Raw genomic sequence first — 72,089 nt, 5'->3', positions numbered from 1 at the left:
TCGATGAAGAGTCTTCTCGCTGTCCAAGCTTTCGTCAAGATCTATGAATAATGCACGGAAGAGAAAAACGGCTCTAGGAGAAAGAAATATTTTTCTCATAATAACATTAAACTCAGCACCGCTTAAAATGTCATTTGATACGTTTGAAAACCCGTGAGTTACATTCAGAGATGTGAATATATTCGGCAATTGACATATCACAGTCTCGATAAGTAAAAAACAAAATTCCAGCATTCGCGCTTATGACGTTTCTCGCTATTAGGCAAGAACTGCAGCTAACCTCAATATTATTTCAATCACTTGCCGTTTCATGACATGCTTAATTTCTTTTGTTCTTAGTAGGGTCCAAGCTTAAAACCATTGCCTTCGTAGTATTTTATTATTTTTAAATTCGAAGCAAATGACAACCCCACCCCCTTCCCCTGTGATCTCACAGGAGGCAGAACAGTTACGTCTCGTGCTACGCAGCGTGGCGTAAACGTTGCAATCTTTACATTTTAGGACAGAATCGTGCAATGGTTGGCGGTGGCAGTGTCGATCTGAACCGCCCGCTCCCATTGCTCAATCCTCCACTTGCTTATGGGCAAGGTTGAGTGTCCAACATGCGTCTGGAAGTTTGTGTAGGCATGAACATGACTACAACAATATTTTTTCAGGTCATGAGGCTCCGGGGGCGTCAAGGAGGTAATCTCGTGATCCCAAGCAAAAGCGTGCCCCTCTCGAAGACCACTTAAGTAGCGCAAAGCAAGTACAGACATGCTGGTCAAGTTTTTAGGTGTTATCACATGTACACGGGTGTCCACTTCCAGTCTGAAGGGCGTTCCGCGATGCCAGTGCTTCGGGGAGTACATTTCTAAGGCGCCTGGGAAACTGTTACGCTGTCGCAGCCAACTTTACAGGTGGGCTCTGTCCTTCCTTTTCCTTGTTTCTTTCGCACAATCCTCGGAATCGCCTTTAGCTATGAAGAGTCAAACTTTTTTTTTTTTCATAAATTGCAGAACCAAAATGGTATATACACCTAAACCTAGATAACTGGCCGCACTTTTGATGAAATTGACAGCAAAAGGCTGATCTATGTGCTCAAGGAAAGCTAGAAAGCGAATTCTGCTTTCCCGGGCAAACTAAGCGGCGAAGCCGTCTGTTTCGGTTTGCGGTTCTAAAACTAATTTTCGTGGTGCGTTAAACGATAATTATATACTTCATATTGAGAGAGAGATAGGGAGAGTTCACAGCCCAGTGCAGTACTGAGTGCAACGAAAGGTGCCCTGTGATTGAGATTGTCAGCTGCACGTTCTCCACGAGCTTAGATAATTTTTTTCACCCTCTTATTGAAGTATCGCGGTCGCTATCATCTGACTTGAAAAACGGCCCACTCAAAACCTAGTCTTTCTTCGCTCCCTATTACACGATAAAAGCGGTTGAGAGGTGCCTAAGCACTGTTTACTTATCACCAAGGGGCCACCGTAGTTTTCATCACTTCTAAGCTGGGCGGGATAATTTATCTACGAGGAGCGATTAGGCAATTAACTCTTGCGTTGATCAACTTCTTAGGTAGAACAACAAAGCAGAACAACAAATTTGATGCAGAGTTTTAAGCCAGATGATTCCACTGCTCTCTCTAACATCTGCTGGTGGTATTAGCAACAACAGCGTTTTTGTTCCTTTGAAGGGCGAAACACTGGCGTAGCTTTCGACTACTCTGAATTCATTCCCTGTACAGTTCCTATCCCTCTAGCCCTAAAAATGCAGTGCACGTTGAACAACCACAAGCGCTCGTTAATCACTAACAACCAAACAACACGCAGCAATATATACTTTGGCCAGAACACTGCTGCTAGGTTCCGCATGTAGGTCTAGTAGCAGGCACTGCGCCCCCTATACGGAAGGTAATCTACCTAAATTATAATACAAGCACTTTCACCTTAGTTTAACTAAAACTGCGAGTCCTTCCTTCCGAGTTCGCGACTTCCAATAAAAGGCGTCATCTTTTCTTTGAAAACAACGTTCTTCTCATAGAGTACCGTAAGTAGTTACATTTGTTTACAGTGAATCAGTGCATCGCTTTTGTGAATAACCGCATCAACACACATCTGTACTTTGCTACGCAGCTCTAGCTTAAGGCGGAACGTTCAAATGTCCGTATCAATATTTGCTGCAGGTTTGTTTGGAGAATATTTTAATATCGAAAAGCTGTATGAAATTCTTGTCCTTGGTTCTGAAGCTATATTCGTCGTCTTTAATCTAAGGATCAGACGGGCGCGCTTCCGCAAAAAGACAACCAGCGTTGCGAGTAATCAGATACGTCAGTCGGGTGTTTTCAACGATATAACCATTAAGCACACAAGAACGAGGCAATTTATTTTCCATCGCTCAAGGAAACTGCAGTTCAATAAAATCATTAGCCACTGATACTTAGCGCACTATTACAGGATGATTAGTACTCTCAATGCTCTGAAGGCAGCACATTCATCCTTCATGATTCCTACTGGCATGCAAGACAATCTGCATTAATGGTAGGAGGGAGACAACCAAGCAGCAATTTTCCAAGTTTTTCGCCACTGGAATTTTACCTGGGTTGCTACTGTCATGTAATTAAATAGCGAATCTACACTGTAGTCATCAGAATTAGAACGAAAACAATCGTGTCGTGTCATCTTGCATCAGGTCCACTTTGCCGATACTATTGAATCGCAGCATAATTGTCTGCTGTCTCTTGATGTCTTACGCGAGGAGTGCAACCAACTAACAAAAAGATCGGTTCTTGTCACTTCGATGCAAAACAAATTTTTATTAGCATTAATACTTTAGTCAAGTAGCTGAGGAATGATCCTAATGATCCTTTCTATGAGAAAATATGTGAAAAAAGCCGACCACTCATAACTTCGAGGAAGCAGACCGGCTAGCGATTGACGAAAACGGTTTAACATCAAGGAAGCCTAAAATGGAGCAGCTTTATAAGTATGTAACTGCGGCTCTAGGCGCCTATCCTAGTGCGGCCTAAGCGTTAAGCCTGGCTGAAATGTAAGCGTTGGAATCACGTGATAGACACCGCAGGATGCTAGATCTAGAGATATCCTTCCTGCGCGCCGAGAGGAATTAAACAAGCATCGCTTGCTGCATATCAGTGGCATACAGAAGGCAGTAACAATAAAAGGCAATGGGAAAGCAGTGAACGCCGTCCAGTTGTTTCGAGTGCTACCAAGCCTAAGTTCTTAGATTTTTCTTAAAGAGAACTTCAGTATTTTTTGATTGCCACATCTTACGAAGTTACGATATCTACAGCATATTCCAGCTGAAACGAACCAAGAATATCGAAAAATTTTTCTTCCGAATTGAAATCGAATCAGTGTTGTTCGGATTTATATAAACTATCGTCTTGCAATTCTTGTCCCACCTGCTTGAATACTGTTCAATATAAGCTAAATGGCTTCTAAAATGCAACTCTGAACGCTGAGGTGTGAGCGGGAAGGTTTCGAAGCATCACGAATCTGGTCCGGCCCAGGTGCTTCGGACGAGGTATCCTTAGCCTAGTGCTTGTTATTCGGCGAAAAATGAAAGTCAATGCTTTTAAAACCCATGTGACACCACACTCTGTGGATCCGGATACGCGGCGATTATAGGGTTCTCCTCGGCGGTTTGGTAAAGCGCTGCAACATTCAGCCATTTTGTGCTGTTCACGGCAGTTTCGCTTTACTGCTGGCCTCGAAGTAACCGTGAAAGGCTGCTGAAGGACGCCTTACCGGCACGTGGGCTGAAGCCTCTGGTGTTTGTTAAAAAGTTGTGGACAAATCATACGGTGCTAAGCATGACTATATGTCCTCGAAGTAGCGTGCCTGACTATAAGGAGCAATTAATGTAGTATTTAGTACTCTTGAGAGCACTGATGGTAATACAGCTTGCTGCACAGAGCATGTGGAAAGAACTGTATTCCCAAGTTACCAAGAGCCCACACTGTGCTCTTCCACACATTTTGCATTTCATAGCGTTTAGCACTAATGAAAAAATAGAGCTCAATAATTTTCACTTCTCTAATGTTGCCGAGCTGTCACAAATGAGGTAAAACAATAATTCCCCTCCACTGACGGCACATGCATGCTACACCGTTGAGACTCGCAGTTATCAACCTAAACCGTGCGTTACTCTTTCAGTGGCACATAGCGTCAGCTTAGGTGCTTATGTCCTGATCCGCAAGAAAACAGGATGACTGGAAACAAGCTGCAGCACATCTCGAAGTGGCAAGCACTAGCATCACTCGACCTGTGGTATAAATATATGCCTTGCGAAAGCCTACAACCCTAACCCTACACGAGAGGACTGGGAGGCGGCCCTGCTTGGCTGCTCAGACCTTCAAGCCCAAACAACCTTGGTCCAGAGAGCCAGGACGGCGGCTTCGACCAATGGAGTCCCGGACTGGGGACATGACCTAGTATGTGACCCCCCCCCCCCCCCCCCCCCCTGGTGGGTTCGCACCTCTACTTCAAATAAAAGTTTTTATCACCACCACCACAGATATTTAAGTTAGAAGCACCGGCTGATGATTTGGGCTTTAGCGGTGCTATATTCAAATGCCTCAGTAATACTTCAGTAAATTCAACATGAAATAAAGTTACTCTAGCTAGAAACTATTTCCGCCAGTGTGGCAAGTTATATTACGAGAAATAAAGCATTGATTGCATATGCGTGATTTATCATGTAGGTTAAGTTAAGAAAATTGAATTATTTATCTTGTTATACAACAGTACTAAAATCAGCAAAGGATGGTGATTAGGAAGAGAATTCTTGATGTGAAAATTTTAAGTTTTATGGGCTATGGGCTCAATTAGCAGCTTCCACCATAGTGTGCATGAAGTCCCCGAAGTATTGAAATGTAGTTAAGGGGAGACATTCGTGGTACACTAAAATCTAACACCGATAAGTGAAGGACAATTAGCGCAGAGAACACCGTGGCTCCTAAGGATAAGCTATTTGCCAACGTTTTACTCAAACCGTATTTCATCGTGCCGAAAGCCGTAGTGCGAAGCTAAGTGTAGAAGCAGCATCTGCTTTTACATCGCAAGTGCAATGATATAAAAGCAATGCAGTGCGTGGCAGTTCGAGGCCGCAACACAGCCCCGTGTTGTCGCCTTAACTCGGTCCTCTCGTTTGTACGATTCTGCTCCTCGCGAAGTTCCATGATCTGGCCTACAACCACGCTCTATCGAGTTACGGCAATTTCGCGCCTTTCAGTTGCGCCGAAGAAAATAAACTTTGACGCAGGGACAGAGGCGGCCATGTGAATACCGCTGAACGACCTTGTACATCTGCTCCGATTTCTACTTCTTGGGTACCTGGTATTCGCAGTACTCGCGCCCCATGAATCCTGCTCAATTTGTGTTTGTTGTTTGAAACTCGCAGTAATAAATTCGTTTTTATAATTTGTACATGCGCTAGGTTCTAATGACAAGAAGCAAAAATAACAATAACATAATTTTAAAACAACATTTAAGTTTTATTGGCTATGGGCTTAATATTGTAGCCTTCACCACAATGGCCATGAATTTGGCCATGAAGACCATACACTGACCCGCCGCAACACGACTATAGGTTTTCGTTTAGGTTTTATAGCCCAGATTAAGTGACTTGGACGCGCCGCAACCTTCGATGTCGGAACCGCGTCCCACAGTGGTTGTAACTAAATCGGCCACTGTTGTCATAACAAAGCAAAGTAACTCGGGGTGTCTTCGTATGGGAGGCACATCATAAAAAGCAGCATTTGGAGTAAAACATTACAGTAGATATTTGGCGGTTCTAGAAGAAGCCACGCTCACCTTTCGGTCAGGTGACATCAGTGGCTTCACTTGGACGCCATATTAGGTTCCACAGGGCAACGCATTTGACATCGCTGTTACTCAAGGTATGCAGATGTCGCTCGTCAGGGCAGGTAGGCATATACTCGAGGCTTGACATCATACCTATCTCTACAATTGTTCATCCAGTCCTGACAATGACGCTAGCGCCACGACATCTCGAGTATTGGGCGGTTGTTGAACACTTTTTATATGCTCCATCTCACCTATAATTTCCTGTGCAGTGGAAACGAGCGTGAAGCAACCGCTTACACAAGTGCAATGTTTTCACGCGCTCGCCAGTCAGCATGAAAAATCTTATAATTTTCCCTTTTGCTCATAGCTTTCACATATCTGCTAACAACTTTTGAGATACGTGCAGAAATAATATCAGGCAATACAAGCCCTGAACTACTGATCCTCTGTGCTGCTCCATTGAGAACCCTATGCACAAAAACTTTCAATCCTGTGAATTTGCCATGCTTGGCTGGAGCCTTCCTTAGCACTTATTAAGACGTCCGCCTTCATTTCTTAGCACACAAGACTGTGGCCGAGAATTGCCGTACTAACACCTTGAATTCTTCAAGAAAATCTGTGCGGTATAAGCAAGTATCATGATCTTCCCTGTAATCTCCCTCAGACGATAATCAAGGAATGGTCAACTACGAACCAACCCCAAGCCTTAGTATTTTCATCTGTATTTTCATATTTTATTTTTCCTCGCAAGGAACCGTGTAAGATGATTAGAAGTACTGTTAATAATAAATAAGTAACATCTTCAAAGAAAATCTAAGCCGTGGAGCGATGTCCTACGTGTGATACTTGCATTCACAAAATACATTGATCTTTCTTAGTCGCATCGTACTAAATATAGCGTTGAAATTACCATGGGCCCAGCCTCCATGTTATGGGAATACACTGCTATTTTCAAAGGTCAGTACACAACGCCAGAGGTAGAATTTTTTTTTTTTGCTAAAAGACTGCCATATTGTCGTAGTTTCGCTGTTTACGGTATACGGTTCCTTGGTGTGTGTGCGTGGGGAGGGGGGAGGGGGGTGGGGGTACGTGCATTTTCTAAATCAGACAGCGAACTTACCCCCTCCTTCGGTTCCCCATGGAAACGGTGGTTGTTGTTCCTGCTGTTGTTGCTGGCCACCAGGCCAGTCAGGCTTAGTACTCCTTTTTGCAGTACATTCTGAAGAAGGCTCACGGGTGCTTGGTTCTTCACTTGACGGCTCCGAACTGCTTGGCTCTTCAGTCGGGCTCGCCGAACTGCTGGGTTCATTCGTTGGAGTGTCCGAACTGCTGGGTTCATTCGTTGGGGTGTCCGAACTGCTGGGTTCTTCAGTTGGGGTGTCCGAACTGCTGGGTTCTTCAGTTGGGGTGTCCGAACTGCTGGGATTTTCCGTTGGGGTGTCCGAACTGCTGGGTTGTTCAGTAGAGGCTATCGCGGGTTTGGTCGGCTCCGAATTAGTGCTCTCTGAGGTGCTGGGCTCTTCGGTGGGTGCCTCGGAGGTGGGGGGTGTCGGTGCGGGCGGCTTAGGTGGAGGCGGCTCAGGTGTGGGGTAACCTTTGACTCCTTTGACGCCTTTGACCCCTTTGACGCCTTTCACACCTATTTGTCCTTGGCCACTCCATCCGCCCATAACGTCATCGCCGTGCCTCACCTTCTTCTTACCCTTCGCTTCACCAGTAGGCAGCAGAACAACCAATGCCACAAACAGCAGTAAGCTGACAACCAACGACACCTCCATTACGTCCTGCGAAGAAACCACTTGATTTGATATGTCGTCGCGTTCTACTAGCAACAGCTGAGACAAAGAACACGGTGATCTGCTCGAAAATTCCCGCAGTTCTGTAAAAGAAGATAATTTCGGCGCCCTAAAGTTTCCGGCGGCATCATAAATGTACCCTTTCTTGATATTTTCACTTATCATATTCTATAAATAAAAGTGTCTGAATATAACAACACTGCTCCTGTGCAAGTGAATAATAAATGTCGATAACAACGTTTTTGTCCTAGCTTCAAAAAGTAAGCTTTTGAATTTTCAAATCTGGAACTGTTATCTTTCTTAGGTTTCCTTGAAAAAAATTCATTGGACAGGTACGTGCCTGTAACATGAATGCTTGAGCTTTAGCTTTGTGTTAAAAGAGCAAAGAAGAATGTTCCTTTTCAGAAACGCGGCATGGCACGATCAGATCGTAATCATTAAATATCATTTTGTCGAGTCCTCGCACTTACTATTCTTTTATCTGTGGCCGACTGGCATTTGGCGCTGCGGAAGGTTTCATAATCCCAGCCTTGTAACCCCTCCATTTGTCGGCCCTGGATCTCACCGCCCTGCTCGGGCGCTTTTCTTCGTCCGCCATTGAGACTCGAAGACAAGTAGCAAGACCCGTTTGACCAAACCATGATGCCCTCGCGACGAAACCACGAACTTCCCTCGCTTCTTGGAACATGCATGTGTTCTAGATTTTTGCTTTTTTCAACAATGAACGAGAAGCTCGAGAGTAAGCATTGCTTCGATAGTATCTACCATCGTCGTGGCAAGCATTTCGTCACCTCCTTTTCTTTTCTGGCCATCCCTGTTGTAACGTCGCTTCTCAAATTTTATACACTGTATCGAGATCGTAACTTAACGGCCCTGGGTAAGGCTTCGAACAAGACAGCGAGGAAGAGTCTAATGGCGCGGGGTGTAGCTCTCGTGCTAGGCTCGCAGCCACACGAGAGTTGTCTGATGTGGGAAAGGTGGTACTTAATGTTTCTTTTTTATGGTCGCTACACTTGAAGAGGGATAATTTGAGAGTCTAGGTCAAGAAATAATACTTTTTCCGGAGGCTAATCCAACGTGCGTTCCTGAATGATGTAGACACAGTCCACGACCTGTCAACTAAGTCCTTCTTTTGTATATGTCAATTAAATAAGTGCTACTTATTTAAAACCTTCATAAATCAAATGTTCGAATTCACTACATTTGCTCAGAACGACGACGCTTTTTCCCACCGTTTGCCATCGACAGCTCCCAAAGCGTTCTCAGAGAACGCTAGAAAGAGAGAATGTTAGCCCCTTAGGCAATTTTTCGGCCTTACATTTTGGATCACTACCATTATCACGACCTTCATATTTTGATCATCGTGTTTCGGACGTAAGATATAAATATCTTCAGTGCGAAAACATCTTCACTGCAGGTATTTATGTATTCATAAAATGGTATAAAGTGCCAATTTCTTAACACGTTACCTCATACGCAATCAGAGCAAAAGCCGTGAGTACCTGAAAACTATACACCCGCAATAGAAAACAGCAGGGCAGCAATCGTTGCCGCCACGCTTGTTCTAGGCTGTTTAAGTAATTGTCAATTCCACTGATCTCATTCGTAACAGCTGTCGCCATCATTGACTACCTGCAGTATACTGCATGAAAAAGGCCCTTCGCAATCACCCTGACAGGCTTAGCGGTAGTCACTCTGTGCCATGATATTTCATTATCTCACCTGTTAATATCTGCAGGTTCCGGGGCCGCTTCCCCTCCCTTGGTAAGCCTAAGCGCCGCCTGTCTCTCCCTACAACGCGCCCTGGCATGTCTACTTTTCTCCTTTCGATTTCACTTCGTACATAATTCAGCCGCCTTGCTTTTCTCGTCCAAGCTGCTGGCTCTGTTTGTCTGTTCTTTTGTCTGTAACTCACTCCTGATTACTTTCTTTTGATACTTCACCGCGCGGTACTTACCTAGCCATGCGCTCTTCCTCAGTCTCATAAACACTTACTGGCATGACAAGACGAATTAGCAACACTTATTTCAAGACAAGTTAATTCTCGCCCAATATACAAATAGTGACAATCTTTAAAGTACAAACCTAAATATTACGCCAGCTATAGTGAAAGAAGCTTATGAGGCGAATAAATCAAAGCAAATGGTTGTCTGAAGCGACGAGGCATGTTTGCGCCGTGTATATGTATGTTGCGCATTCACTGCGGTAATTAAGAAGCAGCTCGTCCAATAATTCGTGTGAATAAATGTCACTATCAACCGTGACGTGCAGAAACGAGCTTGGGTTATGAATCGCAACCGGCCTTGATGGGGTTAACTTTTTCGAAAAAAGCCCAAGCAGGTCACTAGCCTAGGAACTGCAAGCTGGGAAGCCTTACCGGAACTTACCGCCCGTCACTAACCCCCTGAAGAGCGTAAGCGCCTTGGATTCAATGGGTCGACGGCTGTAATGTGGATGAACCACTGGGCCGTCGTCCCCTGCTTCTATCTCGCGGAGCTAGTATGGCTCTTCCTAGCGATACACAAAGAGCACGAAAAAAGGCAGTCGTGTACATAAACAAGCGTTTGGAAAACACAAAATACGAGGAAACCAAAAAAGACCGTGTTGTCGACTCAGTATGCCACCCATATCTCGGCAGCCTATTGCCTTGCTGGCAGTGAATGATTTCAAAACGCGTTTATTGAAGCACCCCGAAGAGATACGCAGTTCTTAAAACTGAACCGCGCCGCAGGGAGTTGTAAACGTCGCGAACGCTCGCATATCTTTCTGAGAGACTACTGTTTTGTTTATTTTTCTTGCTCTCTTTGTTCGCTTTTCTTTCCGAATGCGTCCATGTGTGCCCTGCCTGCCGACGTATCTCACCAACGAAAAACGGTGCGCAAGAAATGAACCCTATGCAGACAAGAAGCCGACGTCCCATTCGTAGAAAATGTTTTAAGGCTGCTTGTTCGACTCGAGCTGATGCGACAGTTGTCAACCTGAGAGCACCCGCCAGTTTGAAAAGATTGCTTATTCTTTTTTCTCTGTGTGTGTGTGTGTGTGTGTGTGTGTGTGTGTGTGTGTGTGTGTGTGTGTGTGTGTGTGTGTGTGTGCGTGCGTGCGTGCGTGCGTGTGTGTGTGTGTGTGTGTGCGTGCGTGCGTGCGTGCGTGTGCGTGTGTGTGTGTGTGTGTGTGTGTGTGTGTGTGTGTGTGTGTGTGTGTGTGTGTGTGTGTGTGTGTGTGTGTGTGTGTGTGTGTGTGTGTGTGTGTGTGTGTGTGTGTGTGTGTGTGTGTGTGTGTGTGTGTGTGTGTGTGTGTGTGTGTGTGTGTGTGTGTGTGTGTGTGTGTGTGTGTGTGTGTGTGTGTGTGTGTGTGTGTGTGTGTGTGTGTGTGTGTGTGTGTGTGTGTGTGTGTGTGTGTGTGTGTGTGTGTGTGTGTGTGCGTGCGTGTGTGTGTGTGTGTGTGTTCTGCGCAGTACAATAAGCACGAAAACGAACTTTACTGACTGTTTTCATTCGCAAGTTTTTTAATCACCCTTCGCAGGGTGACAGGCACCCACCATAAGTAGCAATTACATCTAATGCAATTCTATACGCAAACAAAAAGGCCCTCTTTATAAGGCGAGGTGTTATGTGGGGTATGACATGATTTGGTGAGACTCATGAGCGTCAGACAGGAATATGGACCCTGCCATGACTATATCTTTTTCCAAATTTAACTGATTCACTAAGGCACAGCACAATGTTAATGGGCAGTAATAATGGCAGGGCAGAGTGAATATAAGGCATTCAATGACAAATCACTCAATCCAGCCGGGCCGCGGCTTCGTATAAAATAAATAATGAAATGCGAATGTTTTCCCTTCATTATCTACTTATTTGTGAAAATAAAAATTTTCTGTGAGGAAAGCGAAGCTCATATCGACTTGCAGTTTTTTTAGAAAAAAAATGCATAGAAAAGAGAACATGGGCAATGAAATGCAGGGACACTAAAGATACATGCCTGCCTACTGTATCCTGCATTAAAATATGAAGGGCTAATAGAACCATAACTACAGCGCGAACGACAGGACAGAGATGCAGGAGGGACACCACACAGCGCTGTGTGGTGTCCCTCCTTCATCTCTGTCCTGTCGTTTGCGCTGTAGTTATGGATCATCAAAAACACCAACTCGCCCAAAAAATGCTTTTGGGCTAATAGAAATTGAGCGATATTCACGGGAGCCAAACGCCTGTCAATCTAACTTGCCGATTTTATCTTGGCGTTTCCGCATCGTAGCATGAGCAGCTTATACACCATAAAACCAAATATGGCACCCCAACTATCTTGCCCCCAACTCCTGGTGAGAATGATAAAGATCAACTCATATCCCCTAAGAGCGTCAGATGCAAAACGATGTTCATCTTTTAACATGGTGCAATAAATGCCAAGTTCCTGAGATATTTTGAGATCGTTTTCGTGACCCGTAAGCCTGAGGCAACTTCACATCAAAGTTCAAATACATGAGCAAGGCAGAGGAAAGAGTACTGATCTAGTGCTAATTCAATTTTCATACCTCTAGGTATTGACGGTGGTTTGAAAACTTGCCAGTTAGAGCTAAAGTGACCAAGGTTGTGTCCGACAGCTGCCACATCCAGCGCGCCCTGAGTTGCTAGATAAAATGATTTTTTGCAATAAATGGCGTGTACAGAACCGAGGCACTACTCAAGTTAACTCTGTTGAGGCATGTCATCTCATGCCTATTAGGTCACGCAGAACACAATGTTCGCACGAGCGATTGACGCATACACAAAAGCAACTGGGCTGCAGTAGTTGCTTGCTAGGGAAAAACTGGAAAGAATAAGCGACAGAAATACTTGCAAACGCTTGCCAGAGCCTACTGCCAGATGCATTGTGCGAGTACGATTTTGCGTGTTCAATGCTGAAATGTGATGCAAAGAAATACACTGACCCAATCGTGGTTTTCTTAGGACGCCGTATTCTTTTGCCTATAGTAATGTCGATTCTTGCACGAGCGTTGATTCGTGACAAAAACGTTCTTGCAGCCAGCTTTCAGAGAGCGAGCACACAGTGAAAGCGCATGATAAAAAAATAACGATGTCATAGCTCCTAGTATTCGCAACACAGATGGCAAATTACAACTTGCGCTTTTATCCTCAGACATCACTTATATGTGCTTGCTACGTCCTTTAAAAGAGCACGTACAAGGCATGCCGCAGGAGGAAGGTTCTTCTATCCCAGTATCAAAGCGTCTGGGGGCTTCTCTTGACCATAAACGACCCGTAGCAGATATTGAGAAACTGTCATACATCAATACTTGTCTTGCTCATTTTCATATACGCGCACAATTCACGCCCCCAAACAGGCCCGTCAAAAGGAAATTTTGGCAGCACACTGCAAGAAAGCAAAACTGTGATATGTCAGTGGCTGTCTACCTAATCGAAAATTGAAAAAACTAGCCTTTCACTTTTGTTTCGCTAAAGTGACATTGCAGATTTCATCCATGCCATTACACAAATGTTTTGTAGCAAGTGGCTTTTACGGCATGTAAACATTGCTCATAATGTATTCACGAGAACAGTGGCGAGCAACATTGCGAACCGTGCTTTTTCATCCAGTCATTCAAGGCTGCTTTGAGAAGAGGTCTACCCATTATGTCGCCCTTTACTTTACCTTTCACAGTTTGAAGCAGGAAATAAGTGAGCATTGCCTGTGCGTAGCAGTTGCCAGTGTTTCTATCTTCATAGCTTGCGCGCCAAATGCGTAAAAGCACTTAACCCTAAGCAATAGGGCACAAATTAGAATATGGCTCAATAGCTGATTGTCCCGGACAAGGTATTTTACCCGCGAGTATCATATGTGTCACTAAAAAATCGGTGAATTTCTTTTTATTTCACTACAGCAGCAGTCCTCAATCTACTTTCCTGCTCGATGCCAGTCTGATCTTATTTTAGTTCGCGAACACACAGAGTACATTTCTTCAAACAATCAGTAGCCGTGCGGTTTACCAGGGTGAATTTATTGCGGCTCTTCTGTTTGGTTTGTTCAGAACTGACTGCACAACAAAGCAAGTTAAATGTTTTAGACGATGTCACTTGCCGTGCAAAAGAAGCCTTTATTGGCAGTTGTATCTGAGTTTATTTTATTTAATCGAAAGCCCCAGGAAGAAGTATTACATAAAGGCTGACAAGGAGTAGGATGTAATGGTCGCAAACGCATGCAAGATATTCCCACATTCAAATAATTTAGGTAACCAGGAGATGGCAGCAGTATTACTTAAAAATCAGTTTTGATCAGCGGCTGTAGGCCGAAAAAAATAAATTCGAGATCATTGTAGAGCCTGAGCGCTGACGGACAACTTCGTCCTAACGACTGATGCAGTGTGTCGTGAGTAAGAAGCAGTGGGAATGCACAGGGCTGCTAAAAATATTTTCATGAAATATAAGCGGGGAGAGCGACGGCTGAGCGATAAATGTTAAACTCGCCATGATATTGCTTAGGAAGCGACACTGATATAGAAGAATATGCACCTAGCGATGCACTTTATAACCGATCTTTATGTTTGAATATGTTTGATGCTAGAGCGGTTAATGGGCATGTTAGATCAAATCTTACTCATATCTTGTGGCTAATAACTTGTGGCTAATAGCAAGGATCATGCCCAGACATTTAGAACAAACTTTAGTAAAGTGTTTCTGATCTAAAGCGAAGTGTTCTTTCACGTGTGGTTTAGCTTCACTGCAACAAGCCAAACGCCCGCAGATACTCCCTCGGCAGGCTTCTAGCTTCTTGCCATTCATTTTCAGAAACGCGTCCCATTGGTCCTCCTTGGCAGTCCTTTTTATGAGCGCAGGATGAACTTCGGAAGCAGATTTCTTTTTCTTTTTTTTTTTTTTTGCATGTGAAGCCTAGACTATTTAAGTCACCAAATCATAAAATCATCTTATAATACGAAACATTTGCTTTGAATTTACTTACGAAAAGAACACCCTTTCTGTTTTGAATGGCAATATTGATTTACTTGTTGTGAGCGCAGGAAAACTCCAGAAGGAAAATTTTCCTGCGCATGTATTATTTCTATTTCGCATGTATGATTTCTATTAATATGTTCACAAGAATATATTTTAATATTCCAGTTGTTTCTTAAGTATATTCAAAAACGCGGTCCATTAGTTTTAGGTGACAGGTTTAACTACTCAGTGCGATTGCAAGAAAATTTATAAAACAGTTTTTTGCAACCCGTCGATAGCTCAGAGCATGCCCATGAACGTAGGCGTGGCAGTATAGTAGTGCTTTCATAGGTGCCTCGCAATTAAACGACGGCCCAGAAAGCTGAAGTTATGTCGTCGATGTTGTCGTATTTACTGACGATAGGGCGTTAGCTTTATGCAGGTTTCAAGATCGTTAGAAAAGGTTAAGCTTAACACTTAAATCAATAACCAGCCCCGCCAGGGTGGCGCAGTGGTTACGGCGCTCGACTACTGCGCCCACAGATGCGGGGTCGAATCCCGGCCTCGGCGGCCGCTTTTCTATGGAGGCGAAAAGCAAGGCCTCGTGTGCTGTACGATGCAGTGTACGTTAAAGAACCTCAGGTGGTCGAATTTTCCGGAGTCCTCCACTACGGCGTCAGTCATAGCCTGAGTCACTTAGAGACCTTAAACCCTTCAAACCAAACCCAACTTACATCAATAGATCTTATGCCTAAGTTCTTATATTACTCACCATGATGGGCAGTGCCTGAATACCTTCATGATTGAACAAGTTGCATGGGAACTCGAAGATTATCTAATAAAAGTTAAGAGGACATCGATGGCAGAAGGGCAAAATATTCACTTAAGTGGTTCAAGTTTTGTTAGCCCTCGTTACATTGATCACGGACGACATTAAGTTACCTTTGAGTCTCGATAACGTAAATTGGTTTGGTTTGGTTTTAGGTGTTTGAAGTACCAAAGCAACTCAGGCTATGAAAGAGGCCGTAGACCACCTGGAGTCCTATAACGTCTACTGACATCGTACAGCACATGGTCGCCTTGCCGTGCGCCTCCATCAAAAAGTGGCCGCCGCGGCCGGGATTCTATCCCGCATCTTTGGGAACAGACGTCGAGCGACCTAAACACTGCACCACCACTGTGTCAGTGATGGTAAGAACAACAGACAAATTGCACCGTCATGCAAACAGTAATATGTTAAAAGTTATACGTTCTGGGACATATTGGCGCGTGTTAGAGGTAGAAGAAGAGAGACCGCAATCGGAAGAAGTTGAGGTCGTTGAGGTATATATATATATTGTAATATCACTAATGTTGCAGAGATTCTTACCAATCGCAGGAGCGTTCCATATATGAAAGCAACTGCAGCGATTGCGGCCGATTGCTTACGCTTGTGAGACTAGGGTCTTCTGCTTTTTATTTTTTTTTTTTCAAATAAGTTCACAAAGACACTTTCAGTCACTCTTTTTTATATTTTATGCGCCCCACTCCAGTGGGGGATTAAAATAATTTTGCAGTATCCAATCACTTCGGTTTAGCAACTTTCAGTGTTCGCGAACCGCCCGCCAGCGACGCACTCGATGGGCCATCTCCTTTTCCGGCAAGATGCCTACCCGGCTACACAGGCGGCTGGATCTTAGGGAATTCCGGTCTCTCCCCAAGGTGGGATACCACGCGCCACGTACGCGGCTTAAAGTTCGGGGTCTGTAGTGGTAGTAATAAACTTTATTTGTAGTTTTGTGGCATAAAGGATACGGTATGATGGGTGAAGGGTATCATCAAATGAATGAAGAAAGGTTTACTGATCCAATGAGGTGAGGTCAAGGAATGAACGATGATACGGTCTCTGCGTCCATGCGGCATACGACGAAAGAATGTGAGGGGAGAGACCAGCTGCCATCAGCTGCCGGATCCGCGTCGGCTTCAGCGCTGGAAATTCTGACTACAGGTGGTGGATATCAGCTTCAGCATCTCCGGACTTCAGCATCTCGGGATACATGTCTCGAACCTGCGGCCACTTTCGAATCACTGCAGGTGTTAGGGCAACCCCAACTCGAATCATCTGAAGCGCAACCTTCTCTACACGGATCAGATCGCGGGGGAGGGTGATCATACACGAAGGTATAAGAGCACGCGTGCGGCGTCGGCGAGGGTCCTTGTTAAAAAGAGGGTAGCATTAGCCACTTTCAGGAGCATCGGCGACGTCGAGGTTGGGGTGCACAGGCGGATCGCAGGCCGGCTAGTTTGGTGTTACTCAGGTGTTCGTCGCAAATTTAGGATCCAGTTGATGAAAGCCGCTTGCCAGGCTTAGTAAATCAGCTGGCGCTGAATACAGCGACAGCTCTGGGTGATCCAACTTCGTCTCCTACTGCACGTCGCTGACTTCTGTGTTAATCATAGTGATCTTGTGACACATCACAGTTTCGAACTAGATAGAGCAGGGCAGGGATTTCTCTATATGTCTAGCACTGATCTATAGTGTATTTGATGAAACCTTTGTGTACCGCGAGAGTTTTGGAACGTCTGCGCCTTAAAGTTTCTCTTTACTGTGTCTTTTGTTCAAAGGAGGAAATTGTAAGGGATGAAAAATTTCTAGTGACTCAATTATCTCACCATATGTATAGAGAACAGATGGTTAAGGTAAGACGGCAACGGGAATCGGGAAGGATAAGATCGAGGGGTCCGGTCGTCCACCATGCTACCTGCGATGACCTCCTGTTCCGGGATCTACACGATGCTGTGACGAGAGTACGTACTAGGTAGGAGGAGAAAGAGGTAGCATACAGCATTATTTGAGCTAAAGTCTCGCAAAGACCCCCGTCATGGTAGGCTTTACGCTGTATGCTTTCTTTTTTTCGGTCATGATAATCACAAAAGTTCCAGTGAGAAGGAAATTTTAATTGCAAGGGCTATGGTTAGTTTCTCTCCACCAGCTACGTTAATAGAACTGAAGAGAACCATAGCGCTCCTAGTCTCTTATATGGAGTCGAAGGTCATCACAACAATGGTCGCCGCTCGGTTCGGATATGGGCTAGTACCGGATATGTCTGTGACGAGGGATAACTATATTCTCGATGCGTCTTGCTCGGGCTCTTCGGCGACTGCTTCACGCTGATGTCCTGCGTGAGGAGCCGAAACAGAGACGAGGCGTCCATTCATAAAGCACGAGCAAGTGGACACCGCTGCTTCCAGTTTAACGTGCACAGGTACGCTCATTCGTTAGTCATTTATAGGCTCGAGACGCTTTTGGTGACTCCGCCGACATGCGGCACCTTGCCACCGCCTCCCGGGCGGTTCATGCGGCAGGAACTTTTATGTTGCTGCGTGGAAGCCAGCTCAGTCGAACGAACGTGCAACCAAGCAGTACGGTCGCATTGTCCAGAACCATTCGCACTGATTGGTCGGCGAGTTGAGTGACGTCATGAGACCGCATGGTATGGCTCAGCAGGGTGGAGCAAACAACTTTGTAGGTCCTTTTTTTTGGACCCTCCAGAACACTTGCATTCCAAAATCAGCCACGCTAACCCTGGCCAATGCAGGCACATTCGTACGCCTTAATTAAAGCAAGGCTCATATCTCTACTGGGTTGTATTTCGCATAATGTGGTAGCTTACGACTGTGTGCTAATTATGAGTAAGCGGGAGATAACAGGGGCACAAATTAAGAAGTTAAGGAGCAGCAAAATGAATGTACACGAATGACAATGCAAAAGGGGACCAGCAAAGGCAAAACACAAAGTTAAGAAAACAGAACGGTCGTACTAGTGTACCTATGTCGCGTTCAACCTAGCCTTGTAAATCGGCAGCCATTTGTTTTTGATTATTAGCATAAAACCATGTCTGCCCAACTCATTGCTTTTACAGTGTTGTAAATCATCGTTGAAAATAAAAGGCATTGAATTGATATGTACCGGTAGTAAAAATAGTACGCTATATTTACGCATTAACATAATAAGCGTCTGCAGTCGCAGGATATAACAGGGAATTCTAAAGGCTTCTGAGCCTGCTATTGTTCTGTGTTGCTCGCGCACACGTTTGAAACATCTGGCACAATAACACTTTGATTGCTCAAACAGTGCCGGTCTGTCAGCAATAGATGGGGCTGTCTCGTAAAACGGAAAACAGGTCGGTGACCAATTAAGAGAAAGATAAAGCTATAAAACGGCTTAACAACAGTCACAATGACATGAATAGTGTAGAACATTTTGTCCGGGTTTCGGCTCGCACCCGTTTCTAAGAAAGAAGCACATATTACGGCTCTTTTGTTAGGTGCTCAACGCTACTACCCTGTCAACTCACAAATCACAGCTGTGTTCTTATTCAACACAGGACAACAGCAACGGTGGAGGTAACTTAATACTTTCTTTAGATGTATAACGTTTTGTTGCATCTCTCCACTCTTAAATTGAATTCGACGTTCAACAGCAGGTCTTATTATGTATTGCTGGCTGTGTCGTGCTCCAAAAGAGTGAGAATAACTGAATTTGCGTTTCTGAGAGCATTTAGATTTTCTGTTCGAACAGGCCGAATGCCGACGCAGAAACATGTAATCCAAAGTCGTCGCGTTAAAGAGCCTGCCGGGCACAGAATTTGATTTTGATCAAGAAAGCTCATTTCTGTTTTGTTTTTGTTTTGTTATATAATGTTCATAATGTATCACCAAGATGTTTTTCAGGTTAGTCAATAACTTAGCAGTAGAAATTCAAAAATTCAGGGTTCTTCCGATGAAGCCTGGTGAGCGAAGTATCACAGACCGAAATCACCTATCGATACCAACATTCTGCGTAGTTGGTAAACCAACATGACTTAGCGGGATGACATACGCCGCAGAGGGGCCGCGTGACGACCGCCCTCACCAATAACACTAAAGAAAAGGGTTAGGGTTTGCTTTCTTCCCCTCCACGTCAGCGGCACCAGGTTGCGACGTTGGCCTGTAAAATTTACTAGCCCAATAGAAACTTTAGAGTGCAATAAGGACATTTAAATCGGAGAAAAAGGATCCCGTCAAACAAAATTAGAGGAGATAAAATATTTGAAGTCGATTTTTTTTCGACACGGAATTATTGGGGGGAAGCTTTATTGGTTGCGTTTTGCAAAGGCTACGTTCAAGGTGCATTCAGGAGGTAATTCTTGCGCGGTATTAGAGCACAAATTTTTTTTAGGTTTTTATGAAAGCAAGCACAATATTTAAATTCAGTTCACAGCGAAATATCAGAATTTGCTTTGGTAGTTTCATGTTTCGATAAAGTTGTCTCAACAAAAATTGTCTTTCCTTTGCTCTTTCTTTTTTTGCATTTGTAAAATAATGATTCCCTTTTACATATAGTCTCACGTTCAACTGATGCGAACAAATGTTTTCATTGAATTTGCAATATTAACTAATTGGCTGTTTCCAACAGCATATGAATAGAGCATGAGTGAAAATTTTATAAACATTATCGCCGTGGTGCCAAAGTCGACTCTGCAGCCGCGCAACATCCCCATTAATAGCACTCATATGACACATTAGTATTACAAATCGATATTTCAGCATCGCGTTCGTTCAAACACGTTGCCCGGACACTCTTAAAACATTTGATTGAAGTTCTTCCGGATGCACACTGTTCGCTGTTTGCCGTCACGAGCTCCGCCGGGACATCGCAACCAAATATACGAAAGGCGGTGGCCATCTTATTTATTTATTTATTTATTTATTTATTTATTTATTTATTTATTTATTTATTTATTTATTTATTTATTTATTTATTTATTTATTTATTTCCGACGAAAATATTGGCTATGTCACGTTCCCAAAAACTGAAGGCAAAATGTGTCCAAAAATAAAAACATACGTAGTGATGAGATTTTTAGCGACAAGGAAATTAGTGATAATGAAATTATAAAGGAAATAGGGGATAATGAATATAAATAGAAATTGAATGACAAAGAAATGAATTAGGAAATAGATGGTAGGAAATTATAGATAAGAAAGTCAATGCTAAGGAAATTAGTGATAACAAAATTAGTGATAAGAAAATTAGTGATAAGGCGCATTAATTAAAAAAAAACTAGTGCCAAGGTAATTGGCCATACGAAAATTAGTGACAAAGAAATCAATAATAAGGATGCTTTCATATTTCTCTAATGCAAGATATTGCAGTGATCCGAGTGTTTGTTTATTTGTTTGTTTATCAGTTTAATTATCTTTAAGTATTTCACTTGCATAGATTTTTATGCGATCGCAATAAATGCCCCTTTTTTCCAGGAAATGCGGTGTTGGCGTTGTTGGCATCGTGAGCAAAAAAAGCCCTGGCATATGGTCTGACAGGCGATAGTTGGCCAGTGATGTGGCCCTGGGTGGGGGTCGGATTGTATGCCATCACTAGACCATATGATTTTTTTTCATTTGACAGGCGCTACCAACTAAGGCTTCGCCGTTGAGATGGGAGGGTGGCATCGGAAAGCCCTAGGCCACGCAGGCGCATTTGTGTGGCTTGGCTGCAGCAGGACTTTATATCTACGGCAGGTGGTCTTTCATATAATCTGGGAGATTACAACGTTAAGCCAATCAGCAAGGAAAGTACAATTGAGGCACAAATTATTCTATTTGTGACCTGTGAGCACGAAAGTGGGTGGACGAGACTGAGGATCTGCAAGAGGAGCCGGCAAACGGGAGCTGTTAACACTGTCACGTCATACCCTTAAAGGCGGCGATTAAATGACCCCTCATTATTTTTTTTAATAATGCATGTAACCCTCTCTGCCTGCACGCCCACTACAGAAATCTCTAACAAAAAAGAGTTACCACGGTTTTTTTTTTTTTTGCGAAGTTTATTGCCTCAGGGCATAAAAGGAATGTTATGATGGATGAAGAGTGTGATCAAATAAATGAAAAAAGGTTGGCTGATGCAATGAAATCGAGGAGTGAACGATGATGCGGTCCCAGTGTCCAAACAGCATATGACTGCGGATTATGGGGGGAGAGGCCAGCTGCCACCAGGTGCCGGATCCGCGTTGGCTTCAACGCTGGACAATCCCACAGTAGGTGATGGATGTCAGCTTCTATATTTCTTGACTTGCAGATGGGGCACCCAGGGTGTTGATATAAATACCGAAATTGTGGCCACTTTCGGATCACTGCTGGTGTTAGGGCCACCCCAACTCTAATCCTCCGAAGCGCCACCTCCTCTGCACGGGTTAGACCGCGGGGGAGGCTTACCGTACAAGGAGGTATAAGAGCACGTGTACGGCGCCGGAGGTGCTCCTTTCTTGTTAAAAGCAGGGTGGCATTGTCCAATTTTATGAGGTTTGGCGATGTTTATGAGGTTTGGAGGCAGTAGACAATTCAAACATTTTTGAAAGGACTTAGAGCAGCATGTACACAAAATGGCGGCGCGTCAACACATGAAACGAAACAAAAAAGAAGAAACGAAAAGTGCGGCTAAAAACCGTCAACGTTACAAATTTAACATTTTAAACATGGAGAGCGTAAGGACTCGCAACCCAATAGTTGAGAAAAAGGGCAGCGACCACAAACTTGCTCAACTTCCCAGGTCTCACGGCACAAATAGCTTCACAGTAGAATATTCAGGTTTATAGAGCAGCTACGTCATGCAGACGTTACACTACAAAGATGACAACAAGCTAAACATAGACAACGTTTCCTCTTATTGGATACATCCACGTAAGTGCGATCTTGCTGCGACGTACAGAATCAATTACACTTGTCTGAGCACTCGAGTGGTGTGCAGTAAACGAAGTAAAGTGAAATTAGGGAAGGTACTGACATCTGCTGGTAGTTGCGCTATAGCGCAGCCGTAAACACGAGCGAACCGCACAGCTACAAGCGCGTTTCCCCTAACAAAGTAACTACGTTAATGTTTGAGTTCATATCATCCGCATCAAACCGCTCAAGCGCTCAAAAGAAGCCAGCCTCCCACAAAGGCTCTGACCCTTGACGTAGTTGTCCCTGAGGGGACCAGTCCAGAGGACGTCGGGAACGCAATGGCCGCTGTTATTGGAATTGGAGAAATCTATTGCGTACAACATTTTGGAGCTTGCAACTTCAAGGGGGCCGTCAAAAGTGAAGCCGCTTTGGCTAACATCGTCGACGCGTCCTTCCTGACCATTAGAACGGAACGCGTCTCCATCATTCCCCTGAATCCACAAGTGACCCAGGTAATTGTGCTAATCTTACCGGCCCGTGTGCCCAGTGGAGCCCTTGCCAAGGCCCTTGTTCCTTGCGGCAAAATCTTGCGCATCCGCTGAGGCCTCATGACATCGTGCTCCATTGTCACCACTGGGACGCGATATGTGAAGATCGAGATGAAGTCGGTGTCACCTGTCCCCCGATATGTCAAGGTCGCCGGCCATCGCGTTACATGTGACTATAAAAGGCTCCAGCGCATCTGCCAGCGATGTGGATCATCATTACACTTCCGTGTCTAGTGTACGGCGCCCTTCTGCTTCATACGTGGCGTATTGAGGAACTCGAGCCTGGGATGTGTCCTAATGTGTTGGCGTTGAGGTGGCCCCCATACAGCAGTGGCTTTTTCGATTAGGCCATCCTATTAAAAGGTGCTTCAAGACCTGCCCCTCCCATAGTGTTGACAAGTCTCAGTCCTCTAGTGTTAATGTTTCGAAAGATCCTAACAGCTTTTCTGAACGCACGACAGCCCTTCAAGGCATCCAGGTTGCTGCTTCTTCGTCAATAATGATGAAAAGGCTCTGACACCTGCAACGCCTACCTCTACTGAGAAGATTCCTGTAATGTGCTACGCGGTCTTAGCAAACTGGTTCAGCTCCGACGGACGCTCTATACTGTAGACATTCACAGAAAGCACAGACAAGGCAGCTGCTACGAATAATACAGTGCTTTCAAGGACACCCACCGCTCCTAGAGCGGTGAGAGTCTCACTGTTCTCCTTTGATATCACCGCTCCCGTAGTGACCGGACATAAGGTCCCATGGTAGTCGTCGTCGACTCTGAACCATCTGGTCATCCGCAGCAAAGACATTACACCGTCCCAAAGGAACAGGTCGTCTGCCGAAATCGCGTCAGTGCCATCCACCTCAAGTACGGCGTCGTCGATTATGCTGGTGGTCGAGATGGAAGAATCCTTCAGTGTCAGCTTCAAGCGGCCTGATCCCTCGGTGTCTGACTCGGACTCCTTAGTAGGTTTACCCAGGAGCCTTCATGCGTCCTTGAGTGCGACAATTCGCAAAACGTGAGACTGTTTTGCGCCTTTTTCTGTGCGCATTATTATTTCCGCTTGCATGACGTATGAAATGTTTTTTGTTTTTTTAATGAATACCCTCAACAATATGAGATTTAATGTGTGAGGGTTCTGCAGTGTGTCGAAGGAGTCTGAGGTGATGATATTCGCCCGGTCCGCAAATTACGATATCCTCTGCCTGAAACTTTACTTGCTTATCTGACCTGTTAGCGTTTAAAACGCGCTTCAGAGTAGATGTGTTCTTTTCGTTTGCTATTTCGCGCTCAAATGGTATTGGTATGGTCATTTTAGACCGCGTCCTCTTACGCGACCACCACGTACTATCGACACCCTTAGACGCGTGCTGCCCTACGACTGCACGTTCAGTTCTATTAATTCGACAATTCTTTGTATCTACGCACCCGCTCGTTTAAATCAGGTTAATGATTTGTTCAATGGGCTAAATGTTTTTTTTTTTTTTTAGGCGGGCGCAACGTTGCGAAGCTTAGCGATTTCAATTGCGTGCTGTTCAAAATTGCAGAATTTCAGGCCCCTGGTGAAGGTAGGCCAGGCTGGAACGCGCGAGAGCAGCGCCGCTAGGCTGAACAGTTTACACTAACTGACGTTTTTGAGCTATTCCGCAGGCGGATCTGGGCGTAGAATTGGTGCCGAGGTATTTCCTCGAGCCGCTTAGACAGGGCGTATGTTTCACCCAGCATTATGGGTAGAATTCGTGCTGCAAATGTGATGTCACTTTCTCGGGTGCCAAACTACGTCACCGACTACAGTCCGTTTGCTTTGTCGCTCGCTTTCTCCGCTTCACTAATGTCTTCTGGAAGACAGTGGCGTTTAGACGTTTGTGTTACGGCGCTACGACAAGAAATGATATTTAGTGAACTTTGCGGATATCAGTGATTGGTGTGTTGCCTCAAGATTGGGACAGGCTTAAAGAAGAGTGGCGTCATTGTTGTGCAGACTCTGGTCGTGTCCTACGAACTCAGGTATTGGGCAAGGTGCGCATGGTGACGACTCCAGTGCTTATTGCATGTGCACTCGCTAACTGTGGAAGCGTGGCTTTATCGTCGCAGTCCAAGAGATCATCGCACATGCTTCGATTTGCACGTCAGACTCAAGTTCACTCTTCACTTTCACCTTTATTTCACTTCCTCACTCTGTGTCGGGGGTCCTCTTAATAACCCTAAAAGCAACTACTTTGTCATAGTGTCCCCCCAGGCGCGCATATCCTCAGTGATTCCCTTGAAGCGATGTGAACGGATGCTCACTTTAGGCATTCACACTTTAGGATGCAGTTCCAGGAAGTCTATATACCGGCCAGTTACATCAAAGCAACGATGACCATCTACAGTAACCACAACTGACCAATCCCTGTCGAAACTCTCGCACAAACCTGTAATGCAGGAGCACGTACTTTCTATATTAAAGTAACTATCGACAACCACGAAGTTCCTTTATACACACGGGCACAGTATACTCCGTTGTCATTGGACCATTCGCCGCTAAGATAAACTTGACTTCTTACTAATACGGCCAGATAATACACACCCCTGGAGATCACCAAACTCCGCAATCAGGGCTATTCACAGCACAGACAGCAATCAACGGACGTACTTTTGAGACCACCGCTGTAGCCCTTCAAAAGTGATCTCACTGCTTATTCTTGGGCAGAGACTCAAAAGAGACTGATTGTTTCGGTGTATGGGAGGGAATGCGGACTTTGGTTATGGAAGACGTGAAGGCTAGCGCACGGTTAACCCAGCCTTTTGATTTACATCTGAGTGAACGATGTTATCTAATCCATTCAGTGGCACTGGGTACGTCCTGGTATCTGTTTCACATTGCAACCCCCCCCCCCCCCCCCCCCCCACCTCCGTGCTATGAGAAGCGTGCAGTCCGCGCATTTCACGTCTTTTTTTTTTGGTCCGGAAAAACAGAACTCTTGGCTCGAGTTGTGCTAGGACAGCCCCGCGATCACGGAGGATTTGCATTCCCTAACCTCTCTGTCAACTCATCGCTGTTAGCATGAAGAGCCTTATGTGCACTTTAATAGGGGCCGTGTCTCCTGTACGAACGCTGGTAACATATTTTGGACCCCTGTGCACGGGAATTAAATACTACGGTGCTTATTAACACTGGACCTCAGTGCGAACAACAATCGGCCTTCTACAAATCTGGTTTCCTTTTATAGGCATCCTAAGTCCATCTACCTTAATATCAATATTTTCACCGATGCGTCGCGTCCAACGTGCCCGCATAGCGTTGTCGTCACTACCGGACCATCTACGAGACTTTGGCGACTCGGTTGTGCTGGGCTGCCCACTCGCGACTGCCTTGAGCGATGCGGCATTGTGCACTACAGTGCATGCCCGAACTGTCCACTCACGGAGTCTAATCGCCACCCAACCGTCACCTGCGTGGTAGCGCAGGTCTTCTGGCGCGCAGTTCATATGGGATTCTACGGGCACAATATTGTTCCTTTTGTTTCGCGTTGTTGGTTGCCCAATGGCCGTTTCGCACACCTGCTAATAGTAGCAGACTTGTTCAGTTTATGACGAATTCATTGCACAGCTGTGTCTGGCGGGTTCGACGTCATGCCGTGTGGCCAATACTCGGTCGTTTATGCCGTGTACTTATTAGCTACTTGTCAGAACTCCTTTTTAGGAGAAGAGGAATTCCTAAGACAGTGGTCTTGCCCTTTTATTTCTGTGGTGAGCAAACGTGTTAATTTGGTGCTTAAGCCAAATTAGAGATAATGCATTTACTTAAGGCCGTTTGTTTGGCCAAACTGTAAATTGTATTATAGTCTTCTTATGTCATTCCTCTGTGCCCATGTACACTTTGCTTAGTCCCGCTTAACGTAGACAGTTTTTATGATCGTCTAGTTCGCAATAAGACGTAGTCACAAAAAGCAAGGGAATGTCGGAGACAGTTACAAAAAAAAAGGCATACACCAATATTTCTTAGATGCTTGCAAAAGTTACCGATGAAGCAATTATGCATTGTCCATTTAAGAAGTTGCATTCGTAGTCCCCCCACAAGCCCGCTTTCCTGGGGAAGTGTTACATCACAGGAGTCATTTTATTTGTTTCTTGAAAGTACTCTAAGGTTGAGAAAGACAATTTCAAAGGCATGTAAACAAGTCAACAATCCAAAAACTATCTATAACCGTTATCCAGCAAAAGTTCTCCGTTTGTGTCCGCAGCAATTGACAGAAAATGAGATTCAGGATTCTGATGGATATATATATATATATATATATATATATATATATATATATATATATATATATATATGTGTGTGTGTGTGTGTGTGTGTGTGTGTATATGTGTGTGTGTGTGTGTATTGTCACGTAGTGGTGACGAGGTCGACGACACAATTGAAGGGTCGATGATTGCACTAAAGAAACTGTTTATTTGGGCTGACTTGCGCCCGCAAGAGAACTAAGCAACTCGGCGGCGGCGATAGAAACAAACGTGCTCGTCGATCGTCGAACAAAGAATGCTCGTCACACTCGGCAACGCTCAATTTAAAGGCTGCACAGAACAATCTAGATAACGTCGCAAACCGCCACCAGCACGGGCTGGAACATTGTGGAAAGACACCCAAGTGGCCGGAACCTTCGAGACAGATCTCGGTGCATCTTGCGCCACAACAAAACCGATAAAGGTGTGACTCGCGACATCGAGCACCAACAAACAAAGATTACGGAACTGATACGCGGTCCAGAATCAGAGTGATAAGCCTGTATGCCGGCGGCTGTTAAAAAACAACAAATACTGTTTTGAAGGTTTCGCGGCATTACTCCCCCCTTAAAAAAACATCGCCTCGATGTTCCAGAACAGAAAAACTTAAACATAAATACTGCAAAGTTTAAACAACACAGATTCTTTAACGCGCGTAATATGGCTTCAGTCGCACAACATGTACAATTTCTGGGCGTGCGCGTCGCCGTTGTGATGCTGACGTTCCGTCGGGAATGACTTCATAGTCCAGTGGTCCGACGCGGCGAAGGATTTTGTATGGTCCAAAGTATCGACGCAACAACTTTTCACTTAATCCGCGACGGCGAATTGGTGTCCAAACCCACACTTGGTCTCCTGGATTGTACTCTGCGTAGCGTCGTCGTAAATTGTATCGTCGGCAGTCGGTGCGCTGTTGGTCTTTAATACTCAGCCGTGCGAGTCGTCGAGCTTCCTCTGCACGCTGCAGGTAGGCGGCGACGTCAAGGTTGTCCTCGTTCGTTACGTGCGGCAGCATTGCGTCGAGCGTCGTCGTGGGCTCCCTGCCGTACACAAGCTTAAACGGGGTCGCTCTGGTCGTCTCCTGGACTGCCGTGTTATACGCGAAGATCACGTACGGCAAGATGGCGTCCCAAGTCTTGTGTTCAGCGTCGACGTACATAGCGATCATGTCCGCGATCGTTTTGTCCAGGCGCTCCGTAAGGCCATTGGTCTGGGGATGGTACGCAGTTGTTCGTCGATGGCTTGTGTGACTGTATTCCAGGATGGCTTGCGTCAACTCTGCCGTAAACGCCGTTCCCCTGTCCGTGATGAGCACTTCCGGGGCGCCGTGTCGCAAGAGAATTTGTTCGACAAAAAATTTGGTGACTTCTGCCGCGGTACCATTTGGTAGTGCTCGTCGATCGTCGAACAAAGAATGCTCGTCACACTCGGCAACGTTCAATTTAAACGCTGCACAGAACAATCTAGATAACGTCGCAAACCGCCACCAGCACGGGCTGGAAGATTGTGGAAAGACACCCAAGTGGCCGGAACCTTCGAGACAGATCTCGGTGCATCTTGCGCCACAACAAAACCGATAAAGGTGTGACTCGCGACATCGAGCACCAAAAAACAAAGATTACGGAACTGATACGCGGTCCAGAATCAGAGTGATAAGCCTGTATGCCGGCGGCTGTTAAAAAACAACAAATACTGTTTTGAAGGTTTCGCGGCAATATATATATATATATATATATATGTGTGTGTGTGTGTGTGTGTGTGTGTGTGTGTGTGTGTGTGTGTGTGTGTGTGTGTGTGTGTGTGTGTGTGTGTGTGTGTGTGTGTGTGTGTGTGTGTGTGTGTGTGTGTGTGTGTGTGTGTGTGTGTGTGTGTGTGTGTGTGTGTGTGTGTGTGTGTGTGTGTGTGTGTGTGTGTGTGTGTGTGTGTGTGTGTGTGTGTGTGTGTGTGTGTGTGTGTGTGTGTGTGTGTGTGTGCGTGCGTGCGTGCGTGCGTGCGTGCGTGCGTGCGTGCGTGCGTGCGTGCGTGCGTGCGTGCGTGCGTGCGTGCGTGCGTGCGTGTGTGTGTGTGTGTGTGTGTGTGTGTGTGTGTGTGTGTGTGTGTGTGTGTGTGTGTGTGTGTGTGTGTGTGTGTGTGTGTGTGTGTGTGTGTGTGTGTGTGTGTGTGTGTGTGTGTGTGTGTGTGTGTGTGTGTGTGTGTGTGTGTGTGTGTGTGTGTGTGTCCGACTCGCTGTGAGTAAAGCAGGATATCGCAGGTGCTTTATTTATTCTATATTTTGTTTCTGGAAAAACATTACCTTACTTTTTTTTCATATAAATACCAAGACAGATGTCATCCATTAATTTGTGAGGCAGATTATACCACTTTATGTTGTCAGCGAAACATTTTTGTCACTAAGTAGCTATACGTTCGTATCAAACGATTTTGTCATACTTGTCTTCGACTTGGCTTGAGAACTTTATAAGAACTGGATGCAATGCTAAACAGAAGAATGCGTTTACCATATAGCACAAATTTTTTTAGTTTGTCATTTTGAATATTCATTTTAACATTTCATTGGTCGGCTTTGATCACGATTTCACAATAAAAGTTCCCGGGTGATCTAACCTTCATCTATCGGGTGTGTGACCGCCATTCTTAGGTGTTCCATGTTCTTACGGTGGATTACATTTGCGAAAAGTTCAAACCAAATCGCACTCATATGAGATAACTGCGGTAGTAGCGCCAGCGTTGCTGGCGTAGGTGCATGCACACCCAAGAACAGTAAGAGCAAGGAGATAAGGGAAAGTACGAAGAGCAAGAGGAAATGAAGCATAGGGACAGAAGGTGAGTTGCAGGGCTCCATAATTGTACTACATGCGTTGGTAATGCAGTATCACTAAAATGAACATGTATCCTTCCTGTAGCTTTCGCTGGGTTCTCGCATAAGGCAGTGTAGAGCAAAACGTTCTCAGTTCTTTTTTTTTCATGTTTCTATCTTTCATATCCTTTTTTTTTTTCATACGACTCTCTCCCATTTGTTCTTCTAGTAGAAGTTTCTTCTTTGACTTTCTTTCGATATATTGACATTAGTTCAGCAATAAAAGACAAAATTAAAAAATTGTTTCATATAAAAAGAAGACATATCCTACGCCTGGGTTCTAACTCGTCACGACAGTACGTGAACAACTCAGGTGCATTTTTCGCCACTGCGATGTGGTTACAATCATACGTCATACAAGACAAAGACACGGTTGTTTAAAAAACAGTGTTGTTTAAAAAAAGGGGGGAGGAAGGGGGGCACATGAGCACTGATAGATCACAAAATAACGGCTTGAGGGGCTAGTTGGTGCTGCATCGTTAGTTCGCATCTGATAGATCAGATCAGATGCGAACTGGGTGCGACTGTGAATGATATTTAAATTTTGCTTCATGGCTATGCATAGAGTTGTTCCCATTCACTGAAGACTTGGAGCTCCCCGAAGCGGAATGTCTGAATGAGGCTGTGTAAAAGTAGCGCGCGCAGCTATTTTTTTTTTTTTCGCATACCTGCCTATTATTGCCTTCTTTTTTTTTTTTTTTTTTTGCATCACTTGCTGTCCTCTAACAAAAGCTGCATAATTTCTTCTTGTTCAGCGCTACACACGCAGTTTCCTTCCTAATCGGAATTCATTCTGAAGGCCTTGATAATTACTCTAGTTAGCATATTGCAGGGTTGTACCAAAATTGTGGTATCCTCGAATATTGCCTCGCACGTTAGCAGGAAATGGTCGTCTTAGTATTCCTTTTTGCCGCACCGTGAGCTATGGGCTTCAATGTTTAAAGGTGTTTCCAGAGCCTCTCATGAGTTCCGGTGTTCCCTTAGCCGATCGTTGAGGTAACTCCTGGACTGTCGAACGTAAGTCTTGCGTTCAATGGGAATCTTGTAGACCGCCCCGACCTATACAAATCTTATTTCATGTGGTGGTCCACAAACTTCGTTCGATTTTTTAGCGTTGACCTTCCGGCACATTCCCCTAAATTTGTTCGGAGCGGACCGCACAGAGTTTCCTTCGAATGTGTTATCATTTCTTTTAACTTATATGTCATCCGATGGATGTGTCCATGCATATCCATTCTTTTCTTTAAATTTCGGCTGTTTCATTGTTAATTGCACTATGTAAAATGCACCTCGCAGCTTTGCAGATTACTTGATCGTGCCGCAAATTAGCACAGGAGTAGTAATCAATGCTCCATTTTTTAACAACATTTTAGGATTCAAGGCTCGTTTCATTCAGAATTAGTTAAAAATCACCATCCTCTGTTGCGACAATGGGCCAACTCGGGCAGCACACGCTGCAGGGGTTTTCATCAGTTTAGTTTCCTCCGGATAAGCGGCGCCGCTTTAAAGGGCCACTGTCCAGGGAAGGAACTTTTAAGCAAAGGAGCCCAGTGTTTCGATCAGGTACCGGAGATAGTGTGTGCAAAATGCTACAGTGACACGCGCGCCGCAAAGCAACGAAAATACAAATCAAAGCTCTCTCATGCTCTCCTTCGGGAAACCAGCTTCCCTGTTTCCTACGTCGGCCCGTCGAGCCACATTTATGACGTACTTCCTAAGAACGACGTCCATTGGTCCGTCTCGCTGACTGACGGGAGAAGGATGGGTGTCTACCGCTTTCCCTCGCCACGGCCAGACGAAATCCAGCGGCGCGCACTCCCTCGCCCGTTTCTTTTTTTTTTTCTTTTTTTTTTTTTTTTTTTGCGCACGCGGAGTGCCACGAGCCTGCTCCCGCCAAACGCGGAGGAGGAAGGGGAATTTGTCTTGCGGAGGCTAGACGACCTCGGGCAGAAGAGTGAAAAACCTTTGCGAGGGAACGGAAGGAGAGAAGCATGACAGAATCGGGTGACTGCAGTGGCTGTAACTGCGTTATTAGTTACTCTTTTCAAAAACTTTTTGCGGCCTTGCGTTCTAGGGGCGAAGTCGCACCATCACCGGGGAAGAAAATTTAAGAAAATTTTTTCGACCGGAGGGTGGACAGTGGGCCTTTAAGCTGGGTGTGACGGCGAATTTTCTTTGTGGTTATACTTACTTTGGGGCAAATGCGCCGCAAGGAGCAAGAAGTTCAGTTTTCGACTTGTTTCACTTCCGCGTTCAGTGAAAACTGTGTTTTTGTTCCTAGAACGCGAGATTTGTCAGTACACGCCATTTTCCTTTTATCTTGAGAGCCTTCAAATTGAGTGTAAAACTTTTGCCGCTAAATTATTTAGCTGCGCGTCTACATAAAGGCGTTTAAGCGACACCCAATATACATTTCCCATTGAGAAGCTCTGCGTGGCTCATTTATTGCTGCAGAGTAAATTTCTTGCTGGTTAAAACATTATTCTTGTACTGAAGAGTAGACAAAAACAAACACAAAACTATGCAGGGACTGCTCGCCCTTTCATTGAACTACTTAACTACCTGCAATATATTTGGTAAGTGAGTAAAAAAAATATTTAGATAATTTATTCAGTTTGCTTCAACACCGGCTGGTTATTGCTTGATGCCCTCCAGTTCGACACCTACTTCATCGAAGCTGGTATCGATTCTCTTCTGGCGAGAGTCTTCCATCACCGTCAGCCCTGAAAGCAAATCATAGTTACGCATGCTGATTTTTTGAGTAGTTGCATTTTCTGTAAATGGGCTTATCTATTATCCCACAAGGTTTAAAATTTCACGAGCACCACCTATTGTAATTGAAAGCACCTTTAAATGTTGCGAAGGGATGAGTTCTTCATGTTGATAAATAACAGTCCTGTGCAAAAAAAGGCGGTTCTTATAGAAATCAAATAAACGAATCTTATAGGTATCAGAAGGCTTAGCTAGTCAGGATAAAAAAAGCTTTCAGTCATAAAGCACTACAACGGTGACGAAAAGTTCAATTATGGCGTGAAATGGGGCCGTAAAATAGTTTCTGAGTTTTAAGAATCCCCTTCTTTCACACCCGCAAAGCACACACTAATAGAATTCGTCTAGTATAAACGTTTTGTCACCGTTCCGTTCTTGTCGGCGTACAATTAGTCCCACAATTACCTAAGACAAGAAATGATATCTACCAGCCACCGTGAGCTGAATAGAACTTTCCGCAGAAAGGTCTGGAGCGTCAAAAGGCTGTGGCTCTAGCTTTGAACTAGCTTCAGGAGACCATAGGTCGAGGCGCGATTTTATCGTTTCCTCTCACCTCACTGGCTGTCCCCGGAGACAGACTTGAAAAAGACCCTCTTAAACCTTAAGAAATGCCACTCACACTGTAACAAATTAAAGCCTATCTCTTAGTTGGCTGTAAAAACGAAAAGATTACAGCCAAAGCGCAGTGACCATTTATGCGGGGTCAAAAATCAGAGCGTACAAGAATCATGAAACACACCAAACAAACTGTGTCGGCATCCACGGGATGCCTCCTGTTTTCCCCTACAGTCAGGCTGAGCATCCGTGATTACGATAGACTTTCAGATCCTCCAATGTCGTTTGTACCGCTGCGAAGTAACAATCTCGATTTCACAACTTAGCATTCGATGCATCAAAACACTTTCAGGATTGGTGTTTTCCGAAATTTCAGCATAACTGAAAAGAAAACCTGGCCGTGGTAGCTTCATGGCTCCGTGGTTGTGTCTATGAACTGGGTAGGGCAACTAGAGGCATGGCTAGTCTAGAAGCGTATACACTTTTTTCTCTTTTCCCTAAAGGTCACTAAAGAGTTTCTTCAATACTTAGGTACTTGAGCACATGCACTGCACGCGTTTCCTTGTTTTTATTGATGAGCTAACCGACTCTTTACCTTAACCACAACGAGCTAAGTCATGAAACGAGTTGAACCCTTCTTCCTTTATTCTTTCCATTTTGTCATCCTTGTCATACCAGGGCACACTCTGCTTGATCACTTGCATTTTCTTTATCTCTGTGTCTTCTTCTAATCTTTAACAAATAGCCATTATTAACGAACAGCGTCCGGAGACGAAGAATCGAGAACTAAAGCGTATGAAGTAAGCATGGAGAATTACGAGAACTAGCTGTACTCTTGCAAAGCTTCATTTAGATCTGTCCGGCCTTAGAAAAGCTTGAACTTTATAATGCATTCCTTTAATTTTAAACACCAAATAATCGAGCGTGTTGTTTATGGCAATAATTACAAGCGTGGCATTCTTTGATTACAGATCTTGATTGTTCCATATATATGATTGCGTGCCTACTAACGAGCCAGTTGGGTAAGAATTAAATATTACCTTTTCCTCTCAAAGTGACCAGCCAGAACTGGCCTTTTATTCATTCCTTAATAACGCACCCGTTTCTTCAGTGCTTCGCCCGACCCATATGGGGCATATATTATGCAAGGCAGTTCGTAGCCATTTCACTAACTATTAGACTTTCTTTGAAGGCTGACTGTAAACACTGTGCAGGAAGACGTCACGTCGCCGTGTTCTTCACTTACCCAACGCTGCGCCCAAATAAGAAACGATCCCACTAACCATTCAGTAGTTCCTGATTCTCGCGTTCAAGTCTCGCTAAATTTTTCATTCGCGTTGTGGCCAATCCAGTACGTTCGCCATGTTCATGCTGATTCTGCTCACGCCTGTGGCTATCTAACTTCTGGACTGACTTCAACCCTTACTTTGACTGTCGTGTCTGAATCTTGCATGTCAAATTCGTGCGCTGAAAATTCCCCGAAACGTGCACTTAAGATAAAGTAGGAATACGGAAATTGCACGACATAATTTTTCATAGCAATACCAAATAGCGCTTCACAACAAGACTGTAGAAATGATATCACAAGCTCGTACGCTCCTGACACGTCCTATAGCTTCAACTGTAGGTAGTCCTAAAGTTAGTGTACCCCTCACTCCGTACCTTACGTGCGCGTCATACGTTTTGAATTCTCCTTTCTCTTCGGATAAACAACTGACCGGGAAGCAAAAAATCATTGACGCTGATGCAGCAGGTAAACTGCAGAGGAAAAATAAATGCCAAATTATCAGACTAAAATAGCGGTAATTTCGCTGCTTATTGTTGCATGTGGAAATTTTACATTCAGACTCTGCTTCGCACGCACGTGATCACCACCGCTAGCGGTTCTTTGTTCATATCTTTCACATTAAACATATCAGTTTCAAAGCACTGCAGTCCCCTAATTAGAACTGAAAACGTCACGTTTCGTGTCCTTCCTATAAAAAAGAAGGCTGAAATTTGGTGTTACCAAAGATATTAATGTCATCTTTGACCTCTTTCATAATGTATCTACCTTTTCTCCATGGAACCTCAACGACTTAGTGTAGAGCTCTCGTAGTCGAAGTGTTTATAGCCACAACGTGTACAAGCAAGACCTATTATTTTTAATACTAGCACATGGCGTGGCATGCCATGTCGGGATATTAACCGCCAATGGTCTGTACCTCCTCTCCGCGCTCTTATCTGCCTGCAAATCACCTTAACTTTATCGTACTTGCGCTCCACGCTGTCTTCTGTTGCTCCTACTACTTCCGAAGATCAGTCGATGTTGAGAGGCCAGTAGTTCTTTAAGACATTGTGCGCCACCTCCACCATTGGGTACCGCTCGCTCTGCCGGCAGTTTCCGGCGTAGTCGTCTTCGTCCAGCGTCCATATAAAGGCACCGCCCAGCCACCGATCCCTGAACCACCTCACCTGAGGAAAAACGGTGAAGCCAGATAGAGAGGCTGTTAATACAAGACGGACTACTGACGGTTTGCTGGCTTCGCCTTTACGGAGCTAAGTATATTGACTTGACCTAACGAATACATTCTGTGGCCAGGAACCTCACCAAGTTACTTTGACATGTACACACCTCTGGAACACGTTTTATACTTTTCTTCCTAATGATATCTGTAAATAATAATCTTGGGATGGAAATAGAGGCTTTCGGTTAAGCTGAGGCAGAGCCATTGTGTGCCACTCCAGCATAACGCTTTTCTAAGGCATTGTGTTCATCGTTCGCTAAATTGTGCTTCTGTCTAACGCGCAAGTGCAATGATAAAGCAGTGAATAGATAACTAAGTGCAGGCTAGGGCCGTCGGTTTTAGGACCTTTTCCTTCCAAATTACCTACTCTAATTCTCCATTTTTCTCTTCACGAATTTTAGAGCAACAAAGCTATACACATCAGGGCGTTCGCCTGGCCGATTTTTCGAGAAGGTGCTAGGTTATGTCGTTCTCATCGGAGTTACCACCCTACCAAACACAAGAAGAAAGAAGAGAAGTTGCTCAAAATCGTTTATCATTGCCGTCTGCGATTGCACTTCAAAGAAAACAATCCAGGTTAAATATAAATGTGGCATGGAAAGTGATTCGAAAACTTTCGCCGTTCTCATCGACGAAGTAGAGAAGTTGAGCTTAAGCATCAAAATGACGCTTTATTGTCCTTCACTTCAACTGATAAAGTGTTTCATGAAAACAATGAGAACTAACTGTTTGTTTCCCTTGACTTGACAAATATATTTAAATAATATTAAGTTATGATTAATTGCAAACCGTATAGTGTTATGGTCAGTGTATCCGAGCGAAAATATGGATAGCGTTTCAGCCTGCTGAGTACACTCATAGGATCACCCAAGCCAAGTATCGGACTTTTTTTGCAATCACTCTAATTGGCTAAGCTGTTTTCTGAGGTCATTACGGAGAGCTCCGTAATTAGCCGTTGCCATAGCTATACATAAGCCCTACCAAATTGCACCCAGTGATTGCTATGGCAACCACCGGGTGCAGTTTGCTAGGGTTTCCTGGTGGTAGTAACCACCGAGACGCTAGCACGTTTAAAGCTCACAGCCTCGAAAACAGACTATTATGCGTCTCGCAGGGGGTAGTTGGCAGGTGACAAGGACGGGCTCTGATTGGTCGACGAGTTGTTTGGAGCTATGAGACCAAAACGCACTATTTAGTTAGAATTAAATAAGCGGTTTCGTGACGTCCCAACTACGTGATCTAGTGCGAGTAATTAAAACTAAGGCCGGTATAATCTAACCTAGTACTTACGAGTGGCCAACCATAACCTGACCTTGGTTTCGCTTTTGATCCTAACTTGACCTGTATTTAATTTTAGACCTCGAACTCAACCATGGGTCAAGACACTACTACTCAGTACACTGTCATTAGCTTAAACGGGTTTGGTCTTTCCGAATTCTTAAGCGGCAATATATCTGCTGTTACACCAGCTAGACCGAAAACTTTCGCTGAAGGGTGATAAGGGATTTGTTATCTATTAGTATTATCGGCTTTGCTTAACTTCAGAAGGCCCCCTTTTTTTTACTCGTTTAGGCAATGAATGGTTATTCAAAGCTCGATTGGGCAAGGAATAATGCAAAATGATTGTGCCTCGCTTATTTTTAGTTGATCCCTTCGTTTATTACCCCTCTCTGCCGGCAAATTAGGGGGATGCGCCGGAGCGTTCTGTTATCTCTTTGGTCTGTTATCTTTCAGGTGCGCGGAAGCTTGTTCTTGGCTGTCCGTTTCTTATGTTTCTCTTTCAGCCGTTTTCTTGTGTTTTTCTCTGGGTCACTTCGATCGCTGACTTTGGTTAGACTTCAGACGAGCGAGGACTCAGGGTGCGCACCGTATAACGGTTCACATCATTTAAAAAATTATTTGGCAGAGTATTGTTCCTTCTTGGCACCATGTGTTTCAAACGGTCACATGCATAGTTGACAAATAAGTAGCCAAAAGGGAAAAAGGTAGTCCGATTGCACCCACTTGTTTTACTTTAAAGGATCACATTGAATAAATAATATGAGTCGAAAGCTTTAGGTGTGTCAATAAAAACATATGTCCGTACATATGTCCTAATTAATTTACGTCAGTACTTAGTGCAATAATAGTTAGCCCTGCAAAATCTCCTGTTTAAACAAATTCGGATTTATGCACACATTATTGAAGTCATTGAGATAACTAGCGAAGCGTGGCTTAGTTTTTCTGAAAATTTGGTAATAAAGAAATGCACGTAGATTGGTTGGTTGGTAATTTATTTCGATGGAATTACAGCCTTTCCTATAAACGAGTTATTCTGGCATGCTTTATTTTTCCTCTTTTAAACGATTGTATATGTTAGGTTACTAATATAAAAGGCATCGTAAATACTATGTACCCTTAGTTTGATGTGAATTTTGTTATTTCCATGAGCTCCGGGGTATTAGTTTGACCTGCATAAACACGCTCATCACTTTTTATAGTACAGCAGGGAAAAATAACAAATCAAGTTTCTCGGAACATAGACGCTGGCTTATAATTGATGTACATAAAAAAGTACAGTTTTGGTTAACAAAATGTTTAACAGCAACATCTCCACTTCATTCCATATAGATATACAAGAGATTATCGCGCATAATCTTAAATATCTTCTTAGAGCATGTTCATTCGATGTAAGTATTCCATATTCTAAAATTTTGTTGGTGTTAATAATAAATCATATTTTGATGCGCAAAATAGCTTCTTTAGAATATCTTGTATTCTTGATAAAGAGTTACAAATATTGTATATCTGCTAAGCAAATTAGTGTTCAAATGCTGTAGAGGTTTTCATTCATTTGCACTAAATAAAATATCCGTAATTCACTTGTTTGCACTGAAAAATATTTTCGTTTCTATTTCTAGAGGTGAAAGAAATTGATAGCTTCATAATTACTGGGAATGTCTGGAGAGACTAAACTAAAAAGGTCAGTAATGCGCTTGCGTAACTGACCTTTTTAGGGGCTACAGAATATAAAATGATTTATATTTTCGTGGTTTAACCGTTGAACAAAATGAAAATGGAATTGTGGTCTGCAATTCCTTATTCGACGAAAAAAACGTCACCATTCAGAGCAGCGCAACAAATTCTGATGAATACTAAGCATTCAAAAACAACCATAAAAAGGATTCCCGCAATATTGCCTAGTGATGCAATTTGACTCGAGGATATCAATGTTTATAACTTCAACACTAATGACGGTGCCGTTTTCGGTCCCACGGCGCTTGTGATTTTATTGAGCTTGCACGCTACCGAAACATCTATTTTACAATTTTGATAACAAATCACGGGATACTTTTGGTAGCACTCCCTGCCCACACTTTCTGCTTTAGCCTCTCATGACGCCAATAAGGTGTTCTCCTTCAAAGAAGGAGTACAAACCTTGACGTCAGCGCTGTCCTTGTCGTCGTAGCTCACCCACTGATCCTTGTGATACATGTATGGCGTCGCTGCGTAGTTTGTCCAATGCCGGCGCCAGCCCATGTAGCCGACCCGCCGACACGTCTGAAATCAAGCCCAATAAGCTATTGCGAATTATGCTGCTTATTAATAGTTGGTCTCCTCTAAGGCACACTGCACTTTTAAAAGATGAGTTGTATCCCAAAATTAATTTTAATTTCAGCATAACTCATACCAATCACCTTACACACATAACGGGGTATGAGTAAGGGTTGTAATATTGTTGCTTTAGGCTGCCGTGCAAAAACGATACATGCGCGCCGAAATCAATTCTGATATGATTTCTCGTGCAGATGAACTACATGGCCCCCTGGATATTGACTATAACATACTCGACAACAGATAATGCACAACGAGCGTAAGCCGTCAGCGAGCTGTAACAGCGGGATTTGGTTTAAGAAGTGCAGATGCGTTTTTTCAGGTATCTGTCTACTGCCACATCAAACTTTTTCTACGAACGTGGCGCCTTCTGCGGATAGACTTTAATTCCAGCATCGTTGCCTTTGCTTCACTGAGGTGTTTTTCGTGCCATGTATGCACCGTGGCAACGTCGGTGACCGAAAAACACAGCATTCCACTAACGAAGTGCACAAACGTGACAAAACATTCCATGTTCTCCATGCTTTCAGGGCAATTGAGCTGTACTCTACGTAGATTTTCCATCATCGCGCGGCCTACGTGGCCAGAGCCACTGTTGTTCCTTTCGGACGCCCTATCGCGGCCAGTTCCCTTTCCGATATAAAACATTTTTAGCTCGTAATAACTGTTTAAGTTCATCCTTACTTCCCATAATGTTACGAAAGACGCCGATTTAGCAAAGTTGGCCAAATTCGAAATGCGTGCGCAGAACGTTTCATTTCATTTCGTTTTCAGACCGAGGCTAGTGTTTCAAGGTCACGCTTCAGGCAAAGATCTGCAAAATCGGTGGCTGGGGACCTTAAAGGTAAACTTTTCGGACCACATGATTTTGCTAAGAAGGTAATGCGATAGCAGTGCGTTTAGACCCATTGCATAGGGGTGGAAGTTGTTGAAGACGACAACAAGCAATGTACTACGCGAGAGAGTTGCATTCAACAGCTCCGTTAGCGTCGCGGAGGATTCAAAACCCGACTCGGCACATTTTCCGTCATATTTATTTTTATTTATTTCAAGGTTATATTCATTTCCTCGATGCGTCAACTGTACTCTTCCTGAGCGGAGCAGCTGCCAATGACCGCACTCACAGCCCTGCTTAGAAGCCTACTGCAGCGTCTAATACTGGCCCACTAAAAGGGCATTTAGCAGTGCTTAATGTAAATGCTTGAATTAAATTTCCACTTGTATGGAACGTTTCTATTACGCTAACTGAGCGGTTCCTGAAGTTCGTAAGTTCATATGTCATACATGATACTGATAGTACATACAGTGCTAATTATGTTCGTGCTGACTTCCATTACACAGGTAAGGTCCTTGCTGCAATATTGAATATAGATTGTTGATGGTGCAAAAAGAAATGTTATATACGGCATATTTTCACGCGATGTTTTTTCTTGCGTCTAACGTCAATTTCCAATTTTGGTTGGAAACGTTTCGAACATAACAGTTGGAGTATGTGCAAATTTCAATATTGTTACTGACCATATGGATGATGAAGATGAGGAACTCGGAGTAGGAGGACGAAGAAGAAGCGGGTGTGAGTTGAGGTGCAGTTCGAACATAACAGTTGGAGTATGTGCAAATTTCAATATTGTTAACGACCATATGGATGATGAAGATGAGGAACTCGGAGTGGGAGGACGAAGAAGAAGCGGGTGTGAGTTGAGGTGCAGTTCGAACATAACAGTTGGAGTATGTGCAAATTTCAATATTGTTACAGACCATATGGATGATGAAGATGAGGAACTCGGAGTAGGAGGACGAAGAAGAAGCGGGTGTGAGTTGAGGTGCAGTTCGAACATAACAGTTGGAGTATGTGCAAATTTCATTATTGTTACAGACCATATGGATGATGAAGATGAGGAACTCGGAGTAGGAGGACGAAGAAGAAGCGGGTGTGAGTTGAGGCGCAGTGTATGGTCATGTGCGCCGTTCTTTGGTCTCAGTAATGTTGTTTACGGGATGACTTCAAAAACGTTACAATATTTTCCCCATTTTTCTACAACTGACATTACCGCTTTGAAGCCTGACAGGTTACAAGATCGTTTTTAAATCTACAAAATCATAACTTTTATTTTAATATTATACTGACAATCTGATTGCAATTATAAGATTCATAAGCAAGAACGTATATGCAATGTTTCGTGCTCCAGTGAAAGTTGCGACAATTTGGCAGAAGGAGTGATGATGATGATGATGGTGATGATGATAAGTGTAAAGGTGTTTCTTTTTTTTTCCTTCCAATGTCTAAACACTGCACTAGAAACGTCGCTTGGAGCGGCCGGGCTTGGAGCCCTTGTGATCGATATTTAAAATGGATGATACTTCCGAGTTTCCATATTGCTTGCCGGCAACGGGAAAGAAACTTCTCAAAAAGCATGTTATTTCGATTAATGCGTTGGACTCAGGTGTATTCATTTAGGTTTACCGTAATATTTACGAGCGCAGTCTATGCTAGATTCAATGACACGTAATCTGACTTGCTTCCGCCATGCTTCGCTCTCTCCTGTATCTATTGTAAAAACTGAGCTCAATAGCGTTGAGCATTCCGATATCCGTTTCCACCCTCAACCGTGGACAGCTTACGCGTGCGTCTACAATATTTCTAGGCACTCTGGCACATACTGCGAAACGAAGGCGTCGGACACCAGGCGGCTCCCCATTGCTGATGCAGCTGTTCTTCGGCGGAGGCCAAGGGAAGTAAAGTGAGCCCTTAGCTCCTGGTGCCCGCTTGCTTAACTAGTCACAGGCTAGGATAAAGTAGTTTGCTCGATATCGGAAATGGTATAAGCGAGCTAGAAGACACGGTCAACAGAAAAAGAAGAGACCAGGAAGCGCGTAGTCTTGTGTTTCTTTGACCCGTGTCTTCTAACGCATTACCCCATTTCCGAGATGAGCATCCAACAACTAACCCAGCTCGCTGTTCTGCTCCAGTCGTTTCCTCCAAACTAAACCAATGTTTCCCAACTCAAGCCGCCTATATGGGCTGGACTCGGGAAGCAAAAAACTGTTTCATTTGCTCAACGCGCCAAACCCAGCCACGCCACCTGGCCCTTGGGAAGTTATCACGGATGCACTTTTAGGCCCGTTGGCCACATTTGCTCAAAAATTGAGAATCGTATCAAAAATTATTTTCATTTTTATCGCGTTCCTATGTTAAGCTACACTCGCCCTATTTCGTTTCTAATTGCTTTAGTTGCGCGCTATCATGATTTGATTTTGTCGCCACCCTTTCAATTTGTGATTATACCCCTTTCCTTTCGTTGTACTTATGACAGAAATTGTGAATTATATCCTACTTTGCAGCCAAATCGTAAACAGATTGAGAGCACAAGTTATAACAAAATATTGTGCGGTCCTATAAGCCGAAAAGGGTTACATCGGAATAGTTATAGCATGCTGCCTTCCCGGCCAACAGTCATCCGAGGAATGAATAACTTACTAATAATTCATTTGCACTTTCTTTCTCAGGAAGTAAACGTTGGTCGTGGGTAAGCTTGCCGTTATTGCCGTAGCACCAAAAATGTTATTATACAGCTTTTGCACGCTATCGTCTCCTACGTTATAGTATTAGCAAGATAAATCTTATTGCACTCACAAGAAGGAAACGATGAACCACCTGTACATATAAGCACCTACAAAACTTTCTAGCCTTCATTTTTATCGGACAGCCGACAAGGCTTTCATTTTACCGTTAATGTGAATGTGAGACTTTACCTTACCTCGACGTAGCTCATGTAGCCGTCGGTTTTCGTCATCTCCGCTGCGTTACCGAGTGGGTGGCTTTGCTTCAACTTGGCACCATCACCGTTGTGGAAAGGGTTATTCAATGTAAAGCTGCGGCCGTGTGTCGCGATTCCCGGCACTATCTTGTACTTCGGAACCCCGGCATTGATCCACTTTCCCACGCATGTTTCCTGTCGATGCAACAGCAATGTCATTGGAATTGTGCCGCATGATTCGTTTCGCTCGCGCACGTATATAATCGTCAAATAAAAAGAAAAGGTGAAAGGAGATCTCTCGTTCACCTGCCAATGTTTCGACCAAAGGAGTTGTCTTCATTCTGAAGCAGACTGTATAAGCGTCGACCAAAATCTGATTTTATTTTACACCTCTGAGTCCTCAGGGGCTCCACCTGACATGCTGACATAAGTTCTCTATTTCTCAAGTGTTTTGATACTTGCTCTGCGGCATACCTTGTGTGTTGAGAAAACGAGTGTCTCAGCGAGCCGCAGGGGCAGCTGCATGTTCGTCTGAACCCAAACAGAGTTGCCGTTCTGTACACTCACGGAATGCTATAAAGAATTATTTTGCAATGAAGCCAGGGATTGGCGTCAACTGATCTGCAGCATCAGAAAAGCCTACTAGCTACGTCGGGCAGACCAGACAGCATTGCGGCCTTCTTAAAACAAAAGTAACCTTATTTAACACGCAGGTTGTCATAACCTCTCTCTTTTTTCTTTTTTTTTTTTTCAATTTCTATCCTTTGTTTCATGCTGTCCTAGCTGGACCCTACAGAGTCCAGCAGCAAAGGCTAATCATAAAAGCAATACTTGTTTCTCTTGTTATTGAGGTTTCCGCGTCGAATACCCAGTCATGAGGTGCACTGAGTGAGCTAAATGCTCTCATTTCGCAACATGTGCAGGATTACCTGAATTTGTGCATGAGAATAACGATATGTGTGTATGTGACTAAACGGGCGAATGCAAGAAGGACGAAGGTTTATTTTCAACTAACGAGAAGGTCTTCCTATATCCGAAAATAGGACAACGCTTGATTTTTTCCACTAATAGAGGTGATCCCATGCCTCGAAGGTAACATTGTACCAAAAGTAGGGCCTGTCGAGCTATCAAGGCTAATCGCTTGTGCTGGTAGCCGGTAAACCAAAGACACAAAATTAATGTCGTCTGCATATGTCAACATCCACACGTACTTGTAATTTTCTGCAGTGAACCGAAGCATCTGGGAGGCATGCGATGGACATTGATTTGCATTGGTTTATAGTTTTTAACGTCCCAAAGCAAATCAGACTATGGAAGATGCCGTAGTGGAGGGCTCCCATAATTTCCCCCACCTGGGGTCGTCCACTGACATCGGACATTGAGAGCCTTCAACAAAAAATTACTGGCGTCAAACACTGCGAATAAAAACAATTATCAAGCAAAACCAAACGCTCTCTGCAATATTATAGCAGATGGCAGAATTTTGAGACACATGGCTGCCGCGCAGGGAAGAAGAGAACATTCTTAAATAGGCGATATTGTTTTCTTGTTTCATTAAAGGCTCATCCTGCCCCTCTTGTTCGACAGTGACGCCACCGTCATTCCACCGTCTTCCACCAATGAAAATAAACTGACGGTTACCTGACTATGATTTCATAAATTGTCTATAAAGAAAGCCTAGGTAGCCAGCACAAAAGTTGAAAAGTCATTGAAGATAATTCTTGCATGTTTCAAACAAAACGTCTCCGAACAAAAATAAAAGTGCTCTGGGTGGCCAAATCAAAAGCAGAAGAAGTGAACTATCATTTCGTATGCTCGTCCAAGGATAGATGTTGTTCAAAAGAAATGGTAATCGAATTTTCGGGAAATAAGAATCGTTTCAGAAGATTGCAGGGTGTAAGTCATGTCAACTGGGCTGAAGAGCGAATAAGGAACTTCTGAAGCCTAGAGTAGTCATGTAGTCTTATTCTGATGCAAACCTGTTTGATGGTTTGGATTAATTTGGTTTCGTTTGGTTTACGACCTCTAAAGTCTCAAAGCGACCCAGGCTATAAGAGACGCCGTAATGGTGGACTCCGGAGATTTAGACCACTTGATGTCCTTAACTTGCGGTGATAACAGCACAACTAGGAAATGTCTGCCTTCATCGAAATTTTTTTGTGGCACTTGAATACGCATAGCCCTCAATACAAAACAGAAGAAGTCTAAGAGGATATCGATCAATTAACGTGTCTTTCTAATAATTTGTTTCACATAGACGTTGTACGTGTAGATCTAATATGGTTATCAGGAACTTATTATAATGTATTTCTACGCTGCTCAAAATCAAACGAGTAGGTGATGTAGCTCAAGATATAAAGAATACGCTAGCTTATAAAATTATTCATGCGTGCACTGTCATAAATAATACCTGCGAACTTACTTTTTTTTCTAAATGACACTTTCTGTTCATTTATTATGTTGTCCTCTTTAGATTGCGAAACATTGTTTAAATTTGTCAAGTATTTTGCGGAATTTGCCATCCTCAATAAATGGCATCTAATAACCTCCTTAATAGCCTCCTTGCAAACAATAACATTAGGCAAAATCAAATTGAAATAATATCTTACTATTGGTGTGCAAATATTGATTTTGTGCAAGAAGTCATTGAAGACAGTGAAACATAACTCATATGTTTCTAAAGTTTGAATTTTCACAGTATCTTTTTTTCCGGAACAATTGCTTGCTCAATGAATGATCACATGCCCCATTTTTTTTATTCACACTTTATAAAACAAGTTTCAGATAATAACTGCGTGCGTCGGATAGCAAATTTTAGAAATTCAGCTCACTTTTGTTCAAGAATGAAACTGTATTATGCTGTATTACGAGACAAAATATCCAATCGCGTATGATATTTTCTACCAGGAAATTATTTAGAATTACAATTCTACGTTTCTGCCTGTTGCCTTTAGGAAGCACGGGAAAGCTGGAAAAGAATGGTTCACTCCCTAACAGTTTATGTTTATGAAAGAAACTGCTTGCCTCTCTCTCTCTCTCCCTCTCTCTCTCTCTCTCTCTCTCTCTTCACTCACAGAAAGAAGGAATGACACATGTCTGATAGTAGAGTGAGTACTGGAACAAGTTAAGCTTGTACCTCAAAGAGACGACGAATGAATGTTACGGAAAAAACTCCTACTTAATCTTTAACTGAGAACGCCTTTGGGAACCTGTTAACAAACATATACGAAAGAAGCGCTCCAACATGTACCTATACAAACCTACACGTTAAAAGGAAATTCCACATTGGCCTGACGAAGGCAAGTGAGTGAGGCAATCTTTTTTTTTTTTTTTTCAGAAGAGAAGCATTTATTAGCCCAAAAACAGCACAAACATGTAAATCTGATACACATTTCCTAGAATCTGAGTGAACCTTTTATTTTTTTACTTTCAGAGCCTACCTCAAAAGAGGAAATAGCACGTTTTGTACAACCACGGAAAGATACTTGTTAGCCTGGTAAATAGGTAATCAGCATTCTTCCTTTAAAGAGAGCTACCTCTTATATTCCCTGTCGCTTACCCAAATTCGTACTGAGTGCTTCTAGTAGCACGTTTCTTTACAGAATGAAAGCTGCATGGTTAACGGGCGTATGTAAAGGCGGAGGCACAAAACAACCTTAATAACTATACACTAATACATTTATTACACACGGATACCTTTATTTCCCTATTATATTGACCAAGCTGAATGTGATGTTTAAAGAGACTGTAATCCTGAATGCAAGTGCAAAATATAATCTCAAACACAAGTCAAAGTTTCAGTCTTGAAAATTGCCGGATTCTGCACTATTCCAAAGCAAAAAGGCGTGCAATGGCAACTTCTTTAAGTTGCATTTTTGTTTTCTAACTACGTGAAAGCTCTTGATTCCAAGAAACTCTAAACCGTGATTCACAATACAGCTAGGTATTGTATATGTCGGCTAAAGCTTAGGCAAATATGGTGCTGCCTCGTAGGCAAAATATAATGCACTCATATTCACAAATGTCCCTCAAATTTTAGGGACATAACGTATGGAGTCCCACAGGTACCAACTATCAGGCCTTTCATATTTGACGCAGTAACAATATTGCTAATATTCCCCTAGATTCTGCAATTGGGTAGGGGGGGGGGGGGGGGGGGTGCCCAACTAAATTCATTAGCGCTAGTTTTCTTTACGGGCACCCAATCAAACGCATTAAAAAGCCTGCTAGAAACTGTTTCAAACGGGTTCGTGTCTACCTTAATGTGACGGAGTTAATTTTAATGTCATGAAAATGAGCGATAAGATATCCTCCCACAATGAATCTCATAATTATATCTTAACTTAAGCGTCAACACAATTCTAAATTCATGCCCTCTAAATTTAAATCTTTTTTGTTTCTCCTAGGAGCGTTTTTTTTATGTTTAACCTCAGTGGACTGCAGCATATTAGTTATATTTGAGCAAGGCTACCTAGATATCGCGGTGATATATAAAACTAAAAGTATTTTGGCGATGCTTCTTTCGAAACAGTTACATTTCTCATTTATTGAGCCCCGCCGGGGTGGGGCAGTGGTGAGACGCCCGACTACTGTGCCGGAGTTCCCGGGTTCGAACCCGATCGCGGCGGCTGCGTTTCGATGGAGGCGAAACGAAGAGGCGTCGTGTGCTGTGCGATGTCAGCGCACGTTAAAGATCCCCAGGTGGTCGAAATTACTCCGTAGCCCTCCACTACGGCTCCTCTTTCTCTCTTTCCACTTTCATTCCCACCCTCCTCCCTTCCCCTACGGCGCGGTTCGGGTGTCCACAGAGCAAGTGTGACAGTTACTGCGCCTTTCCCTTCCTGTGAACCAATTTAACTTAACTCATTTATTGAACCTACCTTTGCCTCGCCGTAGTGGTGCAGTCGTTAGGGCGCTAGACTACTATTTCTAAGGATGCGGGATGGAATCCCGGCCGCGACGGTCGCTTTTCGATAGAGGCGAAAAGCAAAGCGCCCGTGTCAGTGCACGTTAAAGAACCCCAGGCGGGCAAAATTTCCAGAGCCCTCCACTACGGCGTCTCAGCCCGAGTCGCTTTGAATGATTAAACCCCATCAATCTCACTTTGCACACTACTATCTACCATGGTAAATGCGCTCAAGTAGGTTCTTAACGTGTTTCTTCCCAAAGTAAAGAACCATACAAATTTGGTCTTCTAATGACACCTCATCAGCAAGCTCACTGTACGAGAACTTAAACATATTACTATTTCTACGCCTCTGCAAATTTGTTTGGCCACTCTGATTTTCCGAAAACTAAACATATTCATGCCACTTTTTCCCACAAACATTCAACCAGAGATGGGGCCTACAGCTTGTGTACAATCTCATGCGAGGAGTTAGGACAATACCTATGGTACTAACAGAACAGGTCATCAACATAGCCAGGATTTCACTCCACAAAACTGATTACGACAGGCTGAGGCACTGTCTGGCATTGTTAGGAATGGTCCTACTCTGCAGTTTATAAATGAGAGACTGGTATTGTTTGGCTACGTTAAATGTCCTTATTGCACCGGCCACAATTGGAGGTAGATATTTCATCGGTTCTAATCATCACACAGACGTCAATTATATCGCAGTTTTTCGTGTCTCGCGTGACCTCAGATCGTCCATGACAAAATAGTTGTCGTTCCGGTGCTGCAACCAAACTTTTTCGATAAAAACTAATTATAAATTATTTATTTGGTGTAACTGAATTTCAGGTCGCGATCCATCTATATACTACTCGCTTGCGTACTGTTCCAAACAAAAACCAACGCATCAAACATTCTGACGTTCCTACAAATTTAAGGCTACCTCAGTCTCACTACCCCTTTTCCTGCGGAACCAATTCCATCCTGGCTGCATTTGCCACTTTCTCCGCCTCTGCCCTCACCGCGCAAAGCATTTTTCTACCGAGATTTAACCAGATTTTACGTACACCGCAGTAGCCTCTACACAGCAGTTCGAATCATAACGAATGGTTGCATTATCGTGCATGTTAATCAATAAATCTGCTGTGACTCGGTGAGGGCTAGCTGTTCAGCCCTTCTGCGGTATTGGCGTCAAGCATGTCAAGCAAAATGGCAAATATTGCACATCAATGGCCTACCGTCTCAATTTTGGTCGGACCGTTGCTGTCATTGTAATGGTACAGCCCGCTGGTCATCTTCGCTCTGGACAGATCGTCCAGCTTGTAGTCGAAGGTTATGAGAAATAAGTAATCCAAGCTCCTGAAATAAGTAGCAAGATATCCAAACATACTCACTCTGCTCAAGCAATTTATTATGCATGTGAGGATGAGAACTGTGACAGGAGCTGCACGGTAAAGCGGTTAAAGTGCCATGAGATTATACGGACTTCGTTTCTGTTAGATTTGTTCGAACTTGTTAGGTCGCCATATTGGACAAACATCTGATGCGCATTTGTCACAGTGGGCTCTCGGTTTTTGTAAAATATGCAAGAATTCATTGGGAAAAAAACAGGAGTTAATGGCATAAATTAGACTCAAAGCGCGCGCACCAGGATACTACCTCAGTGCACTTTGCAATGTACACTTTTCACGAGCACCACTTCCCGACATATATAAAATTTGTGTGAACTTGAACAACATTTTTATGTTTCCACATGTATTTAACACCTTCATTCAAAATGGTCAATGCATGGGCTTAAATCTTGCTGAACACCTGCCGCGAATTCGAGAGAATTGTACTTATGCCACCTGACACAAAGTCGAAAAAAGCGCTGCCACAAGTAAAGAAGATGGGTACCTGGACATTTTTTCGCTCATAAAGAGCCTGCACTTGTTTTCCCGGCGGCAGGCAGGAAGTTGAGCTGTAATCACGACATCGCTGCCGACCGCCGACCGGAGTGTCTGCGTGATAAAAGAATGCGTTTCGGCAGGCCATAATCATGATATGCATATTTCACCACCTATTTTTGCCCTTCTGACGAAACAGCAAGACTCCATATTAGAGCCTGTGGATAAGTTCACTGACGCTCTAGCCTATAGGTACCGCAAAAATCTAAATCGTTTTAACGGCCCCAACGTAACCTTTACTAAAAATTGCCATCGTAAACGAAACTTTCTTCTTACACCGCCTGCCCTGTCACTACTTTATACATCTGCGTATACCATACTAGCGCTTATAAACTTGCCGTAAAAGCTGCTATGCAGACAATTTAGTTGCATGAAGACCACCCGCTGCTTGCTTCGTTACACTCCGCCGATGTTCATTGTGCGACCGACGCGTGTTGTCGCACAAGGAGATGTGTCCCAATGATATCATCATCATAAGCCTGACTACACCCACTACTATCCTAAGTCCCTCTAATGAACAAGCCATTGTGCCAGCTGCATCAATTTAAACCCCGCAAACTTCCATAACTCATCTGCCCAGCTAACTTTCTGCCGCCTCTTGCTGCGCTTGCCTGCCCTTGGAATGCAGTCTGTCACTCTTATGATCATCGCTTTTTTTTTACATTCGCATTACAATGCTTGCGTATAATAATTTCTCCTTTTGAATTGCTACAGAATATCATTACCTTGTGTTTGCTCCTTGACCATTTCGGCATTTATCATGTCCCTTGACGTTATATCTGCCATTTTTATTGCATAGCTTTCTGCATAGTCCTCAAACAATTTGATTTCCTTTCTTCCTCCCCGTTTCTTCCACATATGTGGATATACTGATAAGATAAAGCTGTTAAATACTCTCCATTTCAGGGATAATGGTATCCTACCATTCAAGATATAATAGTAGCTGGCACAGCTAATAGCAGGCATTAAAAAATTGTCAAAGTATCGGTAACCCTAATAAGATGTAAACGCGTGAACGCGAAGCTAAATTGGATCTGTCTGCGTCAAGCCTCTTAGCAAGCCATTAGTTCAGGACCGAAGCTTGGGCACGTTGGTTATTCATTTGTAACAGAAACGCAAAGATCGAACTACGCGATAAAGCAATATACTTGTCTTCTCTCCCTTACATCTCAAAGTAGCTGCCTGAATTGGAGCTACTTCGTTGTATATGTGGTCTCGTGGTGTCACTCAAGCGGCGAGCCTGTCAGTGCATGGCAATGTCACCTTCCGATTACCAACTGTCAGGACAAACTCATGTGTACTCGCCACACTACTTTCTACGCGGCATGTCCCCTATAAAATTCGCGCATTGATAATTACCTTTTTTTACATTGTACCTACTTTATCACAAATAACCAAACAACAGGATTACTTCCACAACTGTATAAAGTAGCCCTTACTGCATCCCAAAAGGCCATATGGTATTCAGAACTATACACGAGGGTTCGATTTACTTTTTCCTCATTAGAAAATTTAGAGGCGTCCTAAGGGCTTCACTATGCTGCCCACTAGCCTGCTGTTAGTAAAATCCGCATCAGTTTAATATGTTCAAAGCCCGACCACGCTCCGAGCTGTGGGGAAATGAAGGCTAGCCTTTCCCAGACTCGCAAAAACCGTGCAGCTGTTGAGCGCACAAAACAACACCCACCTCCAGACTGTCCCACATGGGACGTCAGCTTGCCTTCTCGCCCAGTCTGGGGGTCTAAAGCAGCGAGAATTGCTGAATCGAAGTAGGCAAAAAACGAACACCTTCGTCGCTACGTACTTTCTACGAAAACTTCACGTTAGGTTGACTTGCAATAGGCTAGGCCGTTAGTTCATTCAGACACGTCATTATGCAGGCTGACGCATAATACTTTCTCAGGTTGTCGTTTCTGCCTTTTGTCTCGGCGCAATGATCACCACAGTGATTGCGTAATACATTGTGCCAAGTCATTTAAAAGGGCAATGCATCATTCCATGGTCATTTCACACTTTCTCTCAGTATATTATTCGTGTTAATGCGCCAACTGTTCTGTTCCGATCGCAATAGAATGTGTTGCGTGCATCTCAGGACTACAAAAGATGCAGCAGAGATTCTTTAGTGAAGAGGCCTGGCCAGAAGAAATTGGCCGAAGCCCGCGCTTCGCCTTCCTACCACGTAACACACAAGTGCTGGCTCACCTTGATGAACTTGAGTATCGTGATGACTTCGTCGTCCTTGCAGACTTGTGGGCCAGGTCCAGCCAAGTGGAAGTTGATGCCGTCTAGTTTTAGGTTGTTCAGCAAGGACTTTATGCGTTCAACGAGCTCCTTAGCCTTCTTGTCGTCGCGTATCTGGTTCAGGAGGCTCTGGATGTGCGCGCCGCCGCCATAGCTGAAGAGAACCTTCAGGTTCTTCGCCCTCGAATCCTGCTTTAGTTTCCCCATGTCCTGCAGTATATCTGCAATTTAAAAAGAGTAATATCTTCTGGAAATTGTGTAGCACTTTCTGACGAGGAGAACCCGGCAGATGCTTAGGTGATCCGCAGCCCAGAGGTAACTATTGTCGCGGTTTTCTAAGGGGAAATATGTAGCTTAGCGACGGGGGACAAAAATGAAGTTTCTTCTCGATGCGTTTCTTGTTTTCTTCAGGGGGGAGGGGACTTTGGTGAACGGTGAAGTTTTAGACTTGAAAACAAGCTACTACATTGTTTTCTGCATATAAATGGAGACAATGACTCCCTATAGCGCGATAACTGTTGCTGCCATAGGTACTGTTTCTTTGTTTATTGCCGTCGCGCCAACGGCATCCCGAGCGACACCTCCCTTGGCCAAGACGTGGCAAAGTACCGAGTGAAAGCTTTCTCTACATCTTTAGAATAGACGAGGAAAAATACATGGGCTATAGAGAACGGAAGGGTGGAAGTTTGGACGTTCGCCTCGACTTCGGAAGGTAACCGGTTTGAAACACACCACCCTACAAGGATATGGGCACAAGCGTAACTCGGGGCACAAAGTGTCACATGAGATTATCACTGCTGTGCAGCGCAAACTTGGATTCACCTCCGACTGTCTGATATTGCGAGAAGAAAAAAACACAACATGACTGCCAAAATATATTCGCTGCCAAACCACAGCTCAAGCTGAACTGCGAATGTTATATTTTCGTAACTTTAATGTGATTTTTACCATGAGAAAGCAAAGAAAAATACTACAAATATATCCGCAAGAAACCTATGGTATACTTGTTCATAACTAGTCTATTTACGCAGTTTTTCCAATGTAATGGCAGGCCGGAATAGCGACATGCGCTGAATGTTTGCAGTTTAAGTTGGAACCAAAATATAAACGCGTCTCGGTGAAGCCGATAACGACTCACAAGGGAGGTTGTCTTCTTTGAAATCAACTTAACTTTCTATTACTCTATAAGCAAACATGAATATTTTGTTTCTTAATAACAAGCGTGTAGGATCGCCAGCAGTCCCGGTAACAATACATGTTCTCATGAGCGATCATTGTCATTATTCGCTTCGCGGAAAGTCGATCAATTGCGAATTTGGTGGGCTATAGGGCTTCGTTTGCAGCTTCAATTTCGGTTCCGACTCTCACATAGCATATAGAAGATGCAGTGTTATTGATAGCGTGCCGTCATAATCTCCCACAATATGTGAAGGGCGAACAGACAAAGATATGAAGCCCCGCCTTAACCAAACCCTAGCACCGTACTGAATGACCTAGGAGCAGCGTGTCAGACTCGGGATGCAAGGGTTCCTATAAGTTCGATTTTCATCTCAGAAGTGCTACCAGGTCATGCTACCTGCCAACTATAATATATCCGAGACAGATGCGTGCTCGAGAGGAAGACTGGGCAGACAAACCTCGGCGAGATATGGGAGGGGGTCATATTTCCGTTATGTTTCCACTGCTTTGCAGCGTCACATATCTTTTCGCCCTGTCTAGGCAAAGGCGGTCGTCAAAGAGTAGATTGATTAAACAGCGTTGTGGTGGTAGCATTTGAGGCGGGCTAATTGAATGGCGTGATACAGGCAATCCTTTGAGGCAACATTTGCAATACCATAATAGAGTTACTACTGCGGTCAATGATGACGGAAGGACCGGAGTGTTTTTGAAAATATTATTAAATCCTTGTCGACGCAGCGGCGTCCACAGCTAAAATGAGTCACCTGGAAGCTAGGGAACCTCAACGCATCCGTTGTCGTAATGGCCCAAAGGGGAGAACTTGCAGGCTGATCATTGTAGGCTGCACGTCTGGTCGTATACAGTCTCTGAAACAGGAGTGTCAAGACCTAACGAAAACGAAAACTCATGCCCAAAAAGATTTATGGTAAGCGCTCATAGAAGATAAAGAAAGGCGAGTACCGGGTGAACTTGTGTTTGGGTGTTTGGCAGTGTTAGTGTAGTTCACACATGACAACCCTGTGTACCAATTCATATGGCCCGCGGTGACATGCCAGGTCAACACGTTTGTCAGGGTGTGTTTTAGAAGCTCTATTAAAAGACCATGCCTTTCGGGATTGTGGGATGCAGAGTAGCAATAATTACAGAGATATAGCCAATGTAACATTTATAGCTTAGTTATAGCTTACTTACACTTAATTGGCTAGTAAGTTTAGCCTTGAACAGCAGGGGAGACTAAAAGAAAGGAAAGGTGGAATGCTCACTCTTGTCTCCTCGCTCTCCTCTCCGGCGGAACAGGAACTCCCCGGTGTTGTTGTCCGTCTCCAAGTAAGAGTAGATGATGTGCGTGCATTTATCTGCAGGCAGGGCCCTGACGGTGAACTTCTGCGCGCCCGACCACTGGAAGGCCTCGCCGCGCACGAAGCACGCTAGGGGCGCCCTCTGATGCTTCTTTTGCTCCGTGCGCTTCTCGTCCTCCTTCTTGGATTGACGCTCGTCGTTTGAGTTGCGCCTCATTTGCACGGGGACTCCCGCGCCCCCAACTGCGAGTGTTTTCGAAGAGACATTGTCATTGGAATTTTACTCGTGCATAGTACAGACATGAACGCCCCCTGCCAGGCAAAGATAATACTGTCGATGGTGACCAAAAATATACATCGGAGAGTTGGTGTCCTCGAGTATATGTCGCGACAGAAAAAAAAAAAAAGAAGCGTTGGGCATCAACGCGTCATTGACGAACAGTTGAGCGCATTCAGCTGCAGCAAAGAAAGCATAGGGAAATTTTTCAATTTATTTCATCATCGGCAGAAACTTATCGTGTTAGAGTTCTGTGGGTGAAGGATGACTATTTGGACAAATCATGATTATTTACACGAATAGTTCCCCTCCATACAACAAAAACGTAAATAAAACATGCAAGACAATTAGCCATATAGCTAAGCGCAGCTTATAGGTGTCACAGCTGGAAGTGTTTTCGCCCTAAATAATGTTAATTCTGCCTGTTGTCTTAGCTAAGCCCGATGAAGCTTAACTAGGCTGAGGAATATGTAGCTGCGTCCAGTGTGTGTTCAGACAGCAATATACGAATTTAAAGTTACCTTACAGACCTTTAGGTTTTGCTGGGCCTGTTAGACTAAACTAAGCCTAGCACCCTCAGTTCGGCGTAATGCGAAATCGCGCCGGTGTGTGTTCACATCCAGGCTTCCTTTCATAGCTAGTACTTCACATAAGTTTATTTCGCGCTGATGGGATTCATTAGCGCTGTCCTTTGCACTCATGATAGTCATGGTCACTTAGCATAACCATGAATAGCAAAGCTAGGCTCATTTGTCGCCATAGTAGCACGTGATTCGGAAATCGGCGTCATGGAAGGCTAGAAGTCATTTCTCACTAAAACATTTTCCCCATACTTTCTTCGCTGTCTCTGACTGTTGGTTTCAAGTCAATGTGAACACATTGACGATCTTGAGCAGAGTCTTCCCTGCTTCGACCTTCAACTCCACTGCAGTTCTAGCAAGATATGGAAATCTACAGGGACGAAAGTGTCCGCCATCAGCTTAGGCTGTGAACGGACCCTTTATTGCTGAAAAAGCACTCATATGATCCCCTCAACCGACCAAGAATCTTGCTAGACCTTATATGTGCCGTCAATCTCATTCGCTAAACTGTTTCCTGAGGTCACAACCGCGAGGCCTAGCTAGGTTAAATACACAATAAGGCCGATAGACCGGCTCCAACGCACGAGTCTCCCAACAGGTCTTTCAAGCTCGCCAGCAAACAGAGAGTGATGGAGTCTATGACTTGCCAATGATTAACCATGCTCTTCTGCAGTGTTTTACAGTAAAAAAGTAACAACATAGGAGTGGATTGAAACAGGTCGCATTCAAACCCGAGTACTAGTTTATTAGGTCTCAGCAGACAAACGTCTCAACCACAGGACCACCGCGACGGCTGCTTTCCCTCGTTATAAGCCAGGCTTCAGAAGAATAAAATACGGTATTTGATGCTGGGATCCCAGATGGCGCCACATGTACAGCTGAAACGGCAACTTCTAGTGTTTCGCACTGTAATCGGTTTCATTGCCTTTTTTTTTTTTTTTTTGCTTCCAGTGATAACTAACCGCTGTGAATACGCATTGCATTCATATTTTGGACAAAATGTTCATTATCGATGTCATGAACGCTGCGGCGAATCTGCCGTGTTTTGATTAATATGAGCATCCTACGCTCCCACTTGTTATACGCTTGTGGAAGGGCCTTCCAAACCATATCGCCTCTCAGCGCAATCGTGAAATTTTCCATGATCATCTATTCAAACATTTTTTTCGACAATTTTACTTAGGACGTTCCCATCTGTATCAGGAAGTCATGACTTTTGTTTCACGTTATTTTTCCCTGTCTTATCGCATGTGGTTGCTATGTTGTTACTATTTTCTATTTCTCCATCTGTAAGATATGTATGTGTTTTTCTGCCAGGCTACTTTTTTATGTATGTTTTCTTGTTTAATTATTTTGTTCATGTTGGGTTTTTTCTTCTGAGTGGTTGTTATATTTGCAATGATTGCTTAATACGATTTTTTTTTTATTTAACACTGTTCATTGCTGCGGATTTTGCAGCTTTTTTAGGCACTAATATATGTATGTATATTTCTTCTGTACCCCCCTTACACAATGCCTCCCTGGAGGCCTGTAAGGTATGTAAATAAATAAATAAATAAATAAATAAAGAGCATCTGCATCATTCACATTTTTCGATCACCTTCACCTCTCAAGAGCCCGCTACTTCATCATATGTCATCTCACTCGCACATGTGCGCATATCCTTTGTTTTTAATTATTTTTCTTGGCCTATTTTATAGATATAGAATCAAGTCAAGTTACTTTTGTATCCAGGTCATGTATCTGAAATTCGCTCCGGGGAAGCCCATGGCTTTCAAGAAAAAAGAACCTTGCCGCCCAGTTCTTGGGCCACACCTTGTTCGCTTTTGCCGTTAACTACAAGCACACAGCGAGTCTGCGGCCTCTATATAGCTTCCTGTCATTCCACAACTGCCACATACAGGTGCAGCCAAAATATTATGGAGCATTCTTGTGATGTTTTAAAATTTTTCACACATTTCGTAGAGAAGATACGATGGTTAGTTGAGTGTGTACGTGAGCGCGCCTGCGATATGGGCTAGACTGTATAAGGTACCTCGTAATATTTTCTACGTACACGCCTAACGAATATTTTTGTAGCCGAGGCGTGCTCTATAATATTGTGCCCGGGTCTGTACCTCATGTCGCAAGCGTTGTCCTAAGAGAAGGGGACTTACCCCCTCCTGATGTATCTCCGTGGTTGCCCCCGTTAAATGAGTGGCTCTCATGATCATGGCATTTTCCCTTGGTGTCACCGCCTCCACCCTTGGTTCCACCATCTTTGTCCCCTCTATCTTGGCCTTGCAACCCTTCAGCACGCAGTAAGAGTACAGCGGCTGCAAAAATCAGCAGACTGGTCCATATTGGCACTCCCATGGCATCCTGAAAGAAACAGGTTTTAACACACTATGTTGTCGGGTCCCTTTCAGCCACGGCAGGTTTCGAGGGCGAACACTCTCTTTCATTCCGCCTGTGATATCGTCATGGTAGCAACAGGAAGTTCTAATGCGCTAGCATTAGATGCCGCGGTGAACCCCTAGGACGGGCTGTGTGTGCAGTCACCGCCAGCTATGCATCTCTGGGAGAGGAACCCAGGCGGAGATATAATTTGATATAGTGCTACGTTGCCCTCTTCAGGAGCGTTAAGCAGTCCCAAACGTTTACATTGTGTTACCACTAAGATCCCCATAAACGATTCCTCATTGTTTGTCCGAAGCCGGTCCTTGAAACCCTAGCCTCGAACCGAAGGCGGAATGAAATGTGGATTCCTAACGATCTGCTTGACATTTGGCCACCTTAACTGAATCGCCTCAGTTTTTTCTCTGTGAGCTACTCTCTGCTTCCCCACTAAAGATGCGATGACCCAAGTGCTCGTACTCCACCAACTTCGGGGAAAAAATACCAGCAGGCAGATGTTTTACCTGCATGTCGCCACATGAACGGCTATATGTAACAAAATTTATTAGCTAGAACTAACAAACAATCGATCAATCTCGTTTATTAAAAGGTACATGATGAACATATCGCTGCTATTGCTGTCCTAAATGCAGAAGAGGCTATTTTGATCCATTCGTTACATTGTAAATCATCCGTATCAGACTGATAGGTGTTCGGAGCAGTAGCAATAGGAAACGTTTCATAAAAGTGGTTTTGGCGTTAGGTGCAGGGCAGTTAGTTCCTCAGTCCAGGATTCCATTGGCTGAAGCCGCTTCCTGAGCTTTCTCAACCAAGGATCTTTGTGCTGCGAGGCAGAAGATGTGCAAAGCCGCCTCTCAGTCCGCCAACGCTATAGGTTTTCTTTACCGGATGTGGCTTAGCTCTATTACAAGCCCATAACGTGTGATACAGGTATGCATTCTAACCGCCAAACTTGCACTGAGCTTGAAAGGAATCTAGGCTAACATCAACCAGTCTAGCAGACCTGGTTTGCACACTCCTTAGGTGAGACTGCTCTTATTTATCCAATTCTTTTGCAGGTCTTGGGAACGTCTCGCTACGCGGGTGTGTTGGGGTTTGTCGTGGCATGTGGCTGATGGGTTGGGGTGATCATATGATGGAAGTGGATGAGAGATCTTGGCAGAGGAATGCTCGGGCTATGGCGTGTGCACGCTCGTTTCCCTCTACCCTTTAATGATCAGGTACCCATGTGACTTCTTTGTACAAGGCATGGTATCTGTCTTGGGTTAAGATTTTGCAGACAAGGGGAGATAATCTGCAGCGCAAGTACGTTCTGTGGGTGGTTTGGGAATCGGTAATGATGCTTGCGTATTTGACGAGTTCCGGCTAATGCAACTGATGTCTCTGCCCTGTGCATTACCTCTGAATTCCTAACCATTAGTACCATTGCCTATGCGAGTGGAGGCTACTGTTGTGAAGTTTTCGCAGGTACCCACATCATGCACAAAGAAGGCTCCTTTGTTTTTGAAGCAGCTCTTGTCCATCGTCTTTATTCCTTCCTTGAGTCGCACCTGATAGTATTCGTGCATGTTAAGTGTGTAGGAGCATGGTCAAGAATTTGCCCCGCCATTCGTTGGGTAAGTCCAGTCGCTGTTGATTGAGGCTGGGAAGTATTTGCCGTCCGATGGCAGCTCCAGAGAGGCGGTAAGTTTGCTTTAAAAGATGAGCATCTGTGAGTTCGACAGGGGTGTTGTGGACGCCAAGTTTAAGTAGCTGGTCGGTAGAGGCGGCGAAGGGCAACCCTAGCGCCCGCTTGTAGGTATTTCAAGTATGCTGTTGAGATGTTCGAGCTCGCTTTTTCATAGCTTGAGGTGCAGGGTTGCGTAACTTAGAGGCTGACGATAAAGGTTTGGAGCAGCTGCTCGAAGCAAATTTGTTTAATGCGAGGGGAAATAAATGAAAACTCAGAGTTTTCAAGTTTGTCCCCCCAGGTATATTTCCCAGTTAAAATGTACATGTTTACTTCTTCGAACAGGATGTCTATCTAAAGAGGAATCGGTTTACAAACAAGAAATACAGTTTCATGCTCCATCAAAGGGACAGTGATACATGCAAGTTTATGCAACCTACGAAATTGTGTTCAATGAGTAATTTATGCTACCGTATAAGTAACATCCTTATTTGCACTATGGTAAAATGTTTTCGCGGCGTATCTTTATACCAGCTGTAAACTAATATTTTTACATATTTCGTAAAATGAATGCTGAAATAAGTATCAAGCATGCACTCAAGAGGGTTATGCCTTCCTATTTTGTCAAACTGCATGACTTTAATATTTAGAAATTTGGAACATCGCAAAACTTTACTTTTCATTCTTGAAGCTGTTAGCTAAACCGGGTAAAATCTGATCTGAGTAAGGTTAATAGAGCTGCATTAAAGCGCATAAATGATTTGTTTGTCTGGCTCACTTCGTTGATTGCTAAGTGATCAAAATACTTCCTGCCAAATTCATTACAACTAATGAGGAGGCTGAAGAAATCCAGAAAAAATAAATATAGTAGTTGCACTAGCCGTCCTCTCTTCGCTACTTAGAATGTCGATTGCCACTTAAGCGAAAGCTTTAATGACTTCTGTTCTCCGGCTGCCATAGCGGATCCTATTTTGCATGCATACAATTTGCTACCTCCTTCAATTGTCGTTAACACAGTCAAGCCTCTTTTAACCCGCCCATATGTACGCATTAAAATATAGCCTAACCTGCCATATTATCGGAAATGTCTAGCAATATATATATATATATATATATATATATATATATATATATATATATATATATATATATATATATATATATATAGTAATCCCTGTAGTAATCAAGCCTTACGAAAGTGTGTCTGCTTGTACTATGTACAACGTATCTAAATAGTGACCCAATTGTGCTGCAAGGCTGGATTCCCTTCTCAAAGGAAAAGCCAGAGTCGGCACACACCTGCCAGCTTGACCGCGTCATGTGATCCTGTGGCTCCGTTATCACATCCAAAAAACATGTGATAGCGAACCACAGTTTCTTTTTCCTATATTTCTATTTTACACAGCAGTACTGGCCCCTCCTTCGACATTTCCGCTTCTTTCTGGAAAGCGGAAGTGACTCGCAGAATAAACAAAAAAGAGGTGTGAGATGCGGTGAACAATTGTTAGAAAAATTAGGTAACCAATCTCTGAATTTGAAAGCAAGGGAAGGAATAACCAACGAGGAGAAAGAGGCTGGAAACTCATTTGCAGTTTCCTCACATCATCGTCAACATTTCGCGCCATAAAAATTTAGCTACAAGCCTGAGAAACAACGTAAACACAAACAATGACATTCAAGATTAGCTCCAGTGGTTTCATTAAGGTTGTTTTCTTTGAAACGCTCTCCGTAGCCACTAAAGAAAATCACCGCCACCGTATTCAGATAAGCTGTGCACATTGCAGCAATCAGTAATAACGGCAGTGTCACTTACTGAACTACGCAATTATCGCACAGCCTGCACTGAGGTTATCATGGTAATGTGGACAACTGAGCCACACAACCCACGGCCACACACACACAAGGCTAGAGAGTCTCCCTTAAGCCTATCTGCGCAAGTGTCGAGTAATCGCGTCCTTGAAGAAGCAGGTACTTACCCCTTGTCACACCCCGATAAGCGACTTCCAAGGGCGCCGAAGCGGTCCCTGTTCGTCTCTGTCAGCGTATGTAAGGCAGACGAGTCAATGAACAATATGAGCTTGTACCGAGTGCCTTCAAAACTCAATGTATTCATCCGGCTGGTGTACACATAATAACCGCAGAGCAATCATACAGAAAAAAACACACCTGTTCGCACGCACAAGTAACCTTTGTGTGCACTTGCGAGCCCATACCCCACGTTCAAAATAAATAACGCCCCTATAGGTTCCAGTGCGCCCAGCAGCAGTTTGCCGCCGTTGGAATGATTTGGAACGGAGCGCTTGTTGAACACTTTACGGAGAAACACACTTGACATAATCGATCCTCCGGAAGCCGTAAACGTCACGAACGTCTGCTTTTTTTTTTTCTTGCTCTCAAAGAAAGTGCTCCGTTTTCGCTTTTTACAATTTAATACGATAGCTTCATTCACGGCGCACCTGTATTGTCACGTGATCCGCCACGAGTGAGCTGTGAGACAGCAAGGAGGAAGAAGGAGGTGAGTTGTGGAAAAGGAATGTACGTCGGGGGGGCGCAAATAGAAAGAAGGCCGTGGCCTGTTCAATGCATGCAACCATGTGAACGATGCTCGTTGCAGCCGACTCGTCGTGGGGAGTACGCTAGGAGATTGCCTATTTAGTGCAAAAAGTTGAGAGTTTTTATATGCCCCCTTCTCCATCGCAAATTCGAGAGGGAAGATTGAAGGGTCGCACATTTTGTTACTTCATCGCAGCTTTCGTTGCTTGTTTCTAAGGCATGCGCGAGCGTGCACACTTGTGCTTTTCTATACAGGAGTCAGTGTGTGTGAAAACTATACGGTACCAAACAATGAAGGGTAGTAGTGCCTCGTGAGAATAACTTCTGAAAGCACTGGTGTAACATATGAGCCCCGTTTTAAGGAGGAGGAGGAGAAAAGGAGGGCGGAAGGCAGGGATGTTAACAAGAAAGAATGAATTCCGGTTGGCTACCCTGCACTGGGGAAGTGGAATGGGGGATTAAAGGGGGAGGGTAGAAGAGGATAGGAGGTGAGAAAGTCACAGTCTGTCAATCACGCAAGTCACTCTTAAAAAGCGAAGAAGTACCTTGTAGGCTTTCAGCGTAGATGACTTTTGTGGCCATGGTCCCAAGATCTTCCCTTCCGTTAAGAGGTCAGCATCCAGACAATCCAATGCAGCTACACAGCTTATGTCGTTCAATTGAAAAAAAAAAAACAGAAACAAAGAAAAGAACTGCCCTTTTACTAACAAAGGGATCGCTTAGGTTGTCTTTAGGATCGATCTATTTTGAATGTTCGGCTGCCGAATTACACGTGATCCGTCGTAGAGGCTCAGAAGGTATGCGCTCGGCTACCGAAGACGGAACCCGGCAGCGGCGGCTGTGTTTCAGTAGAGGTGAAGACCGCGTGCTTTGCGAATTCAGTGAAGTCAAAGGTACCCTAGGCAAATAACTTAAACCGGTGCCTTCCATAGGTTCCTTCAAATTCCCAATCGTTTCAGGACACGAAACCAAAGATACCTTGCCATTCCATTCTATACAGCGCCTTATCGTACAGTACCATACCATATGTACCATACAGTACCGAACTATAAAGGCACGTAGCCAAATAGACCTCCGCCAGCACACTGGTATGAGTCCTTGCATCAGCCGTCTCACTTATCTTGGCAATACGGAGTGACGTAAGAGTGTGAAATAACGAGTGTCGCAACGCTTTACGCCAACCGTAAAATTCTTGTATCTATTAAACAGCTCGCGTATTCGGGCTGAAGTTTTGCACAGAGATGGCATTCAAGCGTCTACCTCCTTGAACACCAGTTTCGATGATGTACTTACCTGATTCAATCAGAATTAACTCGAAATCTGCTTCGACTGCAGCATCGCCGACACAAAAGAAGCCACTTTTGCGTTGATGATACTGGCCGGCGGGGTCGATCTTCCATTGACAACGTTCGTCTGTTGACAAATTATGCTGCCGTAACCGCTCGTTAAACACCGGCCTGACTACCCAACGTATACTTTCCCACATTTCGCTAGAATTCTATATACTACCTCTTTTTCCCACCTCACAAACCGGTTCCGATGCTTAGTATTCATGCGACAATGACAACAACGTACATTGCACTATTAAGCATTCGGAACCGGTTTGTGAAGTGTGAAAAAGGGGTATCGAATAGAATTTCACTGAAATGAGGAAAAGAATACATTGGGTAGTGAGGCTGGCGTATTAACGAGCGGTTAAGGCAGCATTATTTGTCAACAGAGGAACGTAGTCAATGGAGGATCGGCCCTGTTGAAGCCATATGTTGCATTAGGGTATATTTTATACTGCTCGAGGTACCACTCAATGCGCGTCAAACTAATTCTCTCCATGACCTTTCCCACGCAACTGGACAAAGATGTTGGCCTGTACGATGTTTTGGTACAGGTATCAACTGACTAGACTTTTATTCGTAATGAACCCCGTCGAGCCAAGAGTGGCGATAATGTTTGGGCAGCTCTTCTTGCGCATTGTGGCCAAGGTGGGACATTTCCGCATATGTGATTTCATCTGGTACAGCTTAACGGTGACGAACGCCTACATCCCGGAAGAGCAGCTTTATAGTTCTTCCCTAGAAAAAAGGACATGCATCACTAATTCCCGTGAGGAAGAAGGAACACGCTGGGAACCCGAGGTAGTCATTGAACCTTTTCCAAGAAGAACGACACTAAAAGTTTTGCTTTGGCTACCAACTGCAGGCATCTAAAAAATTCGAGGACACTTTGGCGACTAAAGTGATGAAAGGCGAAAGCCTGAGTGCTGCATTCTGCTACGCGACTGTGGCGCATGTAGCGATGAATGCTGCTACGAGTAAAGTGAGCGACTAATCTTTCACATTCTGCGAGTGCATTTATGCAGTGACTTCCGCTTGGCAGCGAAGAGATCGCGCTCCTTGTATCTTCGCAGTTCTACGTTTACTGTTGTGTGGTTTATTTCTCCGGGTACGCGGCATTCAATAGTAATTAATTATTGATTACGTAATTGTCACTAATTAGTAACTGTAATTATATAGATAACATTAGTAATTATAAAGTAATTACTAATCAGTTATACATAACTAGTTAGACCTTAATTAGTAATCAGTGATTATTTCTTAATGATTAATGTATTACTCATTAATTAGTAATCGATCATTGATTGCCATATGACCATATAAGGCACGCAATCGCCCGTACTGTGGTGGTGCTCTGTGTTTGGTCGAGACCGCTATGACATCCTCCCGTCTCGACCAATCAGAGCCGTCGCAAAAGCGTGACACTTTTGCTGACGACAACGATGAGGCAATAAAGGCTTTCGCCATAAAAGTAGCTACGAAATGCCTGCCCCTCTGTCTCTCAGTCTGCTGTATAAATTGAGAATAAAGAAGTTTTCATCATCTCGACTCTTTGGCACTATCTCAAAGAGGATCTCCTTCTTGGACCTGTCTGTGTTGTGCTGCAATGTCGCGGGCTTGACGGCTTCGGCGATGGGCGCGCTTTGTAGCCCAGAAGATTTACCGCAGCCCTAGCATCTTGTAGCGCAATAACATCTGGCGGACACTTTAGGTCATACGTGGAGCTGCTAGTTCCGTCGCTTACAGCGGAAGCCTCTGCAGTTCCACTGCCACACTTCAATCTTGTGGCGGGGGGCCATGGTGTTGTGTAGCGATTATTTGTGCTGGCTGCTAACCGAGCAACAGAAAAAAGCGCGCCTCTATTTCGCTTAATGTTTTCGTCACCAGTTGGAATGGCATGGTTGCCTGATTTTGTAGCACCCTGAATTGGTTGGTTAAAGCGTCTACCTTAGCTTACAGGGTGTCTACTTTATCCTCCAGAATGTGTACCTTTTCTGTGAGTGTATTTAGGCCCTCAGTTTGATAGGGGCTCTCGTGTGCTGAGGTGTATCAGTCTCTGAGGCTTCTCCTACTCGTTCACAGCCCTCCTCCTCGATTGGGAGAGGTGGCTTTTTGATCGGGGCTCTTACCTCCATTACCATCGCCACCACTTTTACCGGTGCCGCCAGTGGCAGGGCCCGAGTCTCCTTAGTTGGCTCAACGGGCTTAGCCGCACTAAAACATATCAATCATAAAAAACACCCTTTTTCTTCTTTTATTGATCTTCTCATACCTTGACACAAACAAAAAAGAACGTTAAAGAACGAGAGAGGGAGCCCGGACCAGCAAAGCTTTGCCGAAGTTAAGCCAATTTAAAGTAAAAGAAAAAGAGCTAAACGCCGAAAAAAAACTTAATTTAGAGGGAAAAAACAGGCATGTAAAAATATTTATGCACATACAATACCAACACACCCTCGCAAGAACGAGGGGGAAGGTTTAAATCACCGGGGACGCACTGGTAAGAGCGCGCGGCGTGAGACAGAAGTGCAGAGTGCGGCCACTGCAGCAGTTACTGGTTTCCGGAGTCGCGGCCTCTTCCCTTTTGCTCACGACTGTGCACCTGAAAAAGACATGATAGTTAAGAGATACTTCAAGTTATTTTCAGTTATTTTAGCTTCCTTACCCATCCAGCAGTTTTCTGTCTTTCTAGGTGTGATTATACTACTAAATTCGCAAAGATGCGAAACAAGCCTGACAACGTCATAAAAGGAAAAACGCAATCCAAGACTTGTCATTTATGCTAGACAGCTGCAAACTATAGTCAGAACAAGCACGAGAAGGCACACGCAGTCTTCAGTAAAGCATCTCTTCCCTGTGTCATATTTAAAAGAGCGCTTTTCATGGCGCCACTTGCAAAAGCGCGTCGCTTTCAGTTCCAGCAGTGATTGGCACAGACTAAAAGAAAGTTTGGGGTACTAGGCAGCAAAAATGGTGTGAAAGGCAAAACCTTATGTGAAGGCGAAGTTACCATAAAAAGCAGAACCAATGGCTCTTGTTCGTACACAATAGGAGCCAAATGTAGTGCTGTTGTAGAGTACCAATCAAAATTTACGGTTTGCCTTATTGAAAAAGTGCGTGCCCCAGATGTTGTATCGCGCTCATTATAACCTACACGACGCAAGCGCGTGCCCAAGCCCAATGTTGCAAAAAATCGCGACATGTTTGCGTTCGATCGCGCGAAAGTTTAGCTGATACTTCGAACGCGCATCGATTTTGCTTACTTGTTCTCACCCTCCTATTTGTTTTTTCTCTTGATGTCAGTAGTTTTCAAAATGATAACGGCTCCAATGACTGAAACCTAGGAATATTGCTCGGGATAATTCTGCTTCTTGGAACCGGCGATTGCAAGTCCAACGCTTTTAGTGCGCAAGCATTCTATGACGGCGTCCAGAGTGCCTCACCATCCTTTATCTCGCAGTGGCCTACAAGGACCTTGTAAAACCGCCACCACCGTGGTACGACTTGCCTAGGAACTACCAATGAAAAAATGGCCGCAGTTTAGCTCGATTATGTAAGCGGAAGCTTAGTTATGTTCGGTTATGGTATGTTGCTAAACCATGATAAACTGTGCCGTCGTCTTCATGAACTTGTAGGCAGAAAGCAAAACCATGAGCCTACAATGCTGAACACATGCTTTAGCCCATCTGCTCGCTTTAACTACTTTGAAACACTGCCACATTTTTCTTCCTGCGTCACTTCTTATGTAGAGGAATGCAGAGCTGCAGTGTCACGCACTTATATGCTCTCGTGGTTTTTAATTTAGTGGTTTGCCTTTATTAGAGACTGGAAAAGCAGTAAAATGATGGCAAAAACAGACAACACATAAACGAGATTGAAATCGAGCAGAGTCAAGCAGGGCGATAGACGAGAGTACTGCTGTTGGGCTAGTTGTTTTCGGTTCATAGTTCAATACATTTAACAGTGCAAAAAACAGACAAACACACACGGAGTAACTTTTTTTTCGCCGTTTAATTTATTTAACTATCGGGGCAATATGCAATTGCAGAAAGAGCCCCACTTTCCCCATTTACATCGGAACATGGCACGATCGGAGCCAGTGTAACTAGGAAGTGCACTCGTGAAAGCACTCGCGTGGTGTAGCTGGTACTGAGACACAGCAGCAAGCTGCAATCTTACAGGCCTTGATAACTTCAGCGGTTTTCGACCATCACATACAAATATGTTGTTTTATAGCAGTTTTCTTGTAAAGGGTCTCACAGTGTCCGCACGTCAAGGAGGCTCACTGTCACACTTCTCCGTGAACACCTAAGCCATGCCGTAAGGAAGGAAGGAAGGAAGGAAGGAAGGAAGGAAGGAAGGAAGGAAGGAAGGAAGGAAGGAAGGAAGGAAGGAAGGAAGGAAGGAAGGAAGGAAGGAAGGAAGGAAGGAAGGAAGGAAGGAAGAAAAGGAAGGAAGGAAGGAAGGAAGGAAGGAAGGAAGGAAGGAAGGAAGGAAGGAAGGAAGGAAGGAAGGAAGGAAGGAAGGAAGGAAGGAAGGAAGGAAGGAAGGAAGGAAGGAAGGAAGGAAGGAAGGAAGGAAGGAAGGAAGGAAGGAAGGAAGGAAGGAAGGAAGGAAGGAAGGAAGGAAGGAAGGAAGGAAGGAAGGAAGGAAGGAAGGAAGGAAGGAAGGAAGGAAGGAAGGGAAAGAGGTACCGCATTTGATTGCTCCGCAATAATTTCGACAACTGAGGGATCTTTAACGTGCACTTACATCGTACACTACTGGAGCACCTTGCGAACCAGGCGTAATTGGAAATTTACGTATATTAAAGGAAAAATGCAGTATTGTTCACACTTCTCCGCAGACACCTTATCCGAGCCGTATTGAAGTAAATGTGGTGCGAGAGGAAGTGAAAAAGAGGTACCACAGCAGAGGGCTAGAAATTATTTCCACATTTCCATCACCTAAGGACATTTTCATCCACTCATGTCGATGAGCCAGTTTCTCAATGGTAACTCGCCAAACAAAACCATGTAAAAGAGCGTTTTCGCAAGTCTTAATGGGTTTAAGCAAAGTTAAATACCGGTTAATTTTCTTCTTACAAAACTTGTAGCAGACATATCGATGCGTGAAGTACAAAGCAATGCAAAGCAGACCGGACATTATTCGTTTGTGCGTCCTTCGATGAAGTTGACGCCAGTTGGAATTATGTATGGGAAAGAAAGCACTATACCGATGGAACACTATCGTCATGCGTAATTTTCTCTATGGTGGGAACCGCACGCGTCAGGTTCGAGACGCATGAAGAAGGTATCACATCCTGGCATATCTATAAGCAGAAGCTGAAGGGTTTATTTGGCAGGCCAATTGGATGCAAGCTCAGCGCAAAAATGACCTTTTCTCTCCATATCAGGGACTGACAGTCCGTTGTTTTTTTTTTAATTTTCGTCAACCACTGAGTCATGTACATATCTTACATCCAGGATATCCTAGCGCTGCGCCGTAAAGTGGACAGAGACATGTCGGAGACCGACATAGTGACTCGCATCCTGAACGAGAATGCGAACCACCTATCCAATCTTCCGCTCTGCGAATACTATCACTGTCTACCCGTTTGAGCAAGTCAAATACTCCCCTGTATTGCTCCCCTGTTTTCACTTACTTCCAAACACACCTTCAACGTCATCATGCGAGAATGAGCCAAAACGGCACCAGCCTTTGCCTCCAGCAAATTTGGCCCGGACATTTGGCAGGTAACTGGGGTCTATAACCCCATCGACTTCACTCTTCCTCCTGCCGACGCTACGATTGCCCTCATTTAAAGAGTCGTTCGCCAGGTGTGCGTGAACATGCACCTCCTTGCCGAACCTCCTGGCAACGCTGTTCGCAACCCGCCGTGCCAATGTTTGCTTCTGCTGCTTCCATTCAGTCCTTCCTATGCAATACTGCTCTCGTAATCCGTCTTAGTGATGTACCTTGGACCATCGGCCTATCCTTCACAGCTCACACGCCGGCACATTTGGCGTCATTACTGCAGCCACTCATTTCGCCTCTACGACCTTGCCATTGCACGATCACTCCGACGACTACGGACCTCACACGACTTTACCCATGACAAGCCCCTTCTCGTCTTGTCCCACACCTTTAACAATCCTCCTCCGCGCAGGTCTAGCCGCACGCCATCACCTCATGTCCGCCACTCCCAATCGCCTCAACCTTGCCGCCCGTATTCTAAGCACTACTCTGGCGCTCTTGCTGAAAACGAACAATGCACCTTCCGGAAGAAACACTGCTGCACTGACGACTCGGCCTGAAACTCCTGTCTAGATGCTCACTAATCGCATCAGCCTTCTCAATTTTCTCGTGGATAGTGTTCCTGGGATCGCTCTGAGCGACTTCTGTCCTGAGTACGTCCTTTTGTCGTCGTCTCAAGATTTTGACCCACGCCCTTCTTTTCGCCCACGATAATGCCACTTCCTTCGTTGCAATGTTCACTGATATTGCCTGCAGCTACCACACCTGTTCTCTTCGCCGAAGTCGACCGTTGTCCCCACCAAGTAATCCTCGGCACCGACTATTTGACGGCTCATTGTGCTTTTATTGTTTGCTCCACTGGCCTCTTTCGCGTGATCCTATCGCTCTGCTCTGACAAGCGCATTTGTGATGCCCCTCCTACGTGTCGTCGAAATTGTTCACCTAACGCCGAATTCCCATGTCCACATTTCCTTCTGTTCCAAATGGGGCCTACCTTGTGTGCCCTCTCACTGACGTTCTTCAGCACAGCGTCATCTTTTCTCACACTTATGCCCACCCCCAGCCCATCCAAATACCAATGACCCAGATGTTTTGCAGGACACAATCATTCGATGACAACCTGACGCCATCCAGACAAGAACGCTAGAAAATAAACCGAGGACATCCACCAACTCTTACGCGGCGTTTCCGAGAGGTAGGTGCTAACTCCGTTGCAACACCCCGAGAGACGAGCGCACACGCCAACACACCAGCTCTGGCTTCAGCTTCGTTGTCGTCCAGCACACCACCCAAAACATTCTGGTCGTCTCTCGACAACAAACCGTAAGAACTTTTAGTGGCAAGCGAATAGTAGTTTCTAAAAGCCGATTCAAGACGAATAATCAAGCTAAAACGAGAATTTAATAAGAATCCAAAAGAAATAAAACAAAATTGGACACTAATCGAAAATTTGCATTGATGTTCCCGACTTGTGCGAATACTTACTCAAACCGGGCAATCACGAGAGACAATTAGGAGCCAGCGGAAGCGCTGTTGCATGGTACGATGTCCTATGAAAACGAATCTACGTATTCCAAAAGGTTCAACCCTTGTCTCCACTAAGGTATCGGATCAAGAGTATATTGAAGTCATGAACATCAAGGAAATATAGCGAACTACTCTTGTTACAGAAGACAAAACAGAATCTTCTTGAAGCCTACAGCACGGCATGATACGGGTAGAACCTACGAATCAGCCATTACCTCCGAGATCGGAAATCAGAGAAGGGTTCGCCATATTTTCCTGAGCTTTGCAAAGTCGTCCCATCTTTACGACGTATATAGCCATTATTAACGCCAGCACACAGGTGGACCGCTTTGAGGCTTTGAGTTTTTTATGAGGTCTGATCATAGTCATCATGGAAGGGCAATACGTGGCATTGGGGTGGGTATTCTCTTAGGAAACGACGGAAGAAACTACAGCCGCCTTAATTCAAATCTTCTGCCGGTGGGCATTATTCGGAAACAATTAGAAAACGTTTAAATTGTATTTGATTCGCTTAAAAAAATAATTTTGAACATGCACGTTTGATTCGTTCAAAAACCGAGTGGGACTACAGAGGGCATTCGAAACGTTTTAGTATCTTCATACCACTATTACCTTTACATCTTTTAAATCGGCGCTGGCGACGACTACATTCAGTTTTCTGTTTGGAAATAAGATTTTTTTTTTTTTGCTCTTTTTTTACTAAGTTGATATTTGCTGGGCAGCAGAACACGCGCCTAAAACGTTAAGGAAAGGTTAGTTTGCTCTCAGCGTCCTTAAAGAAAGGAAAAAGCTCTAACACTTCACTGCTAGCTTCTCCGTATGGCTCTGTAGTAGGACTCTCGACTGTTGATACCGAGGATGCGGTTTCGAAACCTGCCGCGACAGCCTCTTTTCAGCGGTGACGATGCGCAAAGCTTGCATGCACTGTAGAAGAACGGCTGATTGGGCGAGTTGGTGAACCATGATGGACAGTAATATACGTGCGCAAAAAGACGAGACAAAGAGGAGAAGTGGACAACCACGACGCAGAATTCTTCGGTTGTGCCCCGTAGAAGGCCGTAAACAGCCACAAAGTGCTTGCACATCCGAAGGGCAGGTATCGTATCGGCACTGCCAAGACGCAGTGCGGGCTCGGCACTGCGCCGTCGTTGTCCACTTCTCCTCTTTGTCTCGTCTTTTTGCGCACGTATATTACTGTCTTACATGCACTGTGCAATATCGTTCCGCGTTACTGAACTGCAGAATGTCTAAATTTGTGAAGCCCTCCACCATGACATCCCTATAGCCGATATCACTTTAGGGCATTCAACCCTGCAGACCAAACCAAGGTGTATTGTTAAGCTACGCATTTGCATAAGCTTGTTTTTTTTCGACAACTTCTTAAAGTGTCGTATAAACACCATTG

General features: G+C 44.2%; 2 protein-coding genes across 2 annotated transcripts in view; both read right to left on the bottom strand.

The window, feature by feature from the left end:
• The window catches only part of LOC146199119 (chitotriosidase-1-like), a 39,200-nt gene extending 31,621 nt beyond the window's left edge, over positions 1-7,579 (bottom strand). The window contains exon 1 of the mRNA XM_084592044.1: positions 6,922-7,579. Coding sequence (XP_084448170.1) covers positions 6,922-7,579 — 658 coding nt within the window. The remainder of the gene's footprint in view (positions 1-6,921) is intronic.
• A 27,918-nt stretch (positions 7,580-35,497) lies between these two features.
• On the bottom strand, positions 35,498-62,675 carry LOC146199118 (chitinase-3-like protein 2). Its single transcript, XM_084592043.1, has 9 exons — positions 62,639-62,675; positions 57,631-57,762; positions 54,581-54,859; positions 52,101-52,360; positions 49,849-49,952; positions 49,191-49,311; positions 43,059-43,253; positions 39,124-39,246; positions 35,498-35,653 (listed from the first exon to the last, which is right to left on the bottom strand). Exons 1-9 carry the CDS (start codon positions 62,673-62,675, stop codon positions 35,498-35,500), a joined length of 1,407 nt encoding a protein of 468 aa, XP_084448169.1.
• Between the last annotated feature and the right edge of the window lie 9,414 nt (positions 62,676-72,089).

Source organism: Amblyomma maculatum, chromosome 2 (assembly GCF_055883805.1).
Source record: "Amblyomma maculatum isolate TAMU_Amacu chromosome 2, ASM5588380v1, whole genome shotgun sequence".
Lineage (NCBI taxonomy): Eukaryota > Metazoa > Arthropoda > Arachnida > Ixodida > Ixodidae > Amblyomma > Amblyomma maculatum.
The sequence above is the reverse complement of the archived record's forward strand: the minus strand, read 5'-3'. Positions and strand labels throughout refer to the sequence as shown.

Coding starts and splice junctions, on each gene's coding strand:
- LOC146199118 (XM_084592043.1), bottom strand. CDS start 62,675: ATGGCCACAAAAGTCATCTACGCTGAAAGCCTACAAG. Junction 49,953..52,100: donor CGATACTCAAGTTCATCAAG/GTGAGCCAGCAC, acceptor TTTATCACGCAG/ACACTCCGGTCGGCGGTCGG. Junction 49,312..49,848: donor ATGAGCGAAAAAATGTCCAG/GTACCCATCTTC, acceptor TACTTATTTCAG/GAGCTTGGATTACTTATTTC.